General features: G+C 46.2%; 2 protein-coding genes across 4 annotated transcripts; one reads left to right on the top strand and one right to left on the bottom strand.

The window, feature by feature from the left end:
- Window positions 1-16,379: 16,379 nt before the first annotated feature.
- WDR62 (WD repeat domain 62) lies at window positions 16,380-58,431 on the bottom strand. Its single transcript, XM_044305784.1, has 31 exons — window positions 58,282-58,431; window positions 57,596-57,687; window positions 55,625-55,687; window positions 54,820-54,877; window positions 54,572-54,742; window positions 53,343-53,480; window positions 52,928-53,110; window positions 52,686-52,846; window positions 51,891-52,080; window positions 50,316-50,450; window positions 49,841-50,007; window positions 48,834-48,925; window positions 47,731-47,856; window positions 47,361-47,431; window positions 45,674-45,795; window positions 45,497-45,569; window positions 43,245-43,356; window positions 39,173-39,236; window positions 37,377-37,499; window positions 37,061-37,182; window positions 35,505-35,557; window positions 33,810-34,019; window positions 33,575-33,723; window positions 30,724-30,803; window positions 27,285-27,431; window positions 25,202-25,313; window positions 25,016-25,115; window positions 19,664-19,721; window positions 18,388-19,128; window positions 17,727-17,812; window positions 16,380-17,598 (listed from the first exon to the last, which is right to left on the bottom strand). Exons 1-31 carry the CDS (start codon window positions 58,411-58,413, stop codon window positions 17,365-17,367), a joined length of 4,365 nt encoding a protein of 1,454 aa, XP_044161719.1. The 5' UTR covers window positions 58,414-58,431; the 3' UTR covers window positions 16,380-17,364.
- Window positions 58,432-58,656: 225 nt separating this feature from the next.
- LOC122946280 (zinc finger protein 184-like) lies at window positions 58,657-71,546 on the top strand. 3 transcript variants are annotated; one of them, XM_044305785.1, is made up of 6 exons: window positions 58,657-58,780; window positions 63,197-63,319; window positions 64,761-64,820; window positions 66,551-66,729; window positions 67,715-67,849; window positions 69,658-71,546. In XM_044305785.1, exons 4-6 carry the CDS (start codon window positions 66,567-66,569, stop codon window positions 70,185-70,187), a joined length of 828 nt encoding a protein of 275 aa, XP_044161720.1. In that variant the 5' UTR covers window positions 58,657-58,780; window positions 63,197-63,319; window positions 64,761-64,820; window positions 66,551-66,566; the 3' UTR covers window positions 70,188-71,546. The 3 variants fall into 3 exon arrangements, with proteins under 3 accessions (XP_044161720.1, XP_044161722.1, XP_044161721.1); XM_044305787.1 differs by having other exon boundaries at window positions 66,132-66,729; XM_044305786.1 differs by lacking the exon at window positions 58,657-58,780 and adding an exon at window positions 60,072-60,094.
- The last annotated feature ends 244 nt before the right edge of the window (window positions 71,547-71,790 follow it).

Genomic DNA, 71,790 nt, shown 5'->3' with positions numbered 1-71,790 from the left:
TCTGGGACAGTCTCCCTCCTGAGGATAAACCAATTCCTGGCAAGCCATATAGCGTCCTTAAAACAATTCATAAGGTGCCAGGCCTTGTGGATGGCCTCAACAGTATGAATCCCAGGAAATAGTCTGTACAACACCAATGTGTATTGCAGGTTGTTCCTGAGCACAGAGTCTTTGAGTTCATGTTCCAGGGCATCCAACATGTCCCGTCCAAAGGGGCACTCCCAAAACAGGTGCAAAGATGTTTCCTCCGTGAAAGGGCACCTGGGGCAGCAGTGAGTTTTGCACAGGTTGTGGGCATACATGAATGACCGTATAGGCAAGCTTCCCTGGATGGACATCCATGACAAGTCCTTGTACCCCTTGGTTAACCTGTCTAAAGGTACATTAATCAATACTGTCTATCCGGTGTCATCAGAGAGCCCTGGAACTGACTCCACCAAGTCCTTTGCTCTGATAAGCTTGTGGATTGTCTTCGGTTTCCACAAGTCAGGCTTGAGGCCCTCGAGTTGATGCTCCTTCACAGACTTGATGATATCTCCGTAATACCAGGGAAAATGCCAGTTGTAAGGGATGGAGCTGTCCCACTTGTCCCAGCTTAGACCCCTCCAGAGGGATAGGAGAAATAAGCGAGACATGGCCTTGCCCGCAGACCAGTTAGCAGTTCTTAGAGTCCTGCAGTCACAAACAGAGGTGATCTGCAGTAGAGTAGGTAAATCCAGTATGCCCTTCCCACCCTTGCCGGGCTCTTTGTACATGACGGCTCGCTTCACTCTGTCCATTTTGGCGCCCCAAACAAAGTGAAACATTGTCCTGGTAATAGCCCTAGAAACAGTGGCAAAAGGAGACCATACCTGTGTGGTGCTGTAGCATAGGCAGAACTTCATTGCACAGGACGAGTTCTTTGCTCTCAATAGTGAGCTTTCTGAGGCTCCATAGTCCGATCCTTTAAATCACCTTGGCCAAGCGTTCCTGCCAAGACTTGAGGACTGAGCCTTCCTTTCCTGAAACAGACTCCCAGGGTCTGGATGTAGTCTGAATTGATGGTAAATGGAAAGGGGGCATAGGAAGCCAGTTGCCAGTCCCTGAAGAGCATAGTTTCCGACTTCCCGCAGTTACCTTTGGTCCCTGAAGCTTGTCCGAACTCCTTGCAGGTCTGGAAGAGTGCAGTCACTGAAAGCTGGTCAGTGCAGAAGACGGTCATGTCGTCCATGTACAGCGAGCACTTGATCTCGTAGTGTCCTGGTGATCCCTCTGATCTCTCCATTCTGTCAGATAGACTCTGCGAAGAGTTCTATAACGCAAGCAAAAAGGAGAGGTGATAGAGGGCAGCTTTGTCTGACCCCAGATAGGACAGGAAAGGCGTCAGTCTTCCAGCAGTTCACCAGCACCGTGCTGTAGATATCAAAGGTACATTAGGCTAACAAACGAACAGAACCTTATGTTTAGACCCAGTTGTGCAACACCTTGCCCATGAATTAATGAGACACTCGGTCAAAGTCAAGGTTGACCAGGGCCGCATGTACACTGCGGTCTTTGATGTATTGTACCGTGTCTCTCATGAGAGAAAGACTGTCTGCAATCCTGTGGCCAGGAATGCCACAGGTCTGATCTTGGTGGACGATCCTGCCGATGACAACCTTCAACCGGTTGACCAGTACCTTGGCGAGGATCTTGTAGTCCATGTTCAGGAGAGAGATGGGACACCAGTTTTTCAGGTCACATTTCTCCCACTTCTGCGTATACAAGATCGTGATCATGCCTTCCCTCAGCGATGGGGGCATTCTACCCTCCACCACCATCACCTCATAGAGTTCCAGCAGGTTCAGATAGATCCGATCCTCCAGTGCTACATAGAGAACAGCTGAAAGACGTCACTGCCTGGGGTCCTACCAGACCTAAAGGATCTACCGGCAGAGAGCAGCTCCCCCACCATCAGAGGGACATTCATTGCCTCAGCACCTGCAGGATCAAGTTGGTTAGTGATACCTGACAGGAACTTGTCGGCGGCTGTCGGGTCGATGATCTTCAGAGAGTAGAGGTCTCTGTTGTAGTCTGTGATGACTCCCATAACTTTCTCCTTCCCTGACCACATGTTGCCATCCTTGTCTCGAAGTTCGTTCAGGGGCGTGTGGCTGGCGTGGAGTTTCCTGAAAAAGAATGAGTTACATTTCTCACCCTTCTCCAGGTTCTCCACCTTGAAACAAATAATGATTTGCTTGCATTCCTCCTCAAAGTACCTTTTCAGACTCTTTTTGGTCTCCTTCAGCTCCTCTCTAATGTTCCAGCCACTCAGATGAAGGTCTTGCAGGAATCACAGCTGACGCTGCAGCTCTCTAAAGTCCCTCCTATTCTCACACGCCTGTTGTTGCTTGGCCTGAAAGAAACGACAAAATTGGACTTTAACATACTCACACCAGTCACTAGTCTGTTCAAACAAGCATTTGTCATTTGGCCAAGCTATGTAGATCTCTCTAAGCTCCGCAAGCACATCTTCCCTCCAATCTCAACAGACCGCAGTTCAGTTTCCAGGGCCAGGTGGGCGAACCCGTCGCCGAATGGCCCTCTGATCGGAGAAGAAGCAAGGGATCATAGAGTATCTACACTGTCTTACTGAAACACAAAGTTGATCATAGAATGAAGCGAGCCATCGGGTCGGCTCCATGTATAATTTACGGAGTCTTTCCCCATAGAGCCCACAATGTCCTGCAAGGACACTTCGGTCACCATCTCAATGAGCAGTTTGGAAGTGACATCTAACTTGCTTGAAGTGCTAGAGCTGCGTCTGTCCTCCTCAGTCGGGCAGTTGAAGTCCCCGGCCATCACTACGGTCCTAGAGGTAGCGAGCTGCAGTCGCAGGGGCTGGAAGAGCTGCAGCCGCTCACCCTTATCAGGGGAAGCATACACATTGATGAACCTGACAAGTCATAGGCGCCATCTACAACAAGAAGCCTGCCGCAGACGAGCTCTTGGACAGAGTCAAGTGTAAAAGCGCTTCCCCTGAGGAGGATGGCAACCCCAGCCGACTTACAGTCACCACCACCAGACCATCTGACCACAGCCTGGACAGATAGTTGTGATACCTAGAGGGGGGGCAGTGCACTCTCCTGCAACATGTACGCGTCGGCAACCTGAGAAGCTCCTAACATTAACAGAAAATAGGCTAAAATTTGCCATCATGAAGGAGAAAGAAACAGGTAAGTGTGAACGATACAACTTAGTTACAGATCTGGTCATCCAGCAGCTTCTCTTCTTCTTGCCCGCTGTGGGTTTCCACATCAACATCAGGCATTGGGAACAATCAAGTGACATCGATGTTGCATGACATCTATGGGGTATACACAAAGGAAAGGGTCTTCCATAGTTTTTCTCCATCAGCCCAGGCAGTGTGATTCCTGAAGCTGATGGTTTAAAGTGACAGCCCAGGATTTAACAGAGGTCCCCAAGGAAGTCCCCTGACGAGACCTGTTTGTGGATAGCTTAGATTTTATCTGATATCTGTGCATTTAATACAAATCATCAACAATGCATTGGAATGCATAGGTAAGTTAAACAAAATTGTCAAATAGGTTAATGTAAAAAAAAAAAATCTGAAAAGAGAAAGTGTTCTTTATAAAAGTCATAAAACAAGAAAAACACATTTTTATCTTTAGAAATGTGATAACTGGCAAAATAAAGGAGAAAGGCGTTAAAAAATGCAGTCTTAAATCTGCTCACTAGAGTAGACACAATAGGCTACAATTTCCTGTAGCTCACATCAGCTTTGCTGTATATACTAGGACAGCATGAGCAGTGTCATCTCAACATCATGAGTGTGAGTGAGTGAGTTAATAACAGCAAGACGTTACTTTAGCAGATGTTCACATTGATTGATATTAAACATGCGACCATTACACCCATCCTCAAAAAGCCTTTACTTGACCCATCTTCTTTGTCCAGTAATCGCCCCATATCACTTCTTCCGTATGCCTCAAAGCTAATTGAACAACATGTCCATTCTGAACTGTCCTCTCACCTCTCCTCCTGCTCCTTCTTTGACCGCCTACAATCTGGCTTCCGACCCCACCACTCGACTGAGACTTCCCTTACCAAAGTCACCAATGACCTACTAACAGCCAAAACCAAAAAAACATTACTCTGTCCTTGTTGACCTGCCCTCTGCATTTGACACTGTCGACCACTCCTTTCTGTTGCAAACTCTGTCATCTCTTGGCATCACTGACCTGGCCCTCTCCTGGATCACATCATACCTCAAAGACCGGACGTTTAGCGTCTCCCACTCTCGCACCACCTCCTCGTCTCATTCCCTCTCTGTTGGTGTCCCGCAAGGCTCTGTCCTAGGACTTCTCTATCTACACTTTTGGCCTGGACATCTCATAGAGTCCCATGGCTTTCAGTATCACTCTTATGCTGACGACACACAGATCTACCTCTCTGGTCCAGACATCACCACCTTACTATCCTGAATCTCACAATGTCTATCTTCTATATCCTCCTTCTTCTCCTCTCGCTTTATAAAACTTAACATGGATAAAACAGAGTTCATCATCTTTCCCCATCTTGCTCAACCCCTCCCAACAGACCTATCTATCACGATCAATGGCTGCACACTCTCCCCAGTCAACCAAGTCAGCTGCTTGGAGTAACCTTGGATTCTGCCCTCTCCTTCCGACCGCACATCTAAGACCTTTCCACTACCTGCCGCCTCCAACTCCAAATGCTTGTACATGCCCTCATCTCCTGCCTAGACTACTGCAACATTCTCCTCTGTAGCCTTCCATCTAGCACTCTTGCACCCCTCCAATCTATCCTCAACTCTGCTGCCCGACTAAATCACCTCCCACGCTGTTACTTCTCTGCCTCTCCCCTCTGCCAATCCCTTTACTGGCTCCCCATTGCCCAGCAAATTCACTTCAAAATACTAACAAATACATACAAGGCCGCCCACAACCTGTCCCTTCCCTACATCTCTGAGCTACTTTCCCGATACACCCCACACGCACTCTCCGATCCTCACAAGACCTCCTTCTCTCCTCTCCTCTTATCGCCTCTTCCCACAATCGCCTCCAAGATTTCTCCCGTGCATCCCCCATACTCTGGAACTCGCTACCCCAACATATCAGACTCTCACCTACAGTGGAATCCTTCAAAAGAAATCTGAAAACCCACCTCTTCAGACAAGCCTACAACCAGTGACCCTGCTGCCTCTATACCGCCATGACCAACTTCACCCGCACCTACTGTGTCCTTCTCCCATACCATGTAGATTGTAAGCCCTCACGGGCAGGGCACTCTCTCCTTCTGTACCAGTCTGTAACTCATCTTGTTTATGATTAATGCAATTGTCTGTATTATGTATGTGCACCGCTTATCATATGTACAGCGCTATAGAATAAATGGCGCTTTAATAATAAATAATAATAATACATCCACTATCAAAACCAGGCTTTAGTTTAGGGGTTTGGTATTGGGACCGTAATAGTTTAGGGCAGTGATGGCTAACCACCGGCACTCCAGCTGTGGTGAAACTACAACTCCCAGCATGCTCCATTATCTTCTATGGAGTTCTGAGAACAGCCAAGCAAATTTACACCTTGGTAGTCGTAGTTTTACCACAGCTGGAGTGCCGAAGGTTAGCCACCATGGGTTTAGGGTGTATAAGGACTGTATATGTTATAAAGGCTATGTACACCTTTGGGGTCAATTTGTTTATGATTGCATTTTACTCTGACACAAAGGGGTAACAGTTTGTCTAGCTGTAAAAATTGTACTTTACCCTGCCAGTCACTAACAACTCTTATCTCTAAATTACAAAAGGTCAAACACTTATTTAAGCCACAGTCTTATCAGTAAGATTGCTATAATGAGTGTTTATAATGTCAGAGAGCAGAGACAAGGAGCTGTCAGCTGAGCTGCCGGATGGAACAGATTAAAAACAGACAGCAGGCTACTAGAGAATCTCAAGGCTGTACAGAGAAAAGGGTTCAAAACTTTTAATAAAGATCATATGAAAAAATGACTTTTAGCTCAAAAAGAGTACAAAGCAATAATTAAAAAAAATTGACCCCCAAAGGTGTACATAGACTTAAAGAGTCTTTTTTTTTGTGGGGGGGGGGGGGGGTCTATATTTACTCTGGGATCTGTATTCAATCTGAGGTTTTGTCTGTGGTCTATTTTTTTTTCTAGGGTCTTGTCTGTGGTTTTCATAAATTTAGGGGTCTGGTTTAGGGGCTTAATTTGTTTTCATGTCTGATCTGTGGTCTGAATTTAGTCTGGTCTGGAGTTTTGTTTAGGCGTTCTGGTCTGGGAACTGTAATAGATTAGCTAGTCTGGTGTCTGTATTTATTCTAGGTTTTGGCCAGTAGGATATAATAATGTTCCTGTAGAGGCTGGGGATGATCCAGCAGTAATGTCCCACAACTAAGGCAAGTCATGGGCTGCAGCAGCGTATGTGACCTCGTCAGTACTACAGCCAGAGACAGGAAGATGGCAAGGATGGAGCCATGGTGCCAGAATGGCGTGGCGGGGAGCAAACTTTTTTTCAACAAATACAAAACATTCCAGAGGCTACATAAAAATGTCCATAATCCTGGAAAATGGATTTTCTTTAAATGGTTTGTCCAACCCATGGGTTGTGCCTAGAACTGCAGTTCAGTTTGATTGAAGTGAATAGGGCTGAGCTGTAATACCACACACCACCTGTTTTTAGAACGAAAAAGCTATCTTTTGCTAGTCTTAACAACTCTTTAAAGAGGACCTTTCATGGGTCCAGACTTTATAAACAAAGTATCAGGGTATGCAGGGCATACAGCGGGGATCTAATAGGTGAGTTTTTTTTTCTCCCTGGCTGTGACGCTCTCCGCTGCGATTGGACAGCTCAAAGCCAGGGAGAAGGAGACGCCCACTGAGAAACAGGCCAGTCTCCTCCTCCCTGTACCGATGCAAAAATTAGCATACAGGGCGGGAGAATTTAACGGGGGCCACAGCAGGCGAACGGAGGGCCGCCCAGAAAAAATAGTAGGTGCTATTAGATCCCTGCTGTATGCCCTGCATACCCTGATACTTAGTTTAGGCTACTTTCACACTTGCGTTCAGAGCGGATCCGTTTGGTGTCTGCACAGACGGATCCGCTCCTATAATGCAAACGATGGTATCCGTTCAGAACGGATCCGTCTGCATTATATTTCATTAAAAAATCTGTCTAAAAGTTAGTCAGACGGATCCGTCCAGACTTTACATTGAAAGTCAATGGGGGACGGATCCGTTTGAAATTGCACCATATTGTGTCAATGTCAAACGGATCCGTCCCTATTGACTTACATTGTAAGTCTGGACGGATCGGTTTGGCTCCGCACGGCCAGGTGGACACCCAAACGCTGCAAGCTGCGTTCGGGTGGCCGGAACGGAGGCCAAACGGTGCCAGACTGAGGCATTCTGAGCGGATCCGCATCCACTCAGAATGCATTGGGGCAGTACGGATCCGTTCGGGGCCGCTTGTGAGAGCCTTCAAACGGAACTCACAAGCGGAACCCCGCACGCAAGTGTGAAAGTAGCCTTATAAAGTCTGGACCCATGAAATGTCCTCTTTAAGGGTTGATCTTGCAAGTACATTGTAGAAGTCTTACAAGTTAATTACTCTACTGTTTACTTCTTCTTCTTCGTTTCTTTTACTTCTTGTTGAGATCCCCCGAGATTTGATCTCACAGCTCAGGAAAATGTATAAGTGCTGGCGTCTTGTGTATCACTGAGATGCTCCTTCTTCCATGTGTCGTGTACATCGTCTTATATTACTATGATTGTTTTACTTTGTCATTTCTTTTACTTCGTCCTGTATAATATTACATAAGGTAAATGATCACATCTTATTGTCTGGTACCTGCTGTCTGTGTCTGTTTTTATAGGTTATATGTGTAGCATCTGGGCACTCATTGTTCTATATGATGATTAATATTGTTATTATAACATAGCTAACCCCTTGACTTCATAGCCAGAGTTATTCTTTGACTTTTGAGAAGATGTGTTTCCAGATTCTATAACTTTTTTTTATTTTTCCATTGATCTACCCTTAGGAGGAATTGATTTTTGGTTGGAAGAGTTGTACTTTTTAATGGCCTCACTGCCAAGAAAAAAAAACCATTTACTTATATAATTAATGTTTATAATAGATATTAAAACCCAACTAATGAAAGATGGAATAATAAATCTGTGCCAAATATAACCTATCTTTCATTATTAGAAAAAAGGGGTCTAGCGTCTCCAAAAAGTGACAAATCTTTATTTTCTTAGTGCAGGTTAAAATCCATTATCCAATAACAGCGTTTACACGTTTCGGACCTCTTTGGTTAGATCCTTACTCATGACAAAGACCTAACTGAAGAGGTCCAAAATGAGTAGACACTGTTATTGGATAATTGATTTTAACCTGCACTAAGAAAATAAAGATTGTCCCTCTTTTTTTCTATTTTATTGTTATTGGAGCTATTGTTTCCAGTTCCAGTCGATGCTTCCCAGAGTGGCATCCTGTCAGGTGAGCCCAGCCACAATTACTTTTTCTTTCCTGCATATCTTGTATTATTAATACATAGAGGTGTGCATACAAACTTTTATAGGGAGGAAAATCAAGTCCATCCATGAGTTCCATAAACCAGACCACGATGGAAGGCTTTAGACTTAAAGGAGTCTCAGATGTTCCTGGACTGCAAGTTCTGGTTTTTTTCATTTATCTAATCTCTCTTATTGGAAATCTGACCATTCTACTACTGGTTTGCTTTGATCTCCACCTGCACACTCCTATGTACTTCTTCCTGTCCAACTTGTCTATCATAAACATATCAAGCTCTACTACAGCGCTACACAAGATTTTTGTGATCTTCACAATGCAAAATCACATTATTTCCACCTTGAACTGTATGACCCAGTTGTATATTTTCTGTTCATTGACCATGTAATGAGCTATCAATTTTGGCCTCCATGAGCATTGATCGCTACGTAGCCATCTGTAGGCCTTTACATTATCACGCTGTCATGAGCTGGAAACTTTGTGGTCTGCTGGCCTCATGCAGCTGGGGTTTCGGGTTTATGGAGGTTCTGCCTACCGTTGTGCTAATTTCAAGGTTCACCTGTTACATTTCTAAAGAAATTGATCACTATCTTTGTGATATTTTGCCCCTCCGGGAGATCACATGTAGCGACACTTCAGTTTTGGATCTTTACATTCTGCTTCTTGGCAACATGAACATCTTTGTTTCATTTTTACTAACTATAACTTCCTATATTTTTATTATCGCATGTATTTTAAGGATACGCTCGAGTGCTGGCAGACGTAAAGCCTTCTACACGTGTTCCTCACACATCATGGTGGTTGTGATCTTCTATTCTTCAATCATCTTACAATACACAGTAACAGTTTCTGGAGGCAGCATGGGTTCCAATAAAATCTTCTCTTTATTTAATACGGCCATTGTTCCCATGATGAACCCACTGATCTATACCTTAAAAAATAAAGATGTCAAATCTGCACTAAAACAAAAATTTAAACTGTGCGGAAAAAAATGGTGAGATTTCACTCAAAAGACAAAAGATCGGGTTCAACTTATCACAGTCCAAGTGGAAGGCAAAACCAGCCGAGCCATGGTGGACAATTTATTCGTTTGCTCCTAAATTACAGCACTCCGCAGCTTGACTTCTTCTACTGTAGTGAAATTAAAAACTCTTGTACATGTCGTCTGTTGACCCTGGCTAGACTAACACATTAATAGGATTCCCGGTATTAGGAAAATTGTTATCACTGTATAAATATTACACTCACTGGTAATCTGGTTTCCTGGAAATCTCCATGACATCACATTCGAGACTGCATTCCCCGAATAGGACATGAAAATACACAGAGGTTTAAAGCCCCATCCCTTACCTTCCTCTCCAGTGTATTTTTAATGGACCACCAAATATAGGATAATAAAGAAATTAAGATTAAAAAAATATCTTTAGGGTGGGGAATATGTGCCTGTCATGGAGACTTCCAGGAAACCAGATTACCAGGTGAGTGTAATACTCATATCCCCAGTCGTCTCCATAACAGCACATCCGAGAACTAACAAAGAAAACTTTTTAGGGCAGGACAGTCACACAGAGGACCTTTCGTCCAAAGGCCATGTTCTGGTCTGAAAATAGTGTATGTCAAGCCTATAATGTTTATTAAAGGTATGTACTGCGCTTCCATGTTGCTGCTCGACAGAACAGAAGTTCACAATCTCTCTGCCCAAAAGGCAGAAATTGACCTTGTTGAATGCGCTTTCAGAGAAGGTGGCACCATTTTCCCTTTCGTCTTGTAGGCTTCAGAGATTGCTTACTTGATCTATCTGGAGATGGAACACTTTGCTGCCTTCTGGCCTTTATTTGGACCACAAAAAACTGTACAAAAAGACGTTTGTGAATCCTCCATTGTTTTGTCACTTCTAGGTACTGCCCTTCTAACATCCAGCATGTGGAAAACAGATTCCTGAGTGTTTTTTTGGGGATTGACAGAGAAGGAGGAAACCACTATGTTTTAGGACCTGTGCAAAGAATTGACTACTTTTGGCAGGAAATTAGGATCCAACTTAAATACTAACTTATCTTCTAAGAAAAGGTTCCTGAATTGACGGTGCGTGTAATTCACTAACCCTCCTTGCTCTCATAATTGCCACTAAGAAAATAGTTTTTATGGTAAGCCATCTGATGGCGATAGTTTCCAATGGCTCATAGGTGACTCAGTTACGCATGATAGAACCACATTCAAGTTCCAAGGAGGCACTAAGGGGCATATTTATTAATACCATGAGTTTTAGATGCTGGTCTTAATAAGGCCCTGTGCTAGCGTGCATCCGCCGAAGTTATGAAGAGCTGCCGGCCTACTACAGTAACTTCAGTGGATCCACCAACACTTCTAAATGTAAGACAGCTTTCTAGCTGTCTTACATTTAGATCATTTTCTACGCCTAAAACAGGCATTGAAAATGGTAAATGAGATGGGCCTGCCAGACCGTCCCCTTCCCCGCCCAATTTTTTTAAACCTGGCTTCAGCGGGGAAAAAGTCACAGTATATGCGTAATTCTGTTTAATAAACGACCCCCTAAATTTTTTATTCTAGATTTAATCCTGTCTGCAGCTCTGAGAAACCTTGAGACCCAAGATACTTCTGCTAAACTTTTGTTGTTGAGTGCACTTAATGCAGAAAACTGAACCTTGAGTGTGTTGGGAGAAAGACCCTAAGTCTAAGCCGGCCTGTAAAATTTCTAAAATTAACGATATATCAAGAGTGACTTCATTAAATTTTTACCACACTACGATACAAACGTAAGGTAAATTTTAGTGGTATTAGATTTTCTACTAGATAACATTGCCTGTACACTCTCTGATAATCCATTTTCCAAATAGGATGTTTTTCTCAAAATCCACAGCGGATAATATTAGAATTTTTATGTCTGGATGAAGCACAGGTCCCTGGGTCAGTAGGTCTGGTTTTTAAATGGAGGATAATAAGTTTCTCTTTGCAGAGTGTCTTCAGTAGCCTTAATCAACTCCTCTTGGGCCAGAATGATACTATTATTAGACTGCACTCTTTGGATATAAATTTCTGAAGCACTCTAGGGATTAGTGGAATCGGAGGCAATGCATACGCTAGACTACAGGACCATTTATGGCTGAATGCATCCACAGCTTATGGACGATCCCTGGGGCTGAGGGAGAAAAGTAGTTTCAGTTTCCAATTTCCACCAATTTATTGATCTCTTCACTTCTTTGGTTAAGTATATTCTTTTCTCTAATATTGTTAGGGATCTGTTCTATCTGGCCAGAATGAGCTTTTGTAGAGGTCTCATATAGAATTGCGCCCCATGCCACAGTCAGGATAAAGGAGGGTAGAGCCCCCAAGAGTGTCATGGCCATACTGATTAAACAAAAGGATTTCTTTTGGAATTGATGTACCGGAAGTTGAAAGTTCGTTATTTTTATTATCGCATGAAGAAAAGATTTTTGGGCTACCAAATCCAGAAGAATGGCCAAAAATGTTTTTGGTTGTCTGGGCTTAAGCTGGATTTGTCCCAGTTGATCCATCCCTGGGACTGAAGTCCTTAGGATATGGTCAAGAGCTGAAGTAGAAGCTAAGCCTTTGCATACACTACTACCACTAGGTCATCCAGATGAGGTATAATTATTATTGACTCTTTCCTTCATGTTGTCATTACCTTAGTCATGATTTTGGTGAATATGTGTGGAACTGAGGATATCCCAAAAGGGAGACAGACATCGAAACTGGAAATGTTGGATATTCATGTCTTGTTGTACTGGAACCCTTAGGAATAGTCTGGACTATGTGTGAATATGGTAGTAGGCATCTTTTAAGTCTACCATTGCCATTACAGCTTCTCTTTTTATAGGCTTTATTGTTGTTTTTATGGTCTCCATTTTTTAAATTGTGATAAATCAGCTAAGGCTTTCAAGTTTATTATCAACCTGTACTTCATGTTTTGTTTCTACTCCAAAAGTAACTGGGAGTAATGACCTTTTTCTATCTCCAAACTTGATTCTATTGCTCCTAGTTGTACAAGTCCTTTATTCCATTTCCTAATAGATGCTGTTAAGATGACGGGAATTTTGTTCATAAAGGTTTTTCAATGAAAAAACTGCCTTTTTCTCTGAAATCTGTCATCTGGAAACCCTTTATTATGGTCTGTAGCATTCTCTAATATTTTATCCAGATCTGCGCCAAACATATATTGGCCATTAAAGGAATTCAGCTTATTTTTTGAGGCCATGTCACGAGACCACGCCTTTAACTAGGCTTGAATGAATCAGGTTCAAACCCGATTCCTTTGAAAACTTTGTTTAGGATAGGTGCTCCATACCGCCAATAAAATGTATTGGCTCCGTTGAGGATTTGTTCTTCTCCTAACAAGTAACACGAGACTTGCTTTAGTCTCGTGCCTGTGACATTACAGTTCAGTTCTGAGCATAAGTTACGGTTTCAAAGTCAGAAGCCAAACTCGGGTTTGTGCCTCAGTATGGCTTTGGATTTTGAAACAGTAATTTATGGGCAGAACCGAACTGTAAATGTGACATCACAGGCACGAGACCAAGCAAGTCTCACGTTACTTGTGGCGAGAAGAAGAACAAGGCCTTAGCAGAGCCAATACATTTTATTGTGGTAGGGAGCGCATTTTTTAAATGAAGTTTTCAAATGAATCTGGTTCAGATAGAGAAGTCTGAACCCAATTCGCTCAAGCCTACCTTTAACCATAGCACTCTCCGGCCTGAGTTGGAAAGTACTAAAGTGCGGGCTGAAAGCCTGACAGACTCCGCAGAGGCGTCTAAAAAATAAAATTAAAAAACTAAAAAAAACTAGTGGCCATCTTTAAGAGGGGCAGACTTTCTAAAATCTGGTCTCTGGGCGTTTTATTTATTGAATAGATCTCTAGTTGTTCAAACCCAGGGATCAGCAACCTTCGGCACTCCAGCTGTTGTGAAACTACAACTCCCAGCATGCGCCTTCAGCTTGTGTGGGAGTTTAGAGAAAAGCCAAGCACGTGTGTATGATGGGAGATGTAGTTTCACAACACCTGGAGTGCCAGGAGGTTGCTGACCCCTGTTCTAACCAGACGTTAAGGATACAGGCTACACAAGCTGAATGCCACACCAGAGTTAAGCAAAGCTGAAGTTGCCTCCCATATAGAGGCAGGTATTATTATTTATTTTTAGCAAACTTTCACCTTTCCTATCCATTGGATCCCTTAATTGTGCCATGTCCTCAAAGGGTAATGTTCGTACGTTTTGCGACCTTGGCAACCGGTGTATCTACCTTGGGTACGGAATCCCAACATATTCAGTCTTCTTCACCTAATATGATCCAAGGTGCATCATGGGTTTGGATGGATACAGCAATGGGAAGTGCTACATACAGGGTGGAAACAAACCCGAGTGAATGGTTTACATTGTGAGAATGGCTCAGGGGAGTCCAAACTGAAAAAGAAAAAAAGCATGGGGAAGAAGTACATAAGGTAAGTGACTACAAGAGTGCAGCAAGCCCCTGAGGAGCCAGTGCAGAAGATGGGGATGGTAGTAGCCCTGATGGCACCCAATTTATATCCATCACCAATGCGTTCCATATATAATATTCTTTTTTTCAGCGCCCTCATTGTGCAATTGATACACTTTACATGGTTCACGTATCATTGTGTCTATAACATGCGTAGTACCACAGATCATAAATGAATAAATTGGAAATGTTTGCCCTCTACCAAGATGTCAGTTCCTTAGTCTTTATCATGTAATCAGAGTACAGACTGGCCAAAAACTGCCTTAATCGGGAACTGCGTGCGGCGAAACGGGCATACGCGGATCGCATCCACCAATCTCTACGCTTGAACGACCGGAGGGCGGTGGCCTTAGGTCTGCGACTAACTAAAAATCCCCCCCCCCCCGGCGCTCACTACCCCCTGTCAGGCACTGGTAGAGGAGCTGGGCAGGTTCTACTGCAGATTCGAGACCTCGACTGAGGTGGGTGTAACACGGCCAATGTCCCCCAGAGAGGGCACTCCAGTCCCTGCTACCACATTATCTTGCCCATTCGCTGACTCCCCTACAGTGAATGTGACCACGGTTCGCACCCTGCTGTCCAAAGCTAAATGCGAGGAAAGCCCCCAGTCCCGATGGTGTCTCTCCTGCGTGCCTGAAATACTGCTCAGGCCAACTGGCCCTGGCCCTCACCCCAATCTTTGACAGATCCCTTAAGGAGGGACACGTCCCCGCCTGCTTTAAGAACTCAACTATCATCCCTGTGCCGAAGAAACAGGGCGTTTCTGATCTAAACAACAACTTCCGGCCCGTGGCTCTGACTTCGGTGGTCATGAAGACCCTAGAGAAGGTGGTCCTCTCCATCTTGAAGCCCGCCACTCTGGACCGGCTGGACCCTCTGCAATTCGCCTACAGGGCAAACAGATCCACTGACGATGCGATTAACATGTGTCTAGAGTACGTCACTGAACACCTTGACAAACCCAACACATATGCGAGAATCCTCCTTCTAGACTTCAGCTCGTCTTTTAATACCATCTCCCCCAGCATCCTGCAGAGGAACCCAACACTACGACATTGCATCATAGACTTCCTCACTAACAGGTCCCAGGTCGTCAGATTAGGCAATCTGTCCTCCAAACCGAGGGTCACCAACACTGGCGCCCCTCAGGGATGTGTACTATCGCCGTTCCTGTTCTATCTGTACACGAACGAGTGCAGATCGGCTGAGGCCTCGGTTAAAGTCATCAAGTATGCAGATGACACCACACTCATGGGCCTGATTAGCGCCAACGATGAGCTGGCCTACCGTAAGGAAATCGACAGGGTCAGCAACTTGTGTGGTCAAGCTGGTCATCGACTTCAGGAAGAGAAGGGCAAATCCGCCCCCGACCTATATTGACGGATCTGAAGTCGCAAGGGTACCCAGCGCCCGCCTCCTAGGCACAACAATCTCTGAGGACCTATCCTGGTGTCCCAACATCTCGTCTATCATAAAGAAGGCTCACCAGCGGCTCTTCTTCCTTCGACAACTGAAGAAGTTCAGCATGGCACAAGACCTACTGAAGTCCTTCTACTCCTGCATCATCGAGTCGGTCCTGTGCTCGTCTCTCCTGGTTTGGTATGCCGGCTCATCAGCCAGTGACAAGCCCAAACTACAAAGGGTCATCAGCTTGGCGGAGAGAACTACCTGACTGCCACTACCACCCCTTGACTCTATCTTCTCCGACAGAGTGCCCTCCAGGGTTCTGAAAATATCCAATGACCACTCCCATCCGGGCCATCATCTCTTCAGACGTCTAAAGTCCGGCCGCAGGTATTAGGCCATCCCTGCAAAGACATTGAGGAGGCTGAACACTTTCTTCCCAACGGCCGTCAGACTGCTGAACTCCTCACGCCCCATCACTCGCTCATAATCCCTCGCCCCTGCTATGCCCATTGCAGAAACTTATACCCATCCGTGTTCCCCACCGCCTCTTGTCAACCCAACCACTAGTACTATGCCTGTGCCTAACCCAATTCCGGGCACGATCGATTGTGTCGTGTTTGGCGAATAAAGCTGATTCTGATGTATCGTATTAACCGCAGCGGTTACTACAGCATTAGTGTGACTCTGAGGTTATCAGCCACATGTTTTATCATTCCAGAAGCATGAGGGTGTGGAGTCACTGAACACTGCGAGTATGGTGAGCTGGCTTGACTTTCCGTTCTTCACATTTCTTATGCAATTAGAGAGGATTATCCCGATTTCAGAAGAGAGGGGGGGCTGCTCATTTCTGCAGAAAATCCACTTCGATAATAAGAAATACAGGAACTCAGCTTTCTGACCTATGATTTATTATCACCAGAACAACGCAGATACAAAACAAGAGGAGAAGAATCTCACATTGATAAGGTTTCCATTCTCTGGGGTGAAGGCTATAAAACATTTACACCATTTTTTACAAGGATATTTTACCCCAAATAAAAGCAGTTATATTTTACATACAGAAACACTGCAAAGTATAGAAGGGAGAGCAGCAGTTCTAAAATGAAAAAGGTTCTTCTGGGAAACCAGGCAGTGTGTACACAGCGTAGGGATCAGTGGCCGTTCCAAATAAACAAGATATGGAAAACTGCTGTAAAGTCTGATCAGCAACCACTGTTCAGTAGGTTAGTAGCAGGGCCTATAGCAGGACATATTTACCCATACGTAGCAATATTGCCCGTGAGAGATACAGACTTCTAGAAACCCGACTCATCCTTGGGACACCTAACATCATGCTCCAAACTGGAACATGCTACAGCAAAAGGCTGCAAGTAAAAAGAGGATCCCTGTAATAATCTTGGGACATTCATTTCTAGGGTGCTTAATCACAACCATATGCCACCGGAAGACCCAGTATGTGCACTGAAGAGGTCAGAAACGATCATGTAGCTTTAGATGATTTCAGGTAGAATTTCTCCTTAAAGAGCTGTCAGGAATATGTTAACACCAGGTGTGAATGAGCAACCATGTAAATGCATGGATGGGCTGGGATCTTCAAAGAGAGGACCTGCATCCATTTGGTAACATGACTGCAGGGCCAAAAATATCCAAGTAGAGCGACCTTCTACAACCATTCTGAGCATCCGCTATCCTGGCTGAGGATAAACCAGCCCCATGCGTCACTTTAGTTTCAAAGTCCATGAAGAAGTCAGATACAATACATTCAGAACTAAGAAAGTGCCACATAATTAAATACAGTCACATCCACTTAATAGTGCGTCATCGAACAGCAAGATCTCCAAACACGATGGAAGATGTTCTTCTGTCTTACAGAAAATGTTTCTACTCATTCACTGGCTGTTGATCTTCTCCTTCATGAGCTGCAGCATCATGTCTGAGTAATGCTCCAGTAATTGCAAAGTTGGGGTGTTGGAGCACCTATCGTGGGCCATTGACTCTTTTACAGTAGACTTTCTTCGATCGACTCCCACCAAGTCTATTTCACACTGAACGTGATCGAAGGCGTTGAAGAATAAAGTTCTTAGATGAGACTTCTTTTCTTGGGATCCGCCAAAGTTTTCAATCTGTAAATAAGTGATTAATAAAATCAGAATCAGTGTAACAAGGGGTGATCTCCTCAAAGAGGAGGCCAGTATACCTGAAAAATAGGGGGGTAAAGATTCACAATGCACACCTCCTTCCAATCACTTACCTCTTTGTAAGTTTGTAGGGTTTTTTGGAAGGCGCTGTGAAGCTCTTCTAGTACTCGCTCACATCGGCTTGCCAGTACTTCCACATCTGACAGAGGCAAATTACAGATTAGAGGACCACACCTACTACAGACCAGCCCATTCTTCTAAATAAAAGGGTATTGTCCCACCTGGATATTTATGATTTATGGCATACCAATAATATACGCCATAAACCCGGTGAGGCGAGGGGGGGGGGTAGCTCTGCAAGCCCCACTTTTTTTTTTTTAATCCCCACCTATCCCTAGGTTGAACTTGATGGACTTATGCCTTTTTTCAACCGTACTAACTATGTAACGTGCACCTATCTAAAGAATGGGACCCTGCCATGAATAGAGAGCATGCCGTACATGAGTATTTTCCATTCCCAGCTATGGGACTTCCCAGATGACCCCAGAGACTCCACAAGGAAACCGCAGAATTACCGTTTACACAACTCCCTACACTGTTCCGCAAACACTGTAGTGCAACCCACGTGGCTGTATCCTTAACCTCTGTTGCACACTTCAAGGTGTTCCAAGCTAAACCATGACAGAGATGGAAATACCCTTTAACTGTAGTCACACAGGCATGTTAGGTATTGGTTGGAGTTACGCTTCAAACCACTACTTAACAATGACTTACTTGGTTCTTCAGGTCTGCTGCATGAAGATGATGGGTTGTTATTTGACATGCGAGCGTCTTCCATGACACAGTTACTACTACCGATACTGGCGTGGTTTGGAAAGTCTGCTATGGATGCCCTTCTGGGGAAGTCCTGGACATCCGGTGGCCAACTGTTTGATGACGAGTTTCTCCTTTTTTGTATCTTGATTGCTAGTCCACTCTTCTGGACATCTCCATCTTTAGACTTTAGTCCATTCATCTCCTCTTTTCTAGATGCCTTTGAGAGGTTATTGACTGATTTTGCCTTCTTTTTTAGACGAGAAATGATTCCATAGCTGGATGGCGGTGGCATTAGAAGTTTATCGGACAGCGAGTTAGAGGAGCTGACTAAAGTTTTCACCTTCTCTTGGTGTGAGGAGGGGATCTGCTCATAAGATGGAGAAGCTGGGAGAGGTTTATAGTAGCCAACTTCGGCAGGAAAGAACTTGTTCTGTTCTAGAGTCAACAAGTCTATGCTGGACACCGGCCTTGAACTCTGAGACAGCTTCCTGTGGTCTTCTGCTTGGGTGGCATTGATGTTTTCTCCCATAGACACACTACGTAATATTTTCGCCTTGGAACTAGCAGTCGCTTCCATGTACGACCTCCCTTTGCTGGATTTGTTTTTATTTGGCCAACAACCAGGAAATGAGGATCGGGATGACGATGTCTTCTCATCAAGTGGAAGTCTTTGCAAACTGGATGTTGATTTTGAGATTTCTGGGCAAAAAGTTAAGAAAAAATAAAAAATAAAAATAAAGTATAACATTGCACATAAAACTTGTATAGATTTTTTTTTTTTTTAATTTAAAGGGGTAGCCCGCATCTTAATGGGGATGTGCGCATCTTTACAAATGAAGGTCTATCATCAGGACACCCCAGCTGTTCTGCAGTAGCTCCAGATGTTGTGCAGTGAACAGAACTGGTTTCTGATGCTCCCATTAAAGTGAATGAGTACAGGCCATCACTTGTAAAGTAGAGCTGTTGTGAAACTACAACTCCCAGAATGCACACTTGCTTTGCTGTTGTAGGAAATTTTAATAGAAGTGTATGAATCATGTCGGAAGTTGTAGTTTCACAACAGCTAGAGTGCCAGAGGTTGTTGAGCCATGAAGTAGAGAAACCCAAGGGGAGAATTTAGAGGGCGTTTTATTTAGATGTTCAGATCCGCCAGGGTGGTCCGGCAGATGTCAGAACAAGGGCATTTACTACAACAAACAATATGCAGAGCAAACCTAAAAAAAAAAACATTTACCAGCATGCCTCTCTGACTTTCTCCTTTCCATTCGGTCTGCTGCTTTTTCTGTCGGCCTCTATCAAAAAAACAAGAATAACTAAACAAATAAAATACCTTAATTTAAATTAAAAATTTACTTTGAAAAAAATCATCCATGTAGAGCAGCAACCCGTCCAACATCTGACCCGGTATAACATACTTAGTTCATTTGCAGTGCATACATACGACTTAAAGGGGTTCTCTAGTAATTAATAAACATGAAAATACTTAAATATTACTTTATTATAAATATATTCCCAAATAACTTTCATTACTTATAATGGCTCAATTTGTCTGGGGAGCAATCAGGGGAAACATAATGGCCGAAGTCCTATTAGTACACACAAAACCTGTCCTAATCACACAGGAAGACAAGTCACTTCAGAACACCGAGGTAAAAAGCTGCCTCAGCCTCCTCTCTGCTCGTCAGCAATTATGGTCCCGAATACAGTTTAATATGATCTTCAGCTGAATCTCTGTAGGAATGGAGCTCATGAGGAGACAAAGTACTTCATGTCTCCTCATGAACTGCACTCCCGTAGAGATTAAACTGAATATCTTATCAGTTGTATTCAGGATCATAATCCGTGACAAGTAGAGAGGAGGATGAGGCAGCTCCTTACATCAGTGCTGTGAAGTAACGTACTGCTGTGTGATTAGGACAGGTTCTGTGTCTACTAATAGGACAGCGGCCATTTTATTTCTCCTGATGATGGCTCCCGGGACAAAACGTGCCATTAAAACTAATGAAAAGGTATTTCAGAATACATTTATAATAAAAGTAATATTTAATTATTTTTATTTTCTTTATTCCCGGAGAAACCCTTTAAGTTTTTGCCTAAACTTTAACTCCTACTTTTACTTTTTATTTTATTTGTGTAGAGCAAGTGATTAGAAGAATTTTTGCATGCATGTAGGCAGCAGTAGAGAGACTAGAGGCAGGCTGAGGAGCCTTTGCATGTGAACAGTCTTCAGTATGTACAGGACAAGCAGAAGAAAGATTTCCCTTCGCAACCTTTATTTACATTAGAGCCAATATTGTAATAGAAGTGAACAAAATCACTTAATAAAGTATATTACAAAAAATAATAATCACTTGCCGTACACGTAAAACAGTAAGACTGTTTAACCACCTAGCAGTTTTGCTGGAGTTCTGCTTGGGCTTTGGGAAGGCTGGGGGCTGCTTTAGCTGCTGATATCTCTGGACTGGTAGCAGCTAGAGACATGGGCCTGGTCTTGTTTGAAACCTGGCATTCCAGCACAGCATCAGCAGGAGATATCACTGCTAGAAATCAAGTTGGGAATAAGCGCAGTAAAACCTGCTTTTACTTTCACTTTCAGCTACATTCACTGCCAGCCCTATTTCTAAGGGTTCATGCACACGACCGTATGTATTTTGCGGTCCGCCAAAAATACAGATGACGTCCGTGTGCATTCTCTATTTTGCGGATTGAAACAGCTGGCCCCTAATAGAACAGTTCTATCCTTGTCTGTGATGCGGACAATAATAGGACATACGGAAACTGAATGCACACAAAGTAACTACAGTTTTTTTGGCGAACACATTGAAATAAATGGTTCTGCATACAGTCCGCAAAAAAAAAAAAAAAAAAAAAAAGACACTAAAAGAACTTACGTTCGTGTGAATGAGCCCTAACAGCAATATCTTCTTATGTAGTGAAGATAATGCTGTGAATCTGGTATTGTATGAAAGCTTGGAATGTTAGCTTTCAAACATCTCTAGCTGCTACCAAACTAGAGAGATGAGCAGCTAAGGGTACTTTCACACTAGCGTTTATCTTTTCCGGCAGAGTTCCGTCCTAGGGGCTCTATACTGGAAAAGAACTGATCAGGCATATCCCCATGCATTCTGAATGGAGAGAAATCCGTTTAGGATGCATCAGGATGTCTTCAGTTCAGTCATTCTACGGTTTTATCTCCGGCGGAAAAAACTGAAGACTTGCCTGAATGCCGGATCCGGCATTTTTTTTCCATAGGAATGTATTAGTGCCGGATCCGACATTCAAAATACCGGAACACCGGATCAGTCCTTCCAGTCTGCGCATGCTCAGACCTTTAAAAATGAGAAAATAAATAAATACCGGATCCGTTTAGCCTGATGACACACCGGAAAAACTGATCCGGTATTGCAATGCAAAGGATCCTGATCAGTCTGAAAAATGCCTGATCAGTCAAAAAAAATGACATGCATATAGGCAACAGGCAACAGAACTGCCTGCCAGAATCAAACAACCCAAGTGTGAAAGTACCCTAAAGCAGCTGCCCCCCCCCCCTCCCCCCCAGTCTGAAGGAGACGGAAGGGGGGCAGTTTGGGAGCTGACAGGCTGCAGGAGGAAAGAAAAATATATAGAAACTTTACATCATCATTGAAGTGACCAAAATAATAAAGATATGTTATTTTTTAAACACATAGTGAATGCTGTAAATAAAATTCCACAAAATAATGTTAAAATTGCTGGGGATTTTTAATCCTCCCTAAAAATAACTAACAGTTAATAAACTGTATGTATCTGAAAATAGTTCCTAAAACTTTTACTTGAAACACACTTGCAAACTCAGGAAATAGAAAATCTGATGACTCCATTCCAACACACTACAAAGTAGAAAAATTGTAAAACTCCCTAGTGAAACTAAATAAATATTGAGAATACTTATAAAATATGTGCGGATATGTTACACCTGTGTCTTGATATTAATGTTAAGTATAATATATACAGTGCTGCCCATAATTATTCCTACCCCTGGCAAATTTTGACTTAGTTACTTTTATTCAACCAGCAAGTAATTTTATGACGGGAAATGACATAGGTGTCTCCCAAAAGATAATAAGACGATGTACAAGAGGCATTATTGTGGGGAAAAACCATTTCTTAGCCTTTATTTACATTTGAGCAAAAAGTGTCCAGTCCAAAATTATTCATACCCTTCTCAAAAATCAATAGAAAAGCCTTTATTGTCTATTACAGCAATCAGATGCTTCCTATAATTGCAGACCAGCTTTTTGCAGGTCTCCACAGGTATTTTTGACCATTCATATTTAGCAATGAGCTCCACATCTTTCAGGTTGGAGGGTCTTCTTGCCATCACCCTGATCTTTAGCTTCCTCCACAGATTCTCAATTGGATTCAAGTCTGGACTCTGGCTGGGCCACTCCAAAACGTTAATGTTGTTGTCTGCTGACCATTTCTTCACCACTTTTGCTGTGTGTTTTGGGTCATTGTCATGCTGAAATGTCCACTGGTGCCCAAAGCCAGGTTTCACTGCAGACTGCCTGATGTTGTCGTTGGGAATCCTCATGTATTGCTCTTTTTTCATGGTGCCGTTTACTGTGATTAGGTTCCCTGGTCCATTGGCTGAAAAACACCCCCAAAGCATTAGGTTCCCACCACCATGTTTGACAGTGGGGATGGTGCTCTTTGGGTTGAAGGATTCTCTTTTTTATGCCAAATGAAGAAAACATCATTTTGACCAAACAATTCAATTTTTGTTTCATCTGACCATAACACAGAAGACCAGATGTCTTCTTCTTTGTCCAGATGAGCTTTTGCAACGGCCAAGCCAGCTTTTGTGTGCCTTATCTGGAGAAGTGGCGTCCTCCTTGGTCTGCAGTGTGCAGTGTCCGTTGGATTGTCTGCCTTGAGACATTGCCACCAGCAGAGCCCAGATTCACCAGGATGGCCTTGGTGGTGACCCTTGGTGGTGTCACCTCTCTAACTATCCTCCTGGCAGCACAGGTGTCACTTTTGGCTTCCGACCACGTCCTGAGATTTTCCACAGTGCGGAACATCTTGTATTTTTTGCTCAAATGTAAATAAAAGCTGAGAAATGTTGTTTTCCCCCACAATAATGCCTCTTGTACATCGTCTTATTATCTTTTGGGAGACACGTATGTCATGTCCCGTCATAAAGTTACTTTTATTCAACCAGCAAGTAATTTTAAATCAAAATTTGCCAGGGGTATGAATAATTTTGGGCAGCACTGTAATTAATATTATATATATATATATATATATATATATATATATATATATATATATATATATATATATAGTTCTTTTTTGTTTTATGACTTGTATTTATTATACCTTTTATTTATATGTGCTGTAATTCAAAATTACAATAAATAAAAAAAACTATTGTGTCCCTCGAGTTGTGCACCAAGATTATCTGCAGACACAGATTAAAAATAATAATTAAAAAATAATTTTGGGGACGTTTTTCCAATTTTAAGGTGACCGTTAAAGGGGCTGTCCAGCTTCCAAATGTGTTCAAATACCCCCGGTCACCTCTCCTGACATGTCTGTTTTAGTAAATGGCAGTATTTCCCACAATATAAGAATTCCAAGGCTTTTCTTTTAAGCTAGTGTTGTGGTGTTCCCCTTTTATTGCTACTACAATAAATTGACAACTGGCTTCTACCAGTATGGATGGGGGGGTCCCTGCACACTGCCATTGTCTGATCAGTGCAGACTCTGTAGGGACACCGCCTTCTTATCAGAGGATTGGTAACGCTCAGCTATGAATTTATTCAGAAGTTCCTAGGTGGAATAACAGAGGAACAGCCCAACATAATTCTAAAAGAAAAGATTCTCTAGAATTGTTATTTTGTGGGGAATGCGAGGATTTACAAGTCAGGAAGGCCAACGGGTCTTCTTTAAAGGGGTTGTCCCAATTGGAGAAGCCACGTTCAGACTGAAGTCACCCCAGTGGCCTGCTGACCTGGAGGTCTGGGTTCTCTAACCCCCAAGTAAATTCAGTGTCAGGCCTCTTTCACACTAAAGTTATTTTTTCCCGTTTAGGGGCCGTTTTTTGCATTCCCTATAATGAACCATTCATTTCAATGGGTCCGCAAAAAAAAGGAATAAGCTCCGTATGCATTCCGTTTACGTATTTCCGTTCCGTTTAGAGATTGAATATGTCCTGTTATATGTCCCGCAAATCACGTTCCGTAGCTCCATTCAAGTCAATGGGTCCGCCAAAAAACAGAATGCATCCGTATGTCTTCCATATCCGTTCAGTTTTTGCGGAACCATCTATTGAAAATGTTATGCCCAGCCCAATTTTTCTATGTAACTACTGTATGCGCCATGCTTCCGTTTCCTATCCGCAAAAAAAACTGAAACCAAAACGGAACGGAATCCTTACTGAAACAAAAAAAAAAAAAACGGATTTGCTAAAAACGGCCCGCAAAACACTGAAAAGGCCATACGGTCATGTGAAAGAGGCCTCACCCAAAGCCCACCGACTCTGCTTTAGCCAGCAGAGGAGTAATCTGAGCGGGCAAACCCCGGCTTGTAGTCCTCCTCTTACATCAGAAAGTCTTCTCTGAGACTGGTCAGGTTCCACTTTAGTTTCTGTGGTGATTGCTGTCGCCATCTGCTGGCCGTCAGGTAGAACGTCACATTCCGTCCTGTAGAATAAAGGAATAGACGGCATCCAGTAAAAATGTAGTGACCTGGAGCGGTGGCAGCTACAACCTGCAGAAGGAGATGTTACCGGTAGATCCTCAGGCTCTGCGACAAGAACCTAGAAGAGAAGCTGAGGCGCGGGTTCAGCATCTTGTCATCCTCATCCGACATTAGCTCCGGCAGTGTGTTGTCAAACTTCTCTGCAAAGACAAGATGTTAGACTGAAGCACACTGGACCCAGCAGATCAGTACTGTACTGGTTTCACTGGGATTTCCAAAAGGATAACACCTTCAACATCCACTGTAGATCATACGCTGCCCTTCATCGCTGGATGCCCCTAGAGTTGACCACGCTCTTCAACAATTTACAAATTCCTAGTTCCCTCTAGGGGTAGGTATAGCCATAGTAAGAGGTTTCCTTTATTAAAGAGACAGTTCTGGGGGTTAACCCTTACAGTCTCAGTTTACATTTCAGCCAATTGCATCGTGACATATATTATAACCAGGACCTATGTGTCCGCACAGCATGGAGTCTGGAACCAATTAAGGTCATGTAAAGAGCGGGAAGTTTAAGGGTATGTACACCTTCAGGGGCATTTTTTACGATAGCATTTTACTCACTATTTTCCTTGAATCCAGTCATCTGGCAGCTCATATGTAGCTCTTATGTCCTGACCTCATAATACTTATTTAAGGCTGAGTTCACGACACCGTTTAGATTTCAGTTCTTCTGATCCGTCAGGAGAAAGGATGCATGCAGGACTTTTTTCCCCCGGTCTAAAAAAAAAAAAAAACGGATCTCAGACGGAAATGGCTCAAATGGATGCCAACTGAGGCAAAAGGATCCTTTTTTTTGTTTTTTACAAGATCCTGTTTGTTCTTTTTCCTTTTCTTCTGATGGATCAGAACGGAAAGCTAAACAGTGATGTGAACTCAGCCTATGCTATATTCTTATCAGTTTGATACGAATTGAGCTACAATGGAGTGATTGAGGTCAGGAGACCAGAGATGAGAGCCGTCAGATGACAAGATTCAGAAAAAACAAACTGACAGCTTGCAAAAAGACTGCTTTTTAACCCTTGTATCTCAGAAACAGCTGAACATTTTTAATAAATAAAGACCAATTGAGAAAATGATTTAAAGCCCCAAATTAGTCAAATGCAATCAATAATAAAAAATAAAAAAAATTGCATTGAAGGTGTTGATAATCTTTAAGAATTTCCTTGAATACATAAAGTCCCCTATGATTATATAGGAGATGTTACAACCTTGGTATATCCTTGTATAAGGCTTAGGCCTCGTTCACACTTCAGTGTTTGGTCAGTGATTTCCATCAGTGATTTGTGAGCCAAAACCAGAAGTGGAGCCTCCACAGACATGAGGTAGAAGGGAAAGATCTGCTCCTGTTCTGTGTTTAGAGTTGCACCTGGTTTTGGCTCACAAATCGCTGATGGAAATCACTGACCAAACACTGAAGTGTGAACGAGGCCTAAGGCAGACAAAAAAAATTAAATAAAATTAAGTAAAGATTGAAATTATTTGTAATATTTGCTCCCCATCTGTGGACTCTAAACACCAATAAATCTCGGCCGCGGCGTTCTCAAGGTGCAAGATGGTGGCAGTGACATGATTCACTGATTACTCTTCTGCGCTTGGACTGGACATGCTCCTTTACTTTACTGTGCATGCACAAGAGGAGGATCTGTCCAGGGACAGCACAGAAATGGGCGACTTGGGTGAATCCATCACCATGTTGCTCCTTGTGGACGCAGAGATGTCGAGCAGAAGACAACCCTGCGTGGGCTAAGTTATGATCAAATCCACAAACGATCTGCAGCACTCCTTATAGCTTAAAAAAGACTCGCTAGAGTCGAAACGTTGCGCTGTATAATGCTTGTTTTGGAGAATAAACCACTTGGCATTTTGAAACGATAAGGAGTGCTGCGGATCAGCTGTGGATTTCAACATAGGGACCCGTGAGCCAAGGCCCCACACTGCGTGCACCTACTTGCCCCAATGAGGATTATCCATCTTGAGGCTCGATGTGATGCTGTGCTGCGCCAAACATCTTTTCCCAAGTTATGACCAGACCTACAGCAGTATGCCACAAAAAAAAAAAACGTACTGCTTTCTCTATACGTGCCCATTCCCTAAAGCCCTCCAATAGTCACCTTCCGCGAGAGCGTCAGCCAACGTATCAAAGTGTTTCTGCAAAAATCTCTCTTGTTCTGGTGTCTCTGCGTTGACGTTCTCCTCCGTATCATCATCATCATCCGGCTCCACTTCAGAGCAATTGTCTGACATCAGAGAGTCCTCATCTGCAGAAAAGAACAGAGTTATGGAAATATTGGAATATTGTGAAAGTGAGGACAGACCCCCACAAGTGACCCTGAAGGAGTACTGAGCGTGAAGATTAAAAGGAGGAGAAAAGGACATGGTCCATCTTTTTTGAGGAGCTGTGGCATGGACCTACAGATTCTCTCCGCATCTTTTGTGGCCCCATAGAAATGAATGTGTCTGCATCCAACCTGGCAAATAACACGGATCAGATGCGGACAAAAAAAAATACGATGCATGAGGCCTCAGTAATAAGGCTGTGAGGGCAGATGGGCTATGGCGTTCCGAGGGGCTCGTGCCCACCACTCAATACCTAATTAGCATATTAATAAAATGTTCATTTTCTCAGGAACAGTGCAGCGGAGGGACAAAAGACAAGTTTCAATTTACTCATCAGGATCAAACTATACCAGGCTTATAGGGTTCAAGCTGGCGACTGGGCCTGCAATTACTCAATGTAATCAACACGAAAAAATCCTCAATGCAATTTTTTGAAGATTCTTTTTTTTGCTACATGCACATGACCGTATGTGTTTTGCAGTCCAAAAAAAAACAAACCAACAGATAACATCCGTATGCCATCCGTTTTTTTTGCAGATGCATTGTAAAAATGCCTAAAAATGGACAAGAATAGGACAGGTTCTATTTTTATTTTTTTTGCAGGGCTACGGAACGGACATACTGATGCAGACAGCACACAGTGTGCTATCCGCACAAAAAAAAAAAATAACGGAACGGACACGGAAACAAACATAGTTCGTGTGCATGTAGCCTTAATCATGTGACCATGGAGCGTGAGTGAAGCGAAGCCAGCCATCATTTACTGCTCCATGGACTACCGTCGGCACCGCGCTACACTGTCCAGAGCTTTGCGTGCAAACAGTCAGCGAGCGCTGCCTGATGCTGTGTGTGTCGTCAGGTCCCTCCCAGTGCATGGTGGGAAGAAGACGTGGTCCTTCTCCTGTGGACTCCATGTCAGCCAGTCGCTCACCCTGCCAGGAAAGGCAAGTATTCAGTTCTCATTAGCAGCGGCCCGAATCTGTTGTCAGTGGAGGGGGCACCCGTTATTTGAAGGGGCTGATGTCGCTGGGAGACATACATGGCAATGGATGGCTTGGAAGGGGCTGATCTGATGGCACTGGGAGACATCACATGGCAATAGTTGGCATGGAGGGGCTGATGAGGGGGCAGCTGATGACATTGGGGGGGCTGATAAGTTATAGAGTACTCGATTAATCGTTGGATTAAATCAGTAGAATACTCGATTACTAAAATAGTCGATAGCTGCAGCCCTAGTGGTGACAGATGCTATTAAAAGGGCATCTGTCAGCAGTTTTGTACCTATGACACCGGCTGACCTGTTAAATGTGCGCTTGGCAGCTGAAGACATCCGAGTTGGTCTCATGTTCATATGTGCCCGCATTGCTTAGAAAAATGACATTTTAATATATGCAAATGAGCCTCTAGGAGCAACGGGGGGGGGGGGGGGTTACCATTACACCTAGAGGCTCTGCTATCTCTGCAACTGCCGCCCCCTCTGCACTTTGATTGCCAGGGCCAGGTGTGATGAAGTCCTTCACCATCTGGTCCTGTCAATGAAAGTGCAGAGAAAGCAGAGCCTCTAGGTGTAATGGTAACGCCCTCGTTGCTCCCAGAGGCTCATTTGCATATATTAAAACATCATTGTTCTCAGCAGTGCGGGCACATATGTACATGGGACCAACACAGACGTCTTCAGCTGCCAAGTGCACATGTAACAGGCCAGCCAGTGTCCTAGGCAAAGGGCATCTGTCAGCAGCTTTGTAAAGTGTCACAAAGCTTTCAATAAACTTTTATTACCTTAGAGCGACAAAAGAAATAGATTAGTGAGGGTCCGAGTGCCGAGACCCCCCCCGATTGCTAGAATGAGGAGGGAGAAGCGCGCACATTGCAAAAGACAGAATCAATAGAGAGTCTATGGGCTCATCTTGCTTCCATCTCCTGCAGCAAGGAGTGAGAGACAGCAGGCTATGTAAGAGCTTCTCGCTCCTTATTCTAGAGATCAGCCGGGCTCTCGGCCCTCAGACCCTCACCCATCAATAAATTTAACATGTCTGTAAGGGCTCTTTCACATCTGCGTTATTGTCTTCCGGCATAGAGTTCCGTCGTCGGGGCTCTATGCCGGAAGAATACTGATCAGGATTATCCTAATGCATTCTGAATGGACAGTCCGTCCTTCAGGATGCATCAGGATGTCTTCAGTTCCAGAACGGAACGTTTTTTGGCCGCAGCAAATAGCGCAGCATGCTGCGCTTTTTGCTCCGGCCAAAAATCCGGAACACTTGCCGCAAGGCCGGATCCGGAATGAATGCCCATTGAAAGGCATTGATCCGGATCCGGCCTAAAGCTAAACGTCGTTTCGGCGCATTGCCGGATGCGACGTTTAGCTTTTTCTCAATGGTTACCATGGCTGCCGGGACGCTAAAGTCCTGGCAGCCATGGTAAAGTGTAGTGGGGAGCGGGGGAGCAGTATACTTACCGTCCGTGCGGCTCCCGGGGCGCTCCAGAGTGACGTCAGGGCGCCCCAGGCGCATGGATGACGTGATCGCATGGATCACATGATCCATGCGCATGGGGCGCTCTGACGTCATTCTGGAGCGCCCCGGGAGCCGCGCGGACTGTAAGTATACCGCTCCCCCGCTCCTACTATGGCAACCAGGACTTTAATAGCGTCCTGGGTGCCATAGTAAAACTGAAAGCATTTTGAAGACGGATCCGTCTTCAAATGCTTTCAGTACACTTGCGTTTTTCCGGATCCGGCGTGTAATTCCGGCAAGTGGAGTACACGCCGGATCCGGACAACGCAAGTGTGAAAGAGGCCTAGTCCCAAATCCAGATTCCTTTCAAACGTACCATCTTTCAGGTTGCCTGCAGCCATCTCTACTGCATATGTCTTCCATAGGACATAAAGGGGTTTTCTAGGACTACAATACTGACAGCTGGGGTTGCTGGGAGATGGACCCCCAACTATCTGAGGGTGAGCTGACGGCACTCCGTGCGCTGCTTCCGTTTCCCCTTCACTGATTACCAAGTACAGCTCCATATTTTTGGAGTCACTTGAATGGGACTGCAGTACCAGGTAAATCCAATATCGAGGGTATGGCGCTGTACACAACCATGGATACAAATGGATCCACTCATGGGATGTAAGGAGTAGAAACTCACTGCAGTAATGGGCTAAATCTAGTAAATCTAGAAAAGGTGTGTGACCATTGTTAGTAATAATCCAGTTACCTGGGTCACCGCCTGACAGCAGTCCGTTATTGTGCAGGTCACTGCCCTTGTCGAAAGTCCGCTCTTCAACAGAAAAATCGCTGAAAGACAGGCAAGAAAACAAAGTTATATATATACACACACACACACACACACACACACACACACACACACACAGTCCTGTCCCCCCCAAAAAAAAAGAAGTTCACACACTCAAATATTTCGCCTTTAGCTTTGATTACGGAACGCATTCGCTGTGGCAGTGTTTCGATAAGCTTCTGCAATGTCACAAGATTTATTTCCATCCAGTGTTGCATTAATTGTTCACCAAGATCTTGCATTGATGATGGTAGAGTCTGACCGCTGCGCAAAGCCTTCTCCAGCACATCCCAAAGATTCTCAATGGGGTTAAGGTCTGGACTCTGTGGTGACCAATCCATGTGTGACACTGATGTCTCCTGCTCCCTGAGCCCGATGAATCCTGGCATTGTCATCTTGGAATATGCCCGTGCCATCAGGGAAGAACAGATCCATTGCTGGAATAACCTGGTCATTCAGTATGTTCAGGTAGTTGCTGACCTCATTACTGGAGCACTTACTGTTGCTGAACCTAGACCTGACCAACTGCAGCAACCCCAGATCATAGCACTGCCCCCACAGGCTGGTACAGTAGGCACTGGGCATGATGGGGGCATCATTTCATCTGCCTCTCTTCTTACCCTGATGCACCCATCACTCTGGAACAGGGTAAATCTGGACTCATCAGACCACATCACCTTCTTCCATTGCCCCAGAGTCCAATCTTTATGCTCCCTAGCAAATTGAAGTTTCTGGTTTTCCTCACTGATTAGTGGTTTTCTTACGGCTACACAGCTGTTCAGTCCCAATCCCTTGAGTTCCCTTCACATTGTGCGTGTGGAAATGCTCTTACTTTCACTATTAATCATAGCCCTGAGTTCTACTGTTTTTCTTCGCTTTGATTTCACCAAAAGTTTAAGTGATCACTGATCATTCAGGATTTTTTTCCCGCCACATTTCTTCCTCGAATACGATGGGTCCCCACTATCCTTCCAGTTTTTAATAATACGTTGGACAGTTCTTAACCCAATTTTAGTAGTTTCTGCAATCTCCTTAGAAGTTTTCTCTGCTTGATGCCAGTGATTTGACCCTTCTCAAACCCTTTTCCACGACCGGGAGATGTGTCTTTCGACATGGCTGTTTAAGAAATGAGAAGCAACGCATGGCACCAGTTGGGGTTAAATAACTTATTGCCGGCTGAAAGATAAATCGCTGATGTAGTAATTATCCAATAGGAGACTCAGAACTATTTGCTTAGTTAAATCCAGGTGGCGACTTTTTTTGGACAGGCAGTGTATATAGACACAGTATGTGACTGGTGTGACTACTGAGAGTAGGTGACGTAGTCCTGTTGCGACTACATGTAGAGGAACAGTAGGGGGAAGAAAGGGAAAGGGCGGACTGGCCATACAGGGAAATTTCCTAGCAGGCTGATGCCCAGGAGACCGCATGGGCCCTCCTCAAGGCCACTAACTGGATAACTAACAATCTGATGCTCTCAGTAGTAATTAATGCTAGGGGCATCAGATACTTATGTGCCCGGCCAGATGCTGCAGGTACCCTCCTGAACTGAATCGCCATCCCCAGAACGATCATACAGTTGAAAACTGCAGTGGGGAGGCAGTATTTTGTGCTGCACTGTGGTATTTGGTCTTGCTGGGGTAGAATTTTGTACTACAGTATTGCTGGCCCCAACTACTTCAGTTTGGACCCACATGGGGCCTCTTTTTTTAGGTTTTTGTTCCAGGACCAATTTAAAGGCCATGTACTCCTTTGGAAGCAAATATATATATATATAATTTTTTTTATTTAATGATTCCATTTTACTCATTTGAGGCTAAAAATCTATTTTTCAATTGGTCTATTATAAATAATCAGCTGTTCTGTCAGAAAGCGTTAACTGTTTTTCTAAGGCCTCCTGCACACGGCCATATGGCTTTTTCAGTGTTTTGCAGTCCGTTTTTTATGGATCCGTTGTTCCGTTTTTTGTTTCAGTTGTGCTTCCGTTTAGCTTTTCCATTCCGTTTATCCGTATGGCGAATACAGTAATTACATAGAAGAAATTGGGCTGGGCATAACATTTTCAATAGATGGTTCCGCAAAAACGGAACGGATACGGAAGACATACGGATGCATTTCCGTATGCGTTACTTTTCTTTTGCGGAGCCATTGACTTGAATGGAGCCACGGAACGTGATTTGCGGGCAATAATAGAACGTGTCCTATCTTTCAACGGAAATGAAATGCATACGGAATACATTCCATTTTTTTTTGCGAAACCATTGAAATGAATGCTTCCGTATACGGAACACAAAAAATGGCCCGTAAACTTTAAAAAAAAAAAATGTTTGTGTGCAGGAGGCCTAACTGTGTGAATGGTACTTTCACTTTGTGCCGGTCATCTAATAACCCTTATCTGTAGATTACTAAGAGGTCATAAACACTTGTTTAAGCCACATTCTTATCAGTAAGATAAGGATTGAGCTTTAATGAGGGTTTTTAAGGTCTGAAAGCAGAGATAAGGAGCCCATCAGCTCTGTACAGAGAAAAAGGCTCAATATTTGTAATAAAGACAAATTGAAAAAATTATTTTTAGGGCATAAATGGAGTACAATGCACTAATAATAATAAAAAAAAATTATAATTGCCCCCAAAAGGTGTACATAGCCTTTAAGTTTCTAGTCCACCCCTGGGGGAAAGGGAAGGTCAGTGCGGTGACCACTGGGACACAATTTCCGATACTACAGGAGGGAATAGTACCCACTTATACCCCCAGAGCTGGCAGTGTAATTACCTTTCTTCCTGCTGAGACATGTGCAGAGATGAAGGGTAGAATATACCATTGGACCCTGAAGACAGGGACTGAATGTCTGTGTCTTCTAAAGCTGAAGACGCCTCAGTGATGAATGTCCTGTTGTCTAAGTCGTCGTTCCCGTTCTCAGACTGTCAGAAGTGAGAAAGTTAAAGAGAGTCAAATCAGGACTGTGGTGTTTAGGGAGAGCAGTGGACAGATGCTCACTGACACTTACCTCCAGCAGATCCTGCAGACTCTTGGGTTCGATGTCTGTGGTCTCGTCTAGGAAGGAGTTCTGCCCTGGCTCATGATTTGGGGTACAGCTCAGATCATTGCTGTTCAAGAAATTTCGGATCAGGACCGTGCTGTCACTTTGGGCCCATCGTCCTTGTGGCCGATATTGATTTTGGGAGAGGACGACCAGGGGTTCATTCTGTTCTTTATCCTATGAAATATAAGAAGAGATGGAACTAGTACCCATAGTTATGAGATTCGCTAGAGAGGTGGGGCTTCAATTCTTGGCCAGTCCTGAATAAACTCATAGCTCAGTGCTGTGTGAATACTGTCTACGGCTGGGATCAATTTGGGGTGCAGATACACAAAGACTGGACACCAGAGATGCAAGAATGGTAACATGCTACTAAACCACCCACCCCCACCCCAACCCCAACCCTGCATTGCTAAGAGGTATCAGAGCTGCTTGGAAAAATGTCCCTGACCAGAAGAATTACTCTTGGAAAGTGTTGAGACCCAGCTGGTGTTAAGTCTTATAGGCAATGCTCCCTGGGAAATAATATGAAATGTATCTCTCCTCCAGAATAAAGAAAAATTGTCTAGTGCCACCTATAGGAAATTACCCTGTAAATCAATTCCCTTGAAAAAGCTATGGACATCTACAAGACCACAGACCTCTATCTGTAGGCGTTCTGTCCCTTATCAGTACAGAGTATTGTTCAGGTTGGCTGGGTGAGTTGCCATTGAAGCATCTCTTGGAAGGTCTGGGATCTTCTGGTGGAGAACTAGTAGGTGTAGGGAGGTAGGCCAGGCCATGCATATTGTTTCCCCATGATGCATATCAACTCTCCAACAGAATGAAGAAAACTGGAGCCAAAATTGTGCTGTCTACAGATGGGAGACTGGTTTAGCTAATCCCAAATCCATATTTCAAGGTGCTTTAAAAAAGGTCCAAACATTGACTTATTGGGTATTTAGCCAGGAATGTACACAGATCTCATAGGGCCCCATAGCAAAACTTAGTATGGCCCCCCCACACACACTTTCCCAGTATATGTGCTTCAATCACTCCCAGGCAACGCAAAGTGCAATTCCCTAGATTTTTTATAAATTTAAAAAAAAAACTTTTTTTTTTAAATTAAGCAGACGAAATTTATAATTGAAAAAGTTGTAATAAAAAAAAAATTTAAAAAAAAGGCACGGTTGGCTTCACCCATTTTATCTGACTTCTATGTCAGTAAAGTGATACATGGGTGAATACATATGGCAGTCCTACTGACCATCATATTGCTCAATGTATTCACGCCAGACAACATATACATTGATAAATCTCCTGTTCCTTTCTATTACAAAGCTGGCTGCCTGCAGCCACCACTAGGGGGAGCTCAGCGCATAGGAATTTATGCAGTTACATTGACTGAAAATCATCTGCTTGCACCGAGCTCCCATTAGTGGTGGCTGCATGACAATGAAGTGTTTTCATACTGGAAAGAGATGGAATTCAGCTCCGGGATCCCCTTCCCATGGGCCCGAAGCAGTCGCTTGGCCGGACTCCACTGAAATTGCGCCACTGCAAATAGGTGGCACTAGCAAAGCAATTCTCTTCTTTCTGGTGGAGACTATCATTATCATATCCAGCGTTATATTACTAAAGACATTGCAGTCCAGACGACACCCTCACACCTGCCTGACTTACCAGTTTTCTCGCCCACAGCGGCAGTTTCCCATTGGTCTGCAGAAAGGTACAATCTGGAATAAAAGAAAAACTCACATTTTTGTAAAGTTTTTCCCCCGATTTTAATACCTCATAACAGCAAAAGTGATGCATTACTGTGTATATTACTTGAATGGAGCGAGTACTTGCAATTACACTAAGTCACCGCTCCACAGCGTGTACTGACCAGGAAGTGGCGCTCCATGCGGGCCGCTTCGTCGTCAAAACAGCTGATCGGCGGGGTGCCTGGATCACTGCCGATCTGATATTGATGGCCTATTCTGACAATAAGTCATCAATATATATGGCAGGACAACCCCTTAAAAAAAAATTGTACAGCCACTAAGTTAATCAAAATCGATCTGTATAGCGCCACCTGACGTTTGTTATTTTTTCTTATTTCTCCATCTTATTTCTGGACGCACATACTCAGTTCCATCCTTCAACCGCCTCCTGAGCTGTGATAGTAAGAGAGCTGCAGCAGGAAGGACACTCTCCCCGAGCTGCAGCAGGAAGGACACTCTCCCCGAGCTGCAGCAGGAAGGACACTCTCCCCGAGCTGCCAGCTTGATATAAATCTAGCAGAGCAGTGAATGGGGAGATCTCAGGATCCATGTGAGGTACAGGGCTGGTTCTGGCTTTGTTGGAAAGGTATTGTCATGTCCTGTATGATGTCTAATGGGATAACCACTTTAAAGATCACTCATCAGCAGGATCACCCCTATTAAACCAGTCATATTGCCTGGAAGGGTTAATCCGTCTGATTAAAAGGATACCTGCCTTATGTAAAGAGAGTAAAAATGCTTCAGTGCACTGAGGGGCATGGCCAGCACGGGAAAGCTGAAGTGCACCGACGGTCTCGACTCCGTGCACTGAAACCTTCAGAAACGCCACAGCCAATTTTCACAAGACAGGTATCATTTTTATCAGCAGGATCAACCCAACCAGGAAGTATGCCTGGTTTAACAGGGTCACTTCTACATGTACTATTTAAAAAGGCAGGGCTTGGCAACCTCCGGTACGCAAGGTGTTAAACTACAGCTCCCAGCATGCTCTTTTCACTTCCATAGGTGCTTCGAGAACAGCCAAGAATGTATGCATGCTGGGAATTGTAGTACCACAACAGGTGGAGTGCCGGAGGCTGCTGACCCCGGCTTTAAATGGGTCTGCCCATCTGGGACAACGATGGTATATCGCTAGGATACGTCATAGATGTCAGATAGGCGCAGGTCCAACTATGGGACCCTGCTCCTATCTACAGAATGGGTCCCCTGAAGTTAAGGAGCGTCTTCTCCATTCATTGCTATGGGAGTTCCAAAAACAGCGTCGGCTCTGCTATTTACACAAGTCCCATAGCAGTAAATGGAGAGGACACCGCGCATGTGCGCCGTGCATTCCAATCACTCCGGGGGAACTGTTCAGGACATATGAGTGAGTCCTAGAGGTGGGACCTGCACTAATCTGACAACCCCTTTAAGAGGTTAGGTAAAAACTTGCTGCCGAAAAAAGTGATAAGGGACGAGGAGGTGACCATTTACCTTCTTCCAAGCCGTCGTTTACTGGAGTTTGTGGCAAGGGCTCGTCAACATCAATGCTTCTATCGAAGAACAAGTCATCGTGGGAGCTCTCATCCAAGGGGCCAACCATGAAGGTCTCCCTCCTGGGAAGAACATAGGTCAGTAATGGTCAAAGAGTGACTGAAGGGCTTTAAGCAGAGCGGAGCCAAGGCATCTCCATATGGGCAAAGGTACAAGGAAGACGGGCGGCTTAAAGTGGGTTGTCTCAACAGATATGGACAGTGGTCATCATTGTGAGGCAACCCCCTTCATGATCTGGTTGGTGCTCTCAACCCACCTGTTATTAACCAGGGACCTTGCATCCACAGGTAGGTTGTTCTTCCCCTCTATGGCCGTCTCCATCAGCTGGTGCCTCATACATGTGGTCATGACCGGGTCCAGCTGCCAGACAAATATGCAGCTGCAGAGAACAAGTGACGAGATTACAGTCATCAGAACTAGCAGCGGAGTACCATCCTTCCTTTACTTAAGGGGGACTCTCCCGACGGGTCAGTTTTAGTAACTTTTTGCATTCCCCATGTAGCCACAATCCTGAAGCCTGACCTTGGTGGCACATCCTAGCCATACGCTACCAACGTGTTAGATAGGCGAAAGGGCATTCAACAGTTCAAAGCAGCACCTGGATCTGAATACTTTTGTAATTACATTTAATAAAAAAATTTAGCATAGCCACCAAGTTATTCACTTAAAACTTTCTGTATAGCGCCACCTGCTGTTTGTTTTATTCTTATTTCTCTGTCCTGCTTAATGAAAAAGGTCGCACATGCTCAGTTTCACCGTTCACCTGCCTCCAAAGCTGTGATAGAGAGAGAGCGCTCTAGCAGAAGAGACTCTTCCTGAGCGGCCAGCTTGATATAAATCTAGCAGAACAATGAACGGAGAGATCTCTGGATCCATGTAAGGTACAGGGTTGGTTCTGGCTGTTAGAGGTTCTCATGTATTATATGATGTCCGATTTTAAATTTTTACATTAGTCATGGGACAACCCCTTTAAATCTTTCCCTCAATAGTAAAATTGTCTAGGCGGGTCTTGTCTTTCGCTGTCGGATAACCCCCTTTTTAATACAGGGCCCCCAGCGTTCATATAACTTCTCTATACATTCCCCTTGTGTCTTTTCCACCTCCAATTTCTCTAAATACACGAGTTGCCTTAAATGAGGCCATCAACACTCCCCTATCCGGTAGTCGGGCATGGATTCATTATTTAAGGGCTCTTTCCCACAATCGGATGCCATCTGTGGAATCCGCTGCGTGAAAGACAGCCAAGCCCTGCTCCAGGACAGCAGAGACACGGAGCATTAACATGATTGATAACGCTCCATGCCTCTCTGATCTTTTTACTACAAGATCACAGCGAGATAAAGTTGTCACCGTGATTTTGTAGTAAAAATATCAAGAGAGGCACAGAGCGTTATCAATCATGTTAATGCTCAGTGTCTCTGCTGTCCGGAGCGGGGCTTGGCTGTCTTTCACGCAGTGGATTCCACGCACGGCATCCGCTCGTGTGAAAGAGCCCCAAGGAGACACTTTAATTCTCTTGCCTATTTCTCCATGCTTGCTGTAAAGGAGGCCTCACCCTCTCGGAGCCAAATATCTTCCACACAATGGCTCCCCTCTCACAGCATAAAATCTCAGCGAGAAGCTGCATCCCCCCCCCCCCCCTCCCTTACCATTTACTTTATTACTGTATACAATATGTGTTACTGGCTTACTGTGGGTACATTTAAAGGGGTAATTTAGTAACAAAGTTACCCCCTATCCAATGGACAGTGGATAATTAACAGATTGTGGGGTCCAAATGGTTGAACCCCCACCAATCTTGAGAACAGGTTCTGTACCACTGTCCGGATGGGGCATCAAGTCAAGCATGTGCCCTGCAGCTCCATTCGTTCTCCATGCTGGACATAAAGATCAGGGATCAGTGAGGTTCCCAGCAGTTGGACCCACACCGATCACTTAGTTATCCCCCATCCATAGGGGGATGACGTTCAGTTACGGAATACCCCTTTAAATGCTGGGTTTACGCGCTCAAAGCTGCCGCATGTGGTTAAACCCGTATTTAAGGCTCCAGACCTGTCTCCAGACACTGTGATCAGTCTTCGGCAGTCACTGGTAAACGTCATGTCGGTGACAATATCTGGAAAGAGAAGATCATCATCAGTCTCCACAGTCAGGGTCGATAAGACAATTTAAATTACATGTTCTCCCGGCATTTCTTCTGCTTGGATTTCAGTGTGCACTTTGCGGAATCTGCCACCCATTGTTTTCAATGGGAAATCTGCACCGTAATTTATACTTGGGTTAGCTCAACAAGGCGAAATCGGCAGTCAGATCCGCAACATACAAACTGAAAAATCACTGCAGATTTCCGAAAGTTAGGCCTGGATTTCTGCCCTGGATTCAGACGTAAATACCCAATGTATTACTGCATGGGCGATTATCCTTCAGCGATAAGTTATTTAACCCCAACTGGTGCCATGCGTTGCTTCTCATTTCTTAAACAGCCGTGTCGAAAGACACATCTCGTGGTCATGGAAAAGATGTTTGTCTGTTTGAGAAGGGTCAAATCATTGGCATCAAGCAGAGAAAACATCTAAGGATATTGCAGAAACTACTAAAATTGGGTTAAGAACTGTCTAACGCATTATTAAAATCAGGAAGGATAGTGGGACCCATTAGGGGTGGGCGATATGGCCTAAAATCTATATTGCGATATAATTTTAAGCATGTGCGATATGCGATATATATTGCGATATATTGTTTTCTATATTGGGGGGGGGGGGTGGGGGTGTTTAAATTTTATTTATTTTTTACTTTTTATTTATTAACTATTTGCCTCATTAAGGGCTAGAACCCTTGTCATATTCACCCTAATAGAGCTCTATTAGGGTGAATAGGACTTTACACTCTCCCTGCTGCCCTGTGCATAGTGCACACAACAGCAGGGAGCTGACCATGGCGCCAGCCTCTCATGTGCTCCCCCAGCCTCTGATCTGCCCCCCCCCCCCGCAGCCTCTGATCTGCCCCCCCCCCGCAGCCTCTGATCTGCCCCCCCCCCGCAGCCTCTGATCTGCCCCCCCCCCCCCGCAGCCTCTGATCTGCCCCCCCCCCCCGCAGCCTCTGATCTGCCCCCCCCGCAGCCTCTGATCTGCCCCCCCCCAGCCTCTGATCTGCCCCCCCCCCAGCCTCTGATCTGCCCCCCCCCAGCCTCTGATCTGCCCCCCCCCCCCAGCCTCTGATCTGCCCCCCCCCCAGCCTCTGATCTGCCCCCCCCCCAGCCTCTGATCTGCCCCCCCCCCCAGCCTCTGATCTGCCCCCCTTCTCCAGCCTCTGATCTGCCCCCCTTCTCCAGCCTCTGATCTGCCCCCCTTCTCCAGCCTCTGATCTGCCCCCCTTCTCCAGCCTCTGATCTGCCCCCCCCCCAGCCTCTGATCTGCCCCCCCCCCAGCCTCTGATCTGCCCCCCTTCTCCAGCCTCTGATCTGCCCCCCCCCAGCCTCTGATCTGCCCCCCCCCCCCAGCCTCTGATCTGCCCCCCCCCCCAGCCTCTGATCTGCCCCCCCCCAGCCTCTGATCTGCCCCCCCCCCCAGCCTCTGATCTGCCCCCCCCCCAGCCTCTGATCTGCCCCCCCCCCAGCCTCTGATCTGCCCCCCTTCTCCAGCCTCTGATCTGCCCCCCTTCTCCAGCCTCTGATCTGCCCCCCTTCTCCAGCCTCTGATCTGCCCCCCTTCTCCAGCCTCTGATCTGCCCCCCTTCTCCAGCCTCTGATCTGCCCCCCTTCTCCAGCCTCTGATCTTCTCCCCAGCCTCTGATCTGCCCCCCTTCTCCAGCCTCTGATATGCCCCCCTTCTCCAGCCTCTGATCTTCCCCCCTTCCCCAGCCTCTGATCTGCCCCCCTTCCCCAGCCTCTGATCTTCTCCCCCAGCCTCTGATCTGCCCCTTCTGGTAACGCAAACCCCCCCCCTCCCTCCCCAGTATTAATCATTGGTGGCAGTGGCCACAGGGTCCCCCTCCTCCCCCCCATCATTGGTGGCAGTTTGCAGTTCCGATCGGAGCCCCAGCAGTGTAATGCTGGGGCTCCGATCGGTTACCATGGCAGCCAGGAGTCACGCTGCTGAAGTCCTGGCTGCCATGGTATGTTAGTGAGCAGAGAGCAGCATCATACTCACGTGCGCTGTGGCCGCCGGTCGCTCCTTCTCATAGGTCTGTGCGGCGCATTGCTAATGCTGTAAGCATTAGCTATCCGCCGCACAGACCTATGAGAAGGAGCGACCGGCGGCCACAGCGCACGTGAGTATAATGCGCTGCTCTCTGCTCACTAACATACCATGGCAGCCAGGGCTTCAATAGCGTCCTGGCTGCCATGGTAACCGATCGGAGCCCCAGCATTACACTGCTGGGGCTCCGATCGGAACTGCAAACTGCCACCAATGATGGGGGGGAGGAGGGGGACCCTGTGGGATATGGCCGGCACATTCATTGGTAGTGCAGTGGCCACAGTCCCTCCCCTCCTCCTCCTACTCTGTCCTCATTGGTGTTCAGCGGCAGCCGCGCACAGTGGGGAGGGAGGGACTCCCTCCTCCTCCCTCTGCTGTGCCGGCCGGCTCAGGAGAAAATGATCATATCGCGGTCCGGCGATATAGGCGATATGGCGAAAATCCATATCGTGGCCCAAATTCATATCGCATATCGCCTATATCGCCCATATCGCCCACCCCTAGGACCCATCGTATTCGAGGAAGAAATGTGGCGGGAAAAAAATCCTGAATGATCGTGATCGGCGTTCACTTAAACGTTTGGTGAAATAAAATCGAAGAAAAGCAACAGTAGAACTCAGGGCTATGTTTAATAGTGAAAGTAAGAGCATTTCCACATGCACAATGCGAAGGGAACTCAAGGGATTGGGACTGAACAGCTGTGTAGCCGTAAGAAAACCACTAATCAGTGAGGCAAACCAGAAAAAAAAAGGCTTCAATTTGCTAGAGAGCATAAAGATTGGACTCTAGAGCGAATGGAAGAAGGTCATGTTGTCTGATGAGTCCAGATTTACCCTGTTCCAGAGTGATGGGCGCATCCGGGTAAGAAGAGAGGCAGATGAAGTAATGCCCCCATCATGCCCAGTGCCTACTGTACCAGCCTGTGGGGTCAGTGCTATGATCTGGGGTTGCTGCAGTTGGTCAGGTCTAGGTTCAGCAACAGTAAGTGCTCCAAGAATGAGGTCAGTGACTACCTGAACATACTGAGTGACCAGGTTATTCCAGCAATGGATCTGTTCTTCCCTGATGGCACGGGCATATTCCAAGATGACAATGCCAGGATTCATCAGGCTCAGGGAGCAGGAGACATCAGTGTCACACATGGATTGGCCACCACTGAGCCCAGACCTGAACCCCATTGAGAATCTTTGGGATGTGCTGGAGAAGGCTTTGCGCAGCGGTCAGACTCTACCATCATCAATGCAAGATCTTGGGGAAAAATTAATGCAACACTGGATGGAAATAAATCTTGTGACACTTGCAGAAGCTTATCGAAACAATGCCATTGCGAATGCGTTCCGTAATCAAAGCTAAAAGCGGTCCAGCAAAATATTAGTGTGTGAACTTTTTTTTTTTGGGTGGCGACTTTTTTTGGGGGACAGGCAGTGTATATTACAGTGTGAACAGAGCCATATATTTAAAACGTGTCTGTACCGCTCACTAGAATAGCCCTTTCTATTGATGGGAGTGAGGGAAATACGGAATGCACACAGGTGTCCGTATTTTCTCCGAAACATGGACGCAGCTGTGTGCATGAAGTCTAAGAATGATAAATGTGTGGGCGAGAAGCCAATGCTGACAGACAGGGAATAATGCTAGCTCCTTAGTCTGCCCCCCCTCCCAAGTCTGTCGTCAGGACACCCCAAACAGATAAGATAGCCGATCCTGCCAAAATCGGCAGGTTCGGCCGACTCTTATCTGATGTGTATGCCCATTACAATGGTCTTCTTTCTGAAAAGGAGAGACCTGGTAACAGAATAGGGCAGCAATGGGGATATCCTCAGCTGTACTGTGACTGTCAGCAGAATGCAGACTGACCTACACAGCAGCTTGTACTCTGCATACAGAAACAGGCTGTAATGAAAGCGTATGAAATACAAGAAACCAACCGGAGTGTCCATACATCACCGCCACACATTCTCCAGTGTGTAGGTCGAAGATAGAGATGTTCTTATTGGAGCAGCTGGTGGCAAAGAATCTTCCCGATGGATCCATCTGTACCTGGAGATTAGAGGCAGCGTCATTAGAAGTCATGGAAGGGTCCCGCTTATCGATCCAAACATACAATGGACCATCTTAGGGAGTAGAAGCATGACAGGGGGTTTAGGTGACTCCTAAACATATTTCCTTTTAGGATGTGGCTATAGGTGGACCCGCGGACTGCCGCAGGCAGTGAACCCTTTCCGGAGGACTGAGCGCACTCTAGCAATACATGGAAGGCTCATTCACAAGAATGAAGGCCGTGGAATGGTTCATTGCTCCTCAGTCGCTTCCTCCATCATTAGCTGATCACTGGTGATCGGCTTCGTGGTGAGGGCTTGTGGCTCGCTGCATTAGTGATAAAAGGCAGTTTTAGAAACAGTGGGGCAAAATTATGAAAAAATTTTAAGAGACAGTGCAAACTGACTGATCCCAGTGGCTGACATTGGAGGATAAATGGCGCACCCTCACACCGTCTAGTCCACCTGCTAGTCGGCCTACATTAGAAATTTGAGCATTCTTGGTGCACAACGTCGTACCTGGAGCCATGACCCTTTCTGGTAGATCCCACCCCTTTCCACCCAAGCCACATACCCTGGTCTGATCAGTCAAAGAGGGTGTAAAGCCCGTACGCTAGGAAGTCTTATTCCCAGAGCACACCACCTTAATCCATATTTCTTATATTTAAAGGGAACCAGTCACCTACCCAGACATGTCTGTTTTATCATCTATTTGCATAGATATGTCCTTTACGTCGATATGTAAAGCCTGTATTACACTGCCCGATTTTTCAGATGAACGCTCGTTAGCAATCATCTGGCAATGTAATACTGCCGCAGACCGCCCAGTGAACGGGCTCGGGCGTTCCAAATCTTATGACATGTTAAAAAACTATTGTTTGCAGGTGGTAGATCGTGGTATCTAATAACAATCTGCCACTGGCAAACAACTGTGCAGCATGGGGACGAGCGATGGCTCCTTCCTGTGCTGCACGTAATAGGAGCGGCCTCCTCCGCTAGCGAGCAGGCGATTGCCAGGAGGGAACAATTCTCTGTAGTGATAGCTGTTAAGGAAATAAACAAATAACTAAAACTAAAGACATACATGCATAAATTAGAGGTTTTATTGAATCTTTTCCCTCAACAATATGGATCAATCTGTTCAGCTTCTTCTGCTCTATAATATGGTGCTTTCAGATTGCATCGCATTTTGTGGCGACAGGTCCTCTTTAATCCCGTCCAAGACGGACCAGCTCCACAGGACGATCATATTACACATGTCAATACAAGTCTATGGAGAGGGGTAGGGGGGAGGAGTGAGAAGGAGCACGCACAGACAAGCAGACTACTGGAGCTATATGGGCTGAAATATAAACTTACTAAGTGCTTTATTCAAGTTTTAAAGTGGGCTCATCGGAGCCCATACATTCTAATACTGTACGGAGATGAATCTCTGTACAGTATTATTCTGATGTTCTCAACGAAGCATCCGAAGCTCGCTTCGATCAACACTACTGATGACCTATGCTCTGTATAAGGGTCTGACACCCAGAAACCCCGCCAATCAGCTGTTTGAGAAGGCACCAGAGCCCACAGTAGCGCCACGGCCTTCTTGCAGCTCACCAAGCACAGTGCCGTACATTGTATAATGGCTGTGCTTGGTATCACAGCTCAGCCCCATTTACTTGAATGGGTCTGACCTGCGCCTAGGCCATGTGACCGATGAACGTGCCGTCACTGGTCTATTGAAAACTGAGAGATGGCTGAGGCACTACTGCGAGCACTGCTGCCTTCTCGAACAGCTGGTCAGTGGAGGGTCGGGGTCTCAGACCCCCACTGATCAGATACTGATGACCTGTCCAGAGAATCGGTCATCAGTATAAAACTCCAGAAAAACTCCTTTAAGTATGCAAACCAGAGACATCTGTTTCGGGGTTCCTGCTCTCATCAATACAGATCAGGAAGAGAAACAGTACCCCACCCCCTTCTCCGAGCTGCATCAAAGCCAACCAGTACCCTGCTCTGTATAGATGAGGGCAAGAACCCCAAAACAGCTGTCTATAGACAAGAGGCTCTAGTTTGGCCGGTAAGATCTAATTGGTAACACCAGGCAATGATAACTGAGAAGCCACATGTATACAAGACTGTGGATGGCCACCTACCTTCAGCAAGGCTCCTCCGCTAGCAGAGGCTTTCAGAGCCCTCTCCTGCTTCCCTGATGAAATATTGTACAGCCTGTAATAAAACATCACTGTAATACATATCATACAGCCTGCAGATAACCATACCGCCGCTGTGTAATAAACTGTGCAATGCCTTGTAAAAGATAGATCACTTACCTGATATTTTTATCCTGACAGGCGACTGCTGCAGTCTTCTGAGAGACGTCAACGTCCAGGTCATACAAGGTGGTCTTTTCCACGACATGGTGCAGACGCACAAAGCCAATCCCATCGGGCAACTAAAAACGAAGACGCAAATTGAACCGAAAAATCCAGAGGACTGAACCCTGACATTTACAGAATCGGAGGCAGTCATGGACCTGGGGTAACAATCCGGCCAACAACGATATTGCATCTGGAAGGGGACCCAACCGGCTGCCAGACATCTCTAGCGCCAAGTTCATATCTAAAAACCTTGGGGCTCCATACAAAAATCTGAAAAAGGGCATCACTCCACCATGACGTCATTACCCCGTATGATTATTTTGGTCCCGCATCTTTTCCTCCTTGTGTTGATTTCCAGTTGCTCTGCCTTAAAGAGGTTATCCAACCCCTAAAATAACTACCCTACTGCCTGGGCCCCTCACACTGGTTTTACTTACCTTGCTCCCCGGCTGCATCTCCCAGTCGCGTGGATGAAAACATCAGATTGTCAGGGGGGCGGCTAATAGCAGGCCGCAACGGGGGATGAGCCTCCCTAGCATCGTAGGTGATGCTAGGGAGGCTCGTCCCCATCGTGGCGTGCTTTTGGCAAGGCAGGTACAATCAGTGTGAGGGGCCCAGGCAGTAGGGGATGCATCTTAGGGGCTGGATAACCTTTTTAAAGGGGTGTTCCAGATAAACCAAAATAATTGACAGCAGGATCAATGGGGCTTAAAAATGATGCTCCCTGGGTGCCCGCTGCTCTCTGCTGGACATGACACACAGAAAACGCCTTGAAATGCCGCTGAGGCAATCATTTGCTGTGGTGGGTCACTGCTTTGTTTAGCTGGAACATCTTTTGAATCCCAGGGCATCCTGTGTCATAGCCCCCCGACCAAAGGGTTAAAAGGTCAAGATCACAAGATCCTCAATCCTGGCCATTAGCATGAACAGGAGGTTGAAAGTCATTAGACATAGCAGCGAGAGGTTTTATTCATATGCAAATAAGTTGGAGCACCAGGAGGCGGGTCTGAATCCTTAGAGCACTGCTCTGTAATGACACTTGTGCTTTGCACACTCCCCATTGATTGACAGGACTAAACAGCAGGCTGAGGGCAGAGCGGTGTCTTGGCTTAAACATAGAGTATATGTACTATAGCTTCACCACACCGAGATCTGCTCAGAAAGCTAATCTACTTTCCTTTAATGTTTGTGTGTGAGGTTAAATTATATCCACAGTGCCCTGGCCCCTCCACAGTCACCTCCACAGTGCCCTGCCCCCTCCACCGTCACCTCCACAGTGCCCTGCCACCTCCACAGTGCCCTGCCCCCTCCACAGTCACCTCCACAGTGCCCTGCCCCCTCCACCGTCACCTCCACAGTGCCCTGCCACCTCCACAGTGCCCTGCCCCCTCCACTGTCACCTCCACAGTGCCCTGCCCCCTTCACAGTGACATTCTGTGTCCAGCCCCTTTAAAATGTGATCTCCACAGCACATGGAAGTTTGTGATGAAAGAGGAACCCCCCCCTCTATGACCCATGTCCTCCAGGCCTTGATGTCTGCCGGTCCTCAAAAAAAAGGATCAAACAGGAGTCATCCTCCTCTCCCAGTGCAGCAATAAGGGATGGCAGTGGTACGTCAGTACGGGAATAGACTACTCACCATCTGAGCTGGACGGAAATAAATGCTCTTATCGGCTCCGCAGCTTATCATGTGCATCTGGTCTTCATCACCTGGAAGATACAATGGCAAAAATATGGCAGCTGTAGAAAGTGAACCCATACGGTCCCATACACTGTGGGATACAGCACTAAAGGTCCCTTTTCACAGACTGATCGGGGCAATTATCGGGAAGGAACATTGCTAGGCACCTTCATTCCCAGTAATTGCCCTGTGTAAAAGTGGAGCCGATCACACGACCACTGAGCAAACACTCGTTCATCAAGAGGGAAGAGTTAAGACTTTATGACGTTCTCCACATTTAATCTACATCAGCTCTCGGAGTCCATACATACACGGAAGACGACCGCACCTGCAAACTTCACTGCCGTTATAGAGGAAGAGTGATCATCCAGAGTCTGCAGCAAAGTATAATCGTGGTCCACGTCCAGGATGTGAATGAGGCGATCTCTGCTCGCGGAGGCTAAAACCATCACTCCTACAGTGGAGAAAAGCTGATACATGACATTGCAGGACTATTGTATATTCTTGTACATAGGAGGCAGTATTATAGTAGTTATATTCTTGTACATAGGAGCAGTATTATAGTAGTTATATTCTTATACATAGGAGCAGTATTATAGTAGATATATTCTTGTACATAGGAGGCAGTATTATAGTAGTTATATTCTTGTACATAGGAGCAGTATTATAGTAGTTCTATTCTTGTACATAGGAGCAGTATTATAGTAGTAATATTCTTGTACATAGGAGGCAGTATTATAGTAGTTATATTCTTGTACATAGGAGCAGTATTATAGTAGTTCTATTCTTGTACATAGGAGCAGTATTATAGTAGTAATATTCTTGTACATAGGAGGCAGTATTATAGTAGTTATATTCTTATACATAGGAGCAGTATTATAGTAGTTATATTCTTGTACATAGGAGGCAGTATTATAGTAGTTATATTCTTGTACATAGGGCAGTATTATAGTAGTTATATTCTTGTACATAGGAGCAGTATTATAGTAGTTATACTCTTGTACATAGGAGGCAGTATTATAGTAGTTATACTCTTGTACATAGGAGGCAGTATTATAGTAGTTATATTTTTATACATAGGAGTATTATAGTTGTTATATTCTTGTCCATAGGGGACACTCAGACAGGGTCACGTGAGGCACCACAGCCAATGACTGGACTCAGTTGGTAACATGTTTCCAAGCTACATGTGACATGCCACTTTGTGACATGTGACCACAGAGGCCGTCATCGGCTGCAGTGGCGCATATATTCCTGTCCATTCAGAAGTTCAGACTGGGACCTGAAAAGCAGGAAAGGGTAAAGAAGAGATGTACCCATTTAAGTTACATGCACTGAAACAGAGAAGACCAGACCACAGACTGATCTATATTGCATTTCTAAAAAACATAAGGCTTCAGAAATAAATGTAATTGTTCCTTTAGCACCTACCGGTCCAGGGCCTGGAGTATTCAAGACACAGAACTTCATTATCATGTGCTTCAATTGTTAATACCTCCTCAAAGCTCCCCAAATCATAGATCCTAAAGAGGTCAGAAAGAAATGTCACTATACACACACTTCACTTCCTAGCGTTCTCCCACCATTATAGAATCCAGGGCTGTGGAGTCGGTAAGACCAAGTTCTGACTCCTTCATAAATTGCCAATAATATAGTAATAAACTTACTGTAGGAAAATGGTGACATCAGCCTTTTTCTCACCATCAAGCTATTTAGAGTCACTGTACAGAGAGGACGGACAGGACAGACTGTGGTAATGGAGACTGCATACAAGAGCTGCTGCTCATCAGCCACATCCTCAACGCCTCTCTGTACTTCATGTCTCCTCATGAACTCCATTCCTACAGAGATTCAGCTGAAGATCTTATCAGCTGTATTTAGTAAAGCAGAGAGGAGGATGAGGCAGCTCTTTAGCTCAGTGTTGTGAAATAACTTGTCCTGCTGTGTGATTAACACAGGTTTTGTGTGTACTAATAGGGCGGCGGACATTTTATTTTCCCTAATGATTGCTCCCCAGACAAAACAAGCTATCATAACTAATGAAAAGGTATTTGACAATATATTTATTTTAAAGTAATATTAAAATATTTTCATTTTCTTTATTACAGAGAACCCCTTTAAGTGTGATATCCCCCTCCTTATCTGTTCTGTGGGCTCCGCAGCTGAAAACAAACATGGTGGGAAGTAAGGAAAAGGATGTTACAATGCTGGCAGACCTCCAGGCCGTGGCTCGTTTACTACTACTTCTCCATAGGCATGATCATTTCATCCATTGCAGCCAACGACTGGATTTAGCAGTCATGTGTCCACCAGCGACATATCAACGCTGAAGGCAGTTATTGGCTGCAGCGGAGCGGATGATTATACCCCATGCCGAGGACCACTACCAACTCCACAGTCCTGTAGAACTCCAGTAAAAGGATTTAGAAGAGATCTACCGTATGTTTCCCGTCCGATCTCCAGAGGCTAACTGACGTCCATCATGGCGGATCTTTAGCACACGAATTCCACTTTTTGAGTCTTTGGGCTCAGGCTTCTCTGTGGTGCCCGAGGTGTCCTTCAAGCATGTCACATTGTCACTGGCATAGATCACTTTATATAAATCCTAAATAGAAAAAAAAAAGGAAATAAATAATATGCAACACTTCATAAGATGAATAAAAATCCTACCCAAGATGCCCCCTAGTGTTATTAAGGAGTATGTACACTTTTTCAATTTTTATTATTACTCCACAGTATTTAAAATATACAAGTCAACTTTTCAAATAGTCTTGCTAAAAATCTGCTGCAGTTTTTTGTGTGTAGAGGTCCGGTGCAGATCTACGGGTCAATGAAAGCAGGGGCCACTGACCAGATGGGGACCAAGCCCCAATGGTACGCTCAGGTAAACCAAAAAAAATGTGATATCATTACATTGCTGTAGATATTCCTCTTCATCCCCAGGACCAAGCTCTTCTCCAGGTTCCACAGGCGGACGGTGTTATCAGAGGAACAGGTGAAAAACGAGCCGCCCGTCACGCATCGTCTCTGTCCGCTCTCTGGGTGGACCTATGTGACAGAAGCAGATAAAGAAGTGAAATGTAAGGGTGACGCTCCATCTTTGATCAACATTGACTCGATAGTCAACGAATATCTTTTCTGCTGTTGGTTTTCATCATTTGCGGTGCGGAAATTAACAATAAGGTGTTACCACATTAAAGAATATGTGAGAAATGTATGATCAATGGGTCTGACCACTGGTTCCTCCATGATCCCGGGCGACTGGAGTCTCCTCCTTGAGCCTGATCCGTCTTTTTCATTTTTGAGATAATATATGACTGGATCCGTTCTGAACGGATGCAGACGGTTGTATTATTGAACGGGTGATGTGAAAGTAGCCTTACATACATGATGGTGGTATTCCCAGAATTATTAAATGGGTTTTCTCGTACTTCATCAGGATAAGTCATCAATATCAGATAGGTGGTGGTCTGACACCTGCACCCCCACTCATCGGCTGTTCTGAGCAGCTATACAGTGGATGGAGGCTCAGCCCCAGTTCACTTGAATGGGAGCCGAGCTGCAGTACCCCAGCACGGCCACTACACAGCGGACGGAGCCTTCTGCTTCCAGCTCCATCCACTGTATAATTTCTGGCGCAAACCCAAAACAGCTTATAGGGACCCCCACCAATCTGATATAAACGGCCTATCCTGTGGCTAGGCCATAACTATCTAAAAATGTTGCAACTTTCTAATATACATGGCAGTCCAAATTCTCACCAATCTCACTGCTTGCTGTCTGAACAGGAACAGTCTTGTTTATAGGATATACCAACTGAATTAAAGGACTGTAGATTTTACATTTGCTGATCAAGGGTTAAAAGGGGTTCTGCAGTTTGCTTAAACTGAAGAGCTATCCTCTGGATAGATCATCAGCATCTGATCGGAGGGGGTCCGACACCCGGGACCCCCCGCCAATCAGCTGTTTGAGAAGAAAGTGGCGCCCCAGCAGCGCCGCGGCCTTCTCACAGTTTACCGCAGGCCCAGTGACGTCACGACTAGTATCAACTTGCCTGGGCGCAAGTGAACAGAGCTTAGCCGCACCCAGGCCAGTTGATACTAGTCGTGACGTCATTGGGCCAGCGGTAAACAGTGAGAAGGCCGCGGCGCTGCTGATCGGCGGGGGTCCTGGGTGTCGGACCCCTGCCGATCAGATGCTTACGATCTATCCAGAGGATAGATCATCAGTTTAAACAAACTGTAGAACCCCTTTAAGCTTCACTTTAGTATAAAGATCAAATAAAACCAAGGAGGGTTCCCATGATAAAAATTCAGGACCATTAGGGGGCGATCACGTTCGGATAATAAAGGAGACATTTGGCTTCAGTTCCTGCACAGCAGCGCTCCCAACACCCGCTATGCAGAGAAGTGCAGCCGGAAGGCCGGAGCACTGCTGTGCAGGGACAACTATGAAGGGGACGTGGGGGTGGATATTGCTTCCACTCACCTCTATGTTCCAGACGTAGGAGCTGTGGTACAGAGCTGAGTACACCTTCCCCACCTTGCGGGTGTTCCTGACATCCCAGACATAGACGCTGTGGTCATTGTACACACAGCACAGCCACTGGTTCCCCCCGTCATACACCAGGGCGCACGTGTCCGGGTAGCTGCTGTCTCCCTGCTTCGTAAACAGCGAGCTGAAAAAAATAAATAAAGGGCAAAATATAAATGATAAAAGTGAAATCACAACTAGATGTAAATGTACGTCCCCTGGGCCTTGCGGGGAGGTAAGTGGCCACCACTGGAATATGGGCTGTACACAAACATGTAATGCTACATTTCCCCTGCAGAGGACACTAGACTCCGGTGATAAATAAAGCCGGAATGGCGATCTGGCATTAAATCCCTTTATAGGGGTTAGGCTACTTTCACACTAGCGGCACGGACCTCCGGCAGGCTGTTCCGTCGGGTGAACAGTCTGTCGGATCCGTCCTGCAGCTAGTGACGGAGCGGCAGTCCGGGGGGACTCCTGTCGGAGGTCCGTGCCGCTAGTGAGAAAGTAGTCTTATTCAGGCATTACTGTTGATTACCCATTCTCTGGATAGTTAATCAATATCAGAACGGCGGGGGTCTGACACTTGGGAACCCTGCAAATCAGCTGTTAGAAGAGGTCAGGAGCTCTGCGAGTGCCACAGCTGATCAGCAGGGGTGCCGGGGGTCAGACCCCCACCGATTAGATACAGATGACCTAACCTGAGGATAGGTCATCAATGCTGAACTCCCAAGAAAACCCTAATCTTACCTTGCATCGAGGCCCAGGGCAATGTCCACGCCCAGTTGGTGAGGTCTGGGCAGATCGGTCACGTATTGGAGGTTGTGGGCCTTGAACATCCTGACGACTCCCTCCTCGCAGCCACAGAAGACAAACTCCTCAGTGACACACAGGCAGCTTGATGACGTCACCTGAATGTAACAAACACCAAACCAATGAGCCTCCTCCACCACCGATCCAGCACGAGCGGCGATCACTGGCGATTCCCTCACCTTCAGTTTCAGCCATTTCTCCAGGACTCTCTTCTCACTGAACTGACAAAGGACTCCGGAATATGACACGCAGTACATGCTCCTCGCGTTCTTCCCCTTGCCGCACGCCACGCCCCCAAACACGTTATTATGGAGGTCGCCCAGCAGTCCTGACCGGCCCACCAGAGGAACTATCCCCTTCACCTGGAGGGGATTTATAAAGATCTAGACACGTCAAAGATGTGAACTTGCCGCAAATTTTCAAAAAGGTGCACATTTGGCGTATTTTACAATTCAAGGTCAAGGTGACCGCTAAACTTTAAAAACCAATGTAATAAGTTTGGCGCTATGGAATTATTTTACAATTTTATGTAGTATGCCCTGTTATTTGGGGGAGGGGCACATCTTTCTCCGTCACCCTCCGACAGACTCATACCTGAGACTGTTTGGAACTCTCCAGATACCAGAACTTGACGTGGCGATGGCCGGCGGTCACAAAGTAGCTACTGTCCTCGGAGAATGACACGGCGATGACCTTGCTGGAGACTTTGTTCTTCGCCACTATGTTATTGCTCTGAGAAGTTGAGCGGCAGAGGAATCAAAAAAAATTACCGAAACAAGATTTTGGGGGGGGGGGTTCTCCGGGGTGTAAAACATGACGAAAAACGCTCAGGACAAGTCATCAATATCTGAACGCCAATCAGCTGCTTGAAGACTCCACGACACTCCCGCCTCGTCCTATGTCGGTGACATCACATTTATCAGTCACATGACCTATGTGCAGTCCACTCCCATTCAAGTGAACGGGACTGGGCTGCAATAACAAGCTCAGCCACTATACAACGTACGGCGCTGTGCTTGGTAAGCTGCGAGGAGTTTGCAGTGCTCAGTAGCCGTAGCCTCTTCAAAATGCTGGTTGTCGGGGGTGCCGGGTGTCGGACCCTGCCGATCTGATATTGATGACCTATCCTCAGGGTAGGTTGTCCATATTGTACTCCCGGAAAACTCCTTTAAAATATAAAATAGTTGTAATACACACACACGTTATTGATTCAGCATCACTCCCGCCATGCTGGTCCGAGCTAAACAGGCAGGGGTTAACCGCCACATGACTTGGCGTCAGAATGGAGCGGGACCAGCAACAAGAACAGTAACGCACTCCCTACACACTGGCAGGAAGATTTTGTAACAATTGTTAATTATTCACATATTTCCAGGAGGAATAATATAGGAAAAGCACAAGGCAGAGTTTTAGAAAAGATGTTGCAGAATTGTGAAAGTATAAAGGGGGTCTCCATCCAGGCGTCTCCTGGATAGGACTGCAAAAGACGCTGTCGCGCTTTAAACATTGGGGGTCGGCTGCACCCCGACCTCTCAGACAATTATGGCAGATATTATGGATATACCATAAAGGTAGGTTGGAGAACCCTTTTAAGACCGTATCCTGGATCCACAAATATGGCTTCAGTGTGGGGTCCAGCCGCTGGGACGCACATCGATAATAAACGGAGCATCGGTCTCGTATGTCTTCACTCCGGCACCTCATTCTGGCGATTGGTGGAGGTCCCAGAGGTCGGACCCCCACTGATCAGACACTTATCCACCTTATCCTGTAGTTTTTATGGTGAGAAATCCCGTTTAAAAACGAGAACCTCTTAGCTTTACCTTCCAGTCCCACACGTTGACCACCATGTCGTGCTGATAGCCCACCGAGACGACATACTTCATGTTGGGGGAGAAGCAGACGCAGGAGATGCCATACTTGTGACCGAGCATCTCGGAAACCTGGACCTTCTCGGCCACGTCCCAGACTCGCACCGCAGGTTTGTGACCGCTCTGGAAGTAAAAGACGATTACTGGGGGGGGAAGGGGGAGAGGAGAGGGGGACGTGAGAACTGAGAAACTCCACTCACCTCTCCGCTGACTAAAAACTTCCCATCGGGGGAGAATGACAGAGCGCTCAGCTGTTTGCTATGGGGGAAGAGGACACATGGTCAGCACCGTGACACCAGCCCTGGTACTGATATAAGCACCCCAACCGTCCTGGATCCAGAAGGACAAAACCCCAAATCCAGCCCAGGGCGGGCTGAAGCATGCAATGTATTCAACTCAGGACACAGAGGAGCCGCCAGCAGCTTAGTGCACAGGTGGGAAGAGGCCGGCACAGAGCGGTGAGCAGCCATCATCAAGGGCTAGGGCTAGGTGAGGCACAATACTTCATGGGGGGGGGGGGGGCCTAAGAGGGCACAATACTTCATGGAGGGGGGGGGGGGGGGCCCTAAGAGGGCACAATACTTCATGAGGGGGGGGCCCTAAGAGGGCACAATACTTCATGGAGGGGGGGGGGGGGGCCGGGCCCTAAGAGGGCACAATACTTCATGGAGGGGGGGGGCCGGGCCCTAAGAGGGCACAATACTTTATGAGGGGGCCCCCCCTAAGAGGGCACAATACTTCATGAGGGGCACTAGAGGTGGCAACATGCATGGAGGGCACTAGCCATACTATGTCAGGGGCACTATAGGGTCTTCATGCTGTATGGGGCACTAAAAGGGCCTTGTTACCATCTGAGGGGCACTGGGGGGACATTTTGTATTATCAGATAATTTGGCTCTGTGGGGGTTTACACCCGTACAAGAGGCCGTCATTGACGTTTGATCTGACAACCTGTCTGGATTAAAGGAATTTTCCTCCATTGTCAGGAGGTGACGGGCCGAGTACCTGGACGTGTTGAAGATGTGAGACTGCTTGTCCTTCCTCGGACACAGGAGAACTATGACGCATCTGGAAGGGAAGAGGAGAAACCAATGAGCGACCGCGTGATCAGAAACGGCAAATGGAGGGCGGGACGACGTTCTGACCGGTCACATGTCACCATGGTGATGGGGTTCAGCCAGATATAGACGACTGCCCCTCTGAAGCTGGACGTACACCGTAGACCAATGCCGGCCAAGCCCCCAGTGGGACTAGCTGACCATCTACTGTGTAGATAAGAAGGTTTGGGCAGCTGCACCTCAACATGCCCGATCCTTCTGTTCTCAGGAAGATAACCGGGTGTCTGGCTGCAGATTTCTCCCCATCCTGGCCTAATGTCAGACGAGTCCATGGTAAATTTTTGAAGATTAACTCTGGTTGCTATGGGCAACGAGGTCACAGACAGGTCTAAAGAGAAATTCTGCTAATGACATTCAGGTCATGGGTTAAAAAAAAAAAACAAAAAAAAAAAACGCCTAAGGCCTCATGCACACGACCGTTGTGTGCATCCGTGGCCGTTGTTCCGTTTTCCGTTTTTTTTCACGGACCCATTGACTTTCAATGGGTCCGTGGAAAAATCGGAAAATGCACCGTTTGGCAGCCGCATCCGTGATCCGTGTTTCCTGGCCGTGAAAAAAATATGACCTGTCCTATTTTTTTCACGGCCAACGGTTCACGGACCCATTCAAGTCAATGGGTCCGTGAAAAATCACGGATGCACACAAGATTGTCATCCGTGTCCGTGATCCGTGTCCGTGTCCGTTTTTTCCTATCATTTCAATGGCAAACTTGACTTAGATTTTTTTTTCATTTTTCATGTCCGTGGATCCTCCAAAAAACAAGGAAGACCCACGGACGAAAAAATGGTAACGGATCACGGACCTACGGACCCCGTTTTTGCGGACCTTAAAAAAAAACGGTTGTGTGCATGAGGCCTAAAACATTTTATTTTAGGATTTCGAGTAGGGATCGACTGATTATTAGAAGTACCGATATTATCGGCCGATATTCAGGATTTTGTACATTACCTTTGCTGATATACCGATAATGCGTATAAGGCTGAATGCACACGGTCGTGTTCCGCGGCAGAGAGCGGTCCGTGGTATGCCGGCCTGGATTCCTGCTCAGAGCAGGAGCGCGCGGCTTTATTGGTTGCTATGACGCCATGCGCTTCATGTCGCCGCTGCACTACAGTAATACACTCGTATAGTGCATCACTGTACAGCAGCGGCGGCATGAAGTGCATGGCGTCATAGCAACCAATAAAGCCGCGCGCTCCTGCTCTGAGCAGGAATCCAGGCCGGCATACCACGGACCGCTCTCTGCCGCGGAACACGACCGTGTGCATTCAGCCTAAAGCGAATACTAGTGAGCGCTTCCATTATGGAAACGCGCACTAGTATGCATCGGGTGCAGGGAAGAAGCGCAGCAAGCTCTTCCGATACTCACCCTCCCTGGTAGTCTTTGATGGGGCCGCGCTGCACTGTCCTGACCCCGTACAGCGCCAGGACCTAGTGCGTGCACCATGACCCGACACTGCATGCTAGGTGATAGTCAGGTGATAGTGCAGCACGGGCCGGAGAAGACAAGGGAGCGAGACGCCGGACCCGAAGATGAAGAGGAGCCGCAGCGCAGGAGAGAAGTTTATTTTATTCATCTGAAGTCTGATAGGGGTTAATAGAGTTAATAAAGTGGAATCTGATTGGTTGCTATGGGCGACTGAGCCAGTTCTACTGTACACCAGTTTGATAAATCTCCCCATTAAATCTTCCAGAAGAATATACACCCTTTCCTGCGGAGTTACACAGACTTTTCGTATGACCGTCCAATAATCTAGAACATCTGAGCGTCCTACTAAGTGCTGACACTTTGGCTCTCAGGATATTAATCCTTAATGACGCGGCGCACGGCTAACGGAAAAAAGCAAAATATAATTACCCTGCGGGATACGCAATCAGCCCCGAGCTGGGGTCACACGTCAGACTGCTGCCCCCGGACACCGTGATCCCCAGAACTTTCTCCAGCTGCACCTAAAAACCAAGAAAATGCCATAACATATATCCTCGCACACAGGGGGCAGTGCTACGCCCTGGCACACAGGGGGCAGTGCTACGCCCTGGCACACAGGGGGCAGTGCTACGCCCTGGCACACAGGGGGCAGTGCTACGCCCTGGCACACAGGGGGCAGTGCTACGCCCTGGCACACAGGGGGCAGTGCTACGCCCTGGCACACAGGGGGCAGTGCTACGCCCTGGCACACAGGGGGCAGTGCTACGCCCTGGCACACAGGGGGCAGTGCTACGCCCTGGCACACAGGGGGCAGTGCTACGCCCTGGCACACAGGGGGCAGTGCTACGCCCTGGCACACAGGGGGCAGTGCTACGCCCTGGCACACAGGGGGCAGTGCTACGCCCTGGCACACAGGGGGCAGTGCTACGCCCTGGCACACAGGGGGCAGTGCTACGCCCTGGCACACAGGGGGCAGTGCTACGCCCTGGCACACAGGGGGCAGTGCTACCCTGGCACACAGGGGGCAGTGCTACACATCAGCTCGGGGTACCTGTCCCTCCTCCTGGTATCAGATAACACACAGCCCATTACATGAAGCGCCTGTTGTCACCGACCTGTCTGTTCCCCTTCCCGCTGCACGCCGTTCCCATGTTCGCTCGGAATGACCGGCGCCGCCCCAGGGGGGAGCCTGAAGGTAGGAGACCGGACTGTGGCCGCTGGGAGCCGCTGCCGCTCACCTCCGTCATCCCCCGTTCAAAACTGCCGCTAATCCCGACATCAACTGCCAGCTGGTTGATTGGATAAAAGAAAACATAAGGGGCGGAGCTATGTCATATCATTCCTTTTTTGTTTTCTACGCCCTATATCATTCATTGGTTAAAAGAGGGGCCCGAAGACCTGTCACTCAGAAGATCTCTGCAGTGATTGGACAGCACACGGGAGGGGGCGGTGCTTAGAGCTATACACACCGGACTGCTGCTTTCATTGGTCTTCCTCGTTCTCTTCTCCCATTGGTCACTTCTTCAGCCTTCAGTCACATTAACTACAATTCCCTACAGCCTTAGCTGCTGAGGTCACATGACACGGAAATAACCAATTGCGTTGGTAAGGCAGGTAAGCTCTGGCATTGTGTGTGTTTATCCTGTCACTGACAGTTTGAGACCCCGTCCTATATGTTGTTAGCCCGCTCTGGGCGCTGGTCGCGGTGGACTGCAGGGCCCAGCCTGCTCCGTGCTCCCGTAACCAGCAGCGCTACGTGGAACGTGCCCATATGGAGCTGTCCCTGGAGCGCAAGTGACCCCCCGCTGCTCCCGGTCACGCGGGGCTCACGGTTTGGTTGGGGAGAGCGGCGAATTTAATGCGTTTTGATGCAAATTCGGCTTTGCGCGGCGGCAGCCAATCAGGGACTTGCTTTCACGGCGCAGATTGCATGTTCCGGATGTAAGCTGATCGCTGATTGGCTGCCGACGCTCAGTGGCCATTTTGCAGTGTCGGCCCCTAGCAGTGGTGTCGTTTACCCCCTGGGCCCTCACCTCCTGCCCTGGGCCCTCACCTCCTGCCCTGGGACCTCATTTTCAGCCATGATTAAAGCTTTTATTGACTTCTTGTTACCTAAATATCCTTCAACGACGACGCAGTCACGTTTTCTGCGCTGTCCGCAGTCGCTAAAGATTTTAGGCGCCAACAACTTTTTCCGGGGGCCACACAAACGCGCCCCCCTGACAAAACAAATCGTAAACTGAGTCATTTTTAGAAGTGCTGTACAATGTTTTTTTTTCTTTCTCCGTTTTCAATATCTCTGCTTGCTGTCTGTGAACAGCGTGCACCCAGAGGCTGAAAAGTGGCACAGGCCTGGAAAGTTCTATATCCGAAATCCGTGAGCGTCACAAATCCGTGGTTGCAGGAACGGTGACGTGATTTTGGGCTAGAAATGTGCGAATGTTTCACAGTTGATGTTTTGTTATAGTTGCGTCCAGCCTGTAGACTCCTCTGTACGGGCAGCAGAGATCTATCTCCGTTACCTAGCAGAGGGGTGAATAGACTGGATAGAACTGTGAGAAGTATCCGGACGTGACGAGTTGTGGACTCCGCACCAAATAGCGTTCTCAGTTATCACGCAGATATTTCTATTTTCATATTTTGTCACTTTTTTTTATTTTAATTTTTTTGGACGGAAAATTCAAGAATTGGCCGCATTGGATGGACCGGTGGACGTGCAAACTGATGTGACGTGCACCGCCGGCGAAATCGGATTTCTGCTGCAGAGTAATGAATGTTAGATGGATGCAGCCTAAGGCCGTGTTCACACAGCTAGTTTTCCAGGTGGATTTCGGCGCTTATTCAATTCGGGTATTTTTTTTTCCGATGTAGATTCTCAAACCGTGACGAGAAAGGACAAGTCTTCTCCTGGCGCAGGAACCACAATGGGTGTGCACAGCCGATCAGACCCATTAAAGGGAGCGGGTGCCTCACCTCAGCAGATGGCATTTATTAACCCGTCACCGCTCCGGACATTCCCCATGTAATAACCGCTCTGCAGCGTCTGTCCTTATGGCTCTATGTTGTGCCGTTCCTTTATTATTCCTACTAGAAGTTATGTTCAGTTAATTTAAGGCAAAAAGGAAGCTAAAATATAACTTTTAATGAATACAATAAAATATCTGGGTAATACCAGCTATCAAAAAAAGACCAAACGCATAAACGCCAAGTATTAGAATCTGATATTGGAACTGCGGGGCACCTGAAGTCCTACAGCTTAGGCTACTTTCCCACTAGCGTTCTGCTTTCCGCTCGTGAGCTCCGTTTGAACGCTTCCGTCCAGCCCTGATGCAGTCTGAATGGATGCGGATCCGCTCAGACTGCATCAGTCTGGCGGCGTTCAGCCTCCGCTCCACTCGCATCCGCACGGACAGGCGGACAGCTGAACGCTGCTTGCAGCGTTCGGGTGTCCGCCTGGCCGTGCGGAGGCGAGCGGATCCGTTCAGACTTATAATGGAAGTCAATGGGGACGGATCCGCTTGAAGATGACACCATATGGCTCAATCTTCAAGCGGATCCGTCCCTCATTGACTTTACATTGAAAGTCTGAACGGATCCGCTCAGGCTACTTTCACACTTAGAAATTTTTCTAAGTTATTAATGCAGACGGATCCGTACTGAACGGAGCCTCCGTCTGCATTAATATGATCGGATACGTTCAGAACGGATCCGATCGAACGCAAGTGTGAAAGTAGCCTTATACAGGCAAGATAGGCGATAAAAAAAGGAGCAGTCTAAGGCTACTTTCACACCTGAGCGTTATTCTTTTCCGGTGTTTAGTTCCGTCCTAGGGGCTCAATACTGGAAAATAACTGATCAGTTTTATCCTAATGCATTCTGAATGGAGATCGTTCCGTTCAGGATGCATCAGTTCAGTCGCTCTCATGGGTCTTTGGACGGAGGAAATACCGCAGCATGCTGCAGTTTTCTGTCTGGCCAAAAATCCTGAACACATGCCGGATCCGGCATGAATTTCCATTGAAATGTATTAGTGCCGGATCGGGCATTAAGTGTTCCGGCAAAAAGGATAAATAAAATAACGGATCCATTTTTCCGGATGACACCGGAGAGACGGATCCGGTATTTCAATGCATTTGCCAGATGGATCCGTCTGACAAATGCCATCCGTTTGCGTCAGGATTGCCAGATCCGGCAACGGAACTGCCTGTCGGAATCCTCTGCCGCAAGTGTGAAAGTGCCCTTAGACTCTTTTATCGCGTATCTTGCCTGTATAAGCTGTAGGACTTCAGGTGCCCCGCAGTTCCAATATCGGATTCTAATACTTGGCGTTTATGTGTTTGGTCTTTTTTGAAAGCTGGTATTACCCAGATATTTTATTGTATTCATTAAAAGTTATATTTTTGCTTCCTTTTTGCCCCCGATTGGGCCTTTGATTTATTGATCTTGATTTTTGGAAGTACATCCATCTATTTTTGACCATAATACTCCTGCTAGAAGTTATGAATGAATTGCTATTAGCCTGCAGTAAGGGTACAGAGGGGTGTAACCAGTTTGGGGGTTGTACCTGAACAGTCCGACAGTGGCAACACTGATTGGATAGAGTGACACTGGGTTCACACCTGAGCGCGCTGTAAAACGCTCAACACATGAAAACCAATGCTTCCCTATGGCCCTGGTTCACACTTGAGCCTTTTACAGCGCGTTTAAACGCGCTGAAAAACGCCCTACGCTCAAAAAAGTTCTTGAGCTTCTTTGGGGCGTTTTGTCGCGCGTTCCCGTACATAGACGTTCAGGAACGCGCGACAGTGGGTGTTCGCTTGTCTCTGTATGCGCGATTGTAAACGCCGGTACAATTGCGCATACAGAGCGCTCCTTTCAGAACGCTCAGGTGTGAACCCAGGGTAAGACTGTGCAGGAACACCCCCCCCAACTGGTTACACCCCTCTGTACCCTTACTGCAGGCTAATAGAAATTCATTCATAACTTCTAGTAGGAATAATAAAGGAACGGCACAACATACAGACCTAAGAATAGACGCTCCAGAATTATTACATGGGGAACGCATGTAGCTATTAAAACAGGCATGTCAGGAGAGGGGACAGGTCCTTTGTAATATAAGGCACTTACTAATGTATTGTGATTGTCCATATTGCCTCCTTTGCTGGCTGGACTCATTTTTCCATCACATTATACACTGCTCGTTTCCATGGTTACGACCACCATACAATCCACAGGTGGTCATACTGTAAACTATAGGAAAAAGCGTCAGCCTCTGTGGTGGCCGGGACCGGGGAAGCATACATAGGCACGCATGCGTATCTGCTGCCTGCAGCCTCGTATCTGTGCTGCAGCGGCGGTCGTAACCATGGAGACGAGCAGTGTATAATGTGATGGAAAAATTACACGGCCGTGTGCATGAGGTCTAAAAGTCACACAAAATCTGTAGCAAATCTGCCACATCTGACCCGAGGCCTTACAGGGGTTGTCCGGTTCCTTGATATTGATGAGCTAGATCAGATCGAGGGGGGCTGATACCAGTACTGACAGCGATCCGGCAGGCGCTGGAAACGGGACGTTCCGTACATTGTATAGTGAACAAGATAAATAAATAGTGGCCGTGTCAGGTTACATTGATTTGAATGGGTTCTGAGCTGCAGTTACCTGGAGCGGCCACTGCAGTTGGAACGGCGCTGTTCTGCAGGCTACAGGGAACAGCTGATTGGTGGGGGTGATGAGTGTCGGACCGCCACCAATCTGATATCTATGACATGTACAGAGGAGCGGGCATCAGTACGTGGACCCTTTGACGTGCATACTGATGGCCAAGTCTGTATGTCTGTGATGGAGATAAGCGGCTACCGTGCAAACTGGTGCAGCTTATCTAATAAGGAACCGATCCTGTTGGAGTCCATCGGGTCTGATCCTCGTTTCTTGGGGGGTCGGCCCCATATACAATATATAGTTTCCTCAGACACTGGGCACTGTGTATGTCCAGCTCGCGTGTTCACACTACTCTCCTCTTCTCCGCAGTCCTCAGTCGCCATGCTGGATCACATTGCATCCTCCGTGAAGAACATGGCCATCTCCAAGGAGAAGATATCGGAGAAGATCCTCAACCATGCCCTTGAGATCATCTACCTGGTGACGGGAGAGGTAAGAGTTCCTCTTAGACGGTCACTTCAGTTACAGCAAATGTGGAATCAGAAATCCTATACAAAACACCACCTATAGTAGTACCTACCTGGGATGCAGCGTTTTACCTCTATTCCACGAGGCCACCGCTATAACCGGTGACTACAGCTTAGCTGCATTTCCTGTTGGAGGCGGAAGTAGTCTAAAATCTACCTCCAGTCCGACGATATCTGCTGCGTCTCTTCGCCATGCTTTAGGCCTCATGCACACGACCGTTGTTGGGGGGGGGGGGGGGGTACCTGACAACCACTTTCTAACAAAGGACCAGCCCTGTACTTCACCTGGATCCAGAGATCTCCCCATTCATTGCTCCAGTTGTTGTACTAAATTTATTTCAGGCTGGCAGCTCCGGGGACGTGTCCTCTCTGGTGACAGTAGAAAGATGGAGGTGAGCGTGTGTGTCTGTCTCTGTGAGCAGGACAGAGACATTTAGAAAAAGAGCAAACAGCCGGTATCTATACAGATAGATTTTCTGGAATAACTCAGTAGCTGTAATAAGCGTTTAATTACATGCAATTACAAAAATATTCAGATCCAGGGGCTGGTTTGAAAAATGTAGAATGTTTTTTTTCCATGGGACGACCCCTTTAACGTCAGCGGCCTCTATCAACAGGATGACGCTCTGGCCACACTGCACACAGAGAGCTGGAGATGATGACTTGTCTCCACAGTCCCCAGATCTCCGTCCGATGAGTAGAATGTGCTAGAAACAAGTCCAGTCTATAGGGGCCGTTCCGAGCTCCATAAAGGGGTCGTCTCACTTCAGCAAATATCATTTATGATGCAGAAAAAAAGTTAATAGAGGGCACTTACTAATGTATTGTGATTGTCTATATTGCCTCCTTCGCTGGCTGGATTCATCTTTCCATCTCATTATACACTGTTAATTTCCAGGGGTTGTGACCACCCTGCAATCCAGCAGTGGTGGTCGTGCTTACATACTATAGGAAGAAGTACCATCCTACGTGAGCTCCCGCGGTCCCGGCCACCAGGGAGGCTAGCATTTCTTCCTACAGTGTGCAAGCATGACCACCGCTGCTGGGTGGTCGTAACCATGGAAATGAGCAGTGTATAATGTGCTGGAAAAGTGAATCCAGCCAGCAAAGGAAGCAAAATGGAGAATCACATCACATTAGTAAGTGCCTTGTGTTCACTTTCTCTACATGATAAATGCCCTTTACTGAAGTGAGAGGACCCCTTTAAAGGAAATAAAGGATCTGACAATAACCTTGTCCCAGAGACCACAGGACACCTCCAGAGGTCTTGTGGAGTCCGTGCCTCAGTGGTCAGAGGTGAGAGGGACCTGCACGATATTAGGCAGGGGGCGTATAGTAGATTATACTCCCAGTATATTCCAGCATCATTACTACTGGTTAACAGAATCCTCTGTTGTGTCTTGTAGAAATATGTCCTTGTGAAGAAGAAGTCTCCTCACTGCTGCATCCATCCGCAGTCCGGGACGGTGAGCATTTATTACATCCTACAGCATCTGTTACTCGAGAGCTTTGCATTCACACGACCGTGCAGTCCGCAAAACATGGCTACCGGTCTGTGTGTTCCACATTTTGCGGATCGTACATGGCCGCGCTGTATAGAAAATGCCTATTCTTGTCCACGATGGCGGACAAGATTAGGACATGATCTACATTTTTTGCGGGGCCGCGGAACGGAACTATGGATATGGACAGCATGCATCTTTTGCGGCCCCATTGAGATGAATTACGGTCGTGTGAATGGACCCTGAGAATGGGATTGCCAGACAATAATGGAATGGATTTTTCAGTTGCAGAAATGTTTTCAACAAATCTGCTGTGTGAATACGCCCGAAGATAAGGATATGAAAAGTGTGGCCCTTAAGGGGGTCTTCTTACTTCAGCAAGTGGCATTTATCATGTAGAGAAAATGAATACAAGGCACTTACTAATGTATTGTGATTTTTGAAATTGCTTCTGTTGCTGGCTTGATTCATTTTTCCATCACATTATACACTGCTCGTTTCCATGGTTACGACCACCCTGCAATCCAGCAGCGGTGGTCGTGCTTGCAAACTATAGGAAAAAGCACCAACCTCTCTAGTGACCAGGACCTTGGGAGAGCACATAGGCTGGTACTTTTTTTTTTTTTTAGCATGCAAACACGACCAACGCTGCTGGATTGCAGGGTGGTCGTAACCATGGAAACGAGCAGTGTATAATGTGATGGAAAAATGACGAGACGTATGAGTGGTCCGGACCTGAGAGCGGGTGATTCTGTGTGGCTGTCATCAAGAAACATTAAGTTGAAGGTACCTTCTTGGAAGTTGGGGCCAAGGTTTATTGGGCCATACAAGATCTCTGCCATTATTAACCCGGTTGCATTTCGTCTTGAACTTCCACAGGCTTTAAAAATTTATAATGTTTTTAACAAATCATTACTGAAAACATATGTCGAACCTGCTGAACCATCCTCCTTACCTTCAGCTCCGGTCTTGGTGGACGGTAATCTTGAATTTCAGATTGCTAGGATAGATCTCTTCAGTATCTCTTGCACTGGAAAGGTTACAGTCCAGAGGAAAGAATGTTGGTTTCTGCGACCAACGTTAATTCCAGTCGCCTTGTGAAGGCTTTCACAGGGTGCATCCTGATAAAGTCGGCCCTGGGTGTTCGGAGCTCACCCGTAAGGGGGGGAGGGGTTGGGGGTACTGTCACGGTCTCTCCCATGACAGAGGTGAGAAGATCTGAGAGACTGGCGGCACGTGAGGGTATCTGACAGACTCTGTCTTTTTTTCTTTCAGTGTTATGTTTGGTAATGACAACACTTCTTGTCAGGTGCAGCTTGTAGTCATTACCGAGGCCCTATTTAGTTCTGACTCTCACTGCTTACCATGCGGTTTATATTTCCTGCTGGAGTTGGTTAAGCTGGTGTGTTGTTCCTTTGGATCTCCTGCTCCTCCATTCTGCTTTAAGCTAAGTGCATTTTGTTGTTCGCTTGTGTTTGTTGTTTTCTAGGACTCAGGGAGACGCTGGTTCCTTAATCTGTGAAGGAATTAGTAGTCTGATTCCCTGCCACCATTCCTAGGGCCTTCCAGGGTCTTCAGGGCCTAGGTTCCAGTGTATGAGTAGTTTCCTTAATGGAGAGGATAACCTAGGAACCGCATAGATCTCACCGTATTAGATAGAAGGATGGCCTTACCAAACCATTGCTCTTTTCTAGGTGCCTGTAAAATGCGATGACTGTGGCCGTCTACTTCTCCATGGAGGAGTGGGACTATGTGAAAGGACACAAGCAGCAGTACCAGAGCATTATAACCGAGACCGAACCTGACAAGATGGACACTGCAGACTTGGGTATAACGCAGGATGCACAGGATGTTGATGAAAGCCGCTCCCCAGGTAACCTCATGGAGTTTTGGCAGGCGTGAGCTTTTTTTTTTTTTTATAAGACTAACCTGTTCTCTGCCAAGGACATATCTCATATGCCCTGGGAGTTGCCAAGGACAGACATACCTCATACGTCCTTGCTACTGATGGCTGGATCTCAGGCTGTTTACCAGCTAGAGATTGAGGCCTAGTCTTGTTTAAAAAGCTGATAATCTTGGCTTTAAAACAAGACCAATTTTAAGGCTCTAGTCAGTCTACCTCGCGAGTTAAAGCCTTTAGTAATGGGTGTCAATGAAAGCTACAAATACCTGCAGCTTTCGTTCCCGCCCCAATTTCTAACTGCTATAACTCACAATATATTGTGTCTAGAGCCTCAAAATTGGTCTTTTTTTTTTTAAGCTGAGATTTTAAAAGAACAGTCGGCCTGAATTCCTAGCAGGTCTTCTAATTCTAGATGTGATCCATGTAACTTTCTGCTTGGGTTACACTTTTGCCCACTGATATCAAGTTTTTTGCAATTTTTGTGAAAAATTGCACTTTGAGGCAATGTTGCCTGAAGATGTCTGTGTATATAATGTGTTTGACAATGTGCCAGGTGTCTAATTTCAGAAAATATATGGTTATGGGGGCGTAGTGTGATTATTTTTTTTATTTAGTAATTTAGGTTTTATTTTTACATGTCAAAACTGGGAAAATTGGCCTGACTGCCAGAGGCACAAAGTGTCCAAACAGTTCAGGCAATGAAACGGTTAATACAGTTAAACATGAATCAGCCCCCCAGTCAGAGGATAGGGATATAGCTTGTCTCGCTCACGTTGGCTTTGTCCGCAGTTAAGATGGCCACGTGATGAACGTTCTGCCATTATGACTCAGGAGGAGCTCGGCTTGGGTCTAGGGGTGTCAGTCACTTCCTCTAGCCCCCGTATGGGCACACTGGAGGGCATATATGTCTGGTGCACGTCTGGTATACTGCTCATAGTGTTTCTCTATCACCTAGAATTAGCAGACCTGCACGTGGAAGAAATAGACTACGAGTCAACCAGCGGGAAGGATGACGACGAGTATGAAGAGGAAGACCACAAGATGAAATGCAAATATGAGCTGAGCAGTGGACCCCCGGGGACCTCAGCAGGTAAATACCAGTAATGCCCAATCACTAAGACCCGCAGAGTCTGATCAGGGGTTTATGGTGTCGGCTCGAATGAAAGTAGAGTCGAAAATTGAATAAGAGGAGGCGAGCATTTAGGTAAAACACACCCAAGTACTATTCACTGTGCTGGTGGCAGGACCAGTATAAATCCAGGCGGCTACTCTAAACCTTCATAAACCATTTCCCCAAAAAATTTCACTTCCCCATATGGAAATTCTCACTGCAGCAGCCCTCAGTTATCACAACTGAGGGCTGCTGCAGTGAGAATTTCCATATGGGGAAGTGAAATTTTTTGCCGGCTCTCAATACATCACGTATTGAGAGCCGGCAGAGGGTCTCAATACTGAAAGAAAAAAAAATCTGTTTTGTCCCCATTCATCCTGAATGGAAAGAGATCCGTTCAGGAAATCTTCCTTGACCGGACACAAAACCACTGCAAGTTGCGGTTTTGTATCCGGTCATAAAAACGGATCCGGCACCGAAAACAATGTAAGTCAATGGCGACGGATATGTTTTTTTAATGGAGCATAAAAAAAGGATCCATCACCCGTTGACTTTCAATGTATTTAGTGACCTGGTTTTGTTCCGTTTTGATTTCACGCAACCGCATTCTAAGGGAACGGATTCATCCTGTTGGGCAAAATCAAAATGGATCCGTTAATTCCAGCAGAGGATCTCGATACCGGAATTAACAACACAAGTGTGAAGGTAGCCTAAGCAATGCTGCAATCTTGTTACTGGCCAAGAAGCCTCCCAGAACAGGTCGTGTTGGACGCTTTGTGCATCGGAAATAAGGTCTTAAGACGCTTCTCTTGGAAAGACGGTCGTGTGTGTGAGACACAACGACGGAGCAGATTAGAAATTCAGGCAGACTCAAAAATAATGAAATGGTAAAATGATCTTGGATTGAAAAAAAACCAGCAATGGTGACAATCCTCTCGAACAGTAGATTCTTATATCTCTGATGAAGGCATATCATTATCATGGCTTAAAATGCCGCAGTCTTCCGCAGTGCGTTCACCTCAATCTGTTTTATACAGTATGACATCTTTGTGAGATTAATATTCATAGTTGCCCATGCTGCCAACTTACCCTGGTCTTTCTGTAGTATTTGACAATCAAGCTGGGTTCTAAGTATCCTACACAGTTTGTGTCATCAGCAAAAACTGACACTTTAGGGCTAGTTCACACCTCAGTGATTGAGCCAAAACCAGGGATGGAGGCTACACAGAGATGAGGATATAATGGAAAGATTCTGACCTTCTGTGTTTCTGAACTGCACCTGGTTTTTGTTGACAATCACTGATGGAAATCACTGACCAAATACAGGCCGTACTGTCCTTGGGGGTCCCCCGCTGCTCCCAGTACAGAGCTCCTTGGGGTCCCCCGCTGCTCCCAGTACAGAGCTCCTTGGGGTCCCCCGCTGCTCCCAGTACAGAGCTCCTTGGGGTCCCCCGCTGCTCCCAGTACAGAGCTCCTTGGGGTCCCCCGCTGCTCCCAGTACAGAGCTCCTTGGGGTCCCCCGCTGCTCCCAGTACAGAGCTCCTTGGGGTCCCCCGCTGCTCCCAGTACAGAGCTCCTTGGGGTCCCCCGCTGCTGACTTTAGCCCATTCTGAGTATGTAGCACTAACAACTCTCTGATTTCTGTTATTATTTTATTCTCCTCTATATACTGATGATGGTTGATTTAACCTCTGACACCTGAAAAAACCACGTAACAAGTAACTCATAGCGTTGCGCTCTTACACATTTCAGTTGCGTCCTCCTGACTTTCTCTGTGTTCTCTGCAGCCGGTCGCTTCACATCCATCATAGATGACACCTACCCTGCAGCCCCTTTACTGGATGAAAGCGAAATCAAGGTGGAGATGACCGAAGAGATAAAAGAAGACGGGACGTACGAAAGCCTCGCCAACAGGACGTCTGCACCGGACAAAGTCACGACCCCCCATTACCGCTGGAACCCAAACATCTGGAGCATCAGTGAGCGGTTCATATGTAGTGGGAATGGTAGACCCTTTGACCCCTACCCAGCCATAAAACCCACCACCGAGGACAAGCCCACAGAAACATCCCGCCTGCAGTTCATCAACCAGGTTGCCTTAGACGACAAGCCGTTCCGATGCATCGCCTGTGGACAGATGTTCAAATACAAATCCAGCGCCATGCGGCACTACAGCGTGGTCCACGGGGTGAAGCCTCACCAGTGCAACGAGTGCGGCAGAAGGTTCTCCACCAAATTCAAAGCAGTCGTTCACAAGTGCAACCCCCGCAAACACTCGAGGGATTTCTGGGACGATCAGGGGGGGTTCACTCTTTAGAAATGGGCGGTTATTAAGGTGAAAAGCTTAGAGGGAAGACAAAGTTTTAAAGGACCACTCCAGGCAAAACGGATCCACTGTGTCATGCCAGACTCGGGTCCTGAGGGGACGGAGCATGACAGGGATCTCTGTCTTATGGTGTTTGAATCCCTCTGGCTCTGCATACACATATCAAGTTTACCTGGAGCGTTCCTTTAAAATCTAAACAAAAAAGTATCCACTAAAGTAAGTTCTTGAGCTTTCCTTTTTTTTTTGCAAGCGTGGCCACCATTGCAGCTTAAAGTGAATGTCCACCTAAAAACACTTCCAAAATTCAGTGTTGATGTAATGTCCTAATCTGTATTTATAGCGGCCAGAGCTTTGTTTTTATGGCGACCCCCAGCGTAGACATAGATTTAGAAGATGAATTTCTGATTACTTGTAGTCACCACTAGGGGGGAGCGTGGCGCTTACACCCTACTGTTCATACATTGAGCTCCATAATAACACAGTATGCTAATGAGCTCCCTCTAGTGGTGGCTGCAGGCAACCAGGAGTTTCATTTTATTCTGTGTCCATGCAGGGGGTTTGGAGGTCTATATTACAAAAATGGAGCTAAGCACATTATACTGGACTCAAGAACGCTTGAAGTGGTCACTTACCTTTCAACAGACTTTTCATAAACCAACTTTTGCATTCAATGCTGATGTAGAGGAGTCCTGGACTCTTGCAGGGACGGACAGGTTTGGGACTGTAAACCCCAGCTGCATAGGGGCCGAAAACCAGGCGACAGGTTCCCTTTCAAAAGGACATTTCTCTATGGACATCGGCATATACACCAGGTAAAGCGCCTGGCACATACATCAGTTGTAGCTACAGGACTCTTCTCCTGACAGGTGTCCTAGGTGTTGTTCTGACGCAGCCTTAGAGTTGAATGCTAACATTGTGGCTGAAATCACCACCAGGGGGAGCTCACAGCACATCATTTATTATGGCTCTCAGTGGGATTATGCATTAAGCGCCCCCATCAGGTGATCATTTACCTGTGATTTCTATCGGACTATTACCATGACCCAGGTGTGGATGGTATACGTTTTCTTTCAGTACATATCCCAATGATGTGAAATTTCTGACACGTGGACTTTATTATGTATTGAGTGCTTCAGTAAGTGGTTTGTGAGTCCCGTACTGTATCATGTAGAGGGGATGGGGTTATACCAGAGGGAAGATTCGTTTATCAGCGGTTTTTCTTTCTTTTTTTTTGTAATTGTGTGAAAGAATGACAATGGGAATTGCTCAAAAATCCTTTTGTAAGTAGACATTCTTTTTGTATGCAAAAGGTCCAATAAACTGAAAGCACATCTCTGCTCAGAAACAAAACCTCTGTTTCTTCCACCCAGAGGCCGATTATACACCCGTCCTCTGGGAAGTAAGGCTGGGTTCACACGTGGCAAAAAATTCAGCCAGGTGCAGATTTTTACGAAGTTGCGGATTTCCTGTATGAGAATCTTTCCATTAAATTCAAAGGCAAACGGATTCTGCAGTAGAAAACGCTGTGGAAAAATTAGCACTTTGTCTTTTTACACTGCAGAATGTAAATTTCACACCAGAACACAATGCAGAG

This window comes from Bufo gargarizans, chromosome 9 (assembly GCF_014858855.1).
Source record: "Bufo gargarizans isolate SCDJY-AF-19 chromosome 9, ASM1485885v1, whole genome shotgun sequence".
NCBI classification, from domain to species: Eukaryota; Metazoa; Chordata; class Amphibia; order Anura; family Bufonidae; genus Bufo; species Bufo gargarizans.
This window is presented reverse-complemented; position numbering and strand designations above follow the sequence as displayed.

Coding starts and splice junctions, on each gene's coding strand:
- WDR62 (XM_044305784.1), bottom strand. CDS start 58,413: ATGACGGAGGTGAGCGGCAGCGGCTCCCAGCGGCCACAGTCCGGTCTC. Junction 53,481..54,571: donor TCAACGTGTGGGACTGGAAG/GTAAAGCTAAGA, acceptor TCAACTTCTCAG/AGCAATAACATAGTGGCGAA. Junction 50,451..51,890: donor CCTACGTCTGGAACATAGAG/GTGAGTGGAAGC, acceptor TCTGTCACATAG/GTCCACCCAGAGAGCGGACA.
- LOC122946280 (XM_044305785.1), top strand. CDS start 66,567: ATGACTGTGGCCGTCTACTTCTCCATGGAGGAGTGGGACTATGTGAAA. Junction 66,730..67,714: donor TGATGAAAGCCGCTCCCCAG/GTAACCTCATGG, acceptor TCTATCACCTAG/AATTAGCAGACCTGCACGTG. Junction 67,850..69,657: donor ACCCCCGGGGACCTCAGCAG/GTAAATACCAGT, acceptor TGTTCTCTGCAG/CCGGTCGCTTCACATCCATC.